The 68,517-nt window shown below is 49.4% G+C and overlaps 3 protein-coding genes and 1 long non-coding RNA gene across 12 annotated transcripts; 3 read left to right on the top strand and 1 right to left on the bottom strand.

Annotated features, from left to right (window-relative positions):
- Nucleotides 1-13,680: 13,680 nt before the first annotated feature.
- MFAP3 (microfibril associated protein 3) lies at nt 13,681-25,152 on the bottom strand. 5 transcript variants are annotated; one of them, XM_085073784.1, is made up of 3 exons: nt 25,064-25,152; nt 19,069-19,530; nt 13,681-17,698 (listed from the first exon to the last, which is right to left on the bottom strand). In XM_085073784.1, the coding sequence occupies exons 2-3, from the start codon at nt 19,346-19,348 to the stop codon at nt 16,953-16,955; spliced, it is 1,026 nt and encodes a 341-aa protein (XP_084929910.1). In that variant the 5' UTR covers nt 19,349-19,530; nt 25,064-25,152; the 3' UTR covers nt 13,681-16,952. The 5 variants fall into 5 exon arrangements, with proteins under 5 accessions (XP_084929910.1, XP_084929909.1, XP_084929911.1 ...); XM_085073783.1 differs by lacking the exon at nt 25,064-25,152 and adding an exon at nt 24,069-24,213; XM_085073785.1 differs by lacking the exon at nt 25,064-25,152 and adding an exon at nt 23,065-23,684.
- Nucleotides 24,165-34,750, top strand: FAM114A2 (family with sequence similarity 114 member A2). 4 transcript variants are annotated; one of them, XM_085073780.1, is made up of 14 exons: nt 24,165-24,248; nt 25,466-25,671; nt 25,885-25,981; nt 26,422-26,517; nt 26,812-26,924; nt 27,879-28,013; nt 28,179-28,337; nt 28,692-28,815; nt 29,790-29,869; nt 30,489-30,617; nt 30,837-30,976; nt 31,721-31,793; nt 32,356-32,409; nt 33,124-34,750. In XM_085073780.1, exons 2-14 carry the CDS (start codon nt 25,468-25,470, stop codon nt 33,220-33,222), a joined length of 1,503 nt encoding a protein of 500 aa, XP_084929906.1. In that variant the 5' UTR covers nt 24,165-24,248; nt 25,466-25,467; the 3' UTR covers nt 33,223-34,750. The 4 variants fall into 4 exon arrangements, with proteins under 4 accessions (XP_084929906.1, XP_084929905.1, XP_084929907.1 ...); XM_085073779.1 differs by having other exon boundaries at nt 24,174-24,254; XM_085073781.1 differs by having other exon boundaries at nt 24,183-24,260.
- Nucleotides 34,751-37,302: 2,552 nt separating this feature from the next.
- Nucleotides 37,303-40,925, top strand: LOC146431297 (uncharacterized). Its single transcript, XR_014854832.1, has 5 exons — nt 37,303-37,778; nt 39,909-39,969; nt 40,064-40,179; nt 40,596-40,649; nt 40,777-40,925. It is a non-coding gene; the product is annotated as an uncharacterized LOC146431297 (long non-coding RNA).
- Nucleotides 40,926-49,815: 8,890 nt separating this feature from the next.
- Nucleotides 49,816-61,899, top strand: LOC146431296 (LON peptidase N-terminal domain and RING finger protein 1-like). 2 transcript variants are annotated; one of them, XM_085073777.1, is made up of 12 exons: nt 49,816-50,391; nt 54,019-54,137; nt 54,554-54,676; nt 54,891-55,022; nt 55,674-55,809; nt 56,580-56,673; nt 57,788-57,902; nt 58,538-58,659; nt 59,062-59,220; nt 59,672-59,834; nt 59,919-60,065; nt 60,321-61,146. In XM_085073777.1, exons 1-12 carry the CDS (start codon nt 50,028-50,030, stop codon nt 60,342-60,344), a joined length of 1,698 nt encoding a protein of 565 aa, XP_084929903.1. In that variant the 5' UTR covers nt 49,816-50,027; the 3' UTR covers nt 60,345-61,146. The 2 variants fall into 2 exon arrangements, with proteins under 2 accessions (XP_084929903.1, XP_084929902.1); XM_085073776.1 differs by lacking the exon at nt 60,321-61,146 and adding an exon at nt 61,168-61,899 and having other exon boundaries at nt 49,817-50,391.
- The last annotated feature ends 6,618 nt before the right edge of the window (nt 61,900-68,517 follow it).

The raw sequence follows: 68,517 nt of genomic DNA, 5'->3' as shown, positions 1-68,517 counted from the left end.
AGGTCCTGCCCACGATAGGAACCATCCGTGGCTTGCCTGAGCTCCTGTCCCCAAATCCTGCAGGAGCAGCACTGCTGAGGGGCTGGAGCAGCAGCTGAAATCTCCTGGGTTCCTCCACTGGGGAGGTGGGAGAGCTCTTTGATGGCCAGGTCCCTGCTTCAGAGGAAATGTTTTGGAGTGAGCCATGAGGAGGAGATGACGTCTATCAGTGCCGTCTTGGTTCATCTCTTTGGCCAAGCATGTGAAATAGAACCACATTTTGGCCCTTCACCCAAAAGCAGTGATTGATGGCACTGAGGGGGACAGGGGCCATGGGAACTGTGTGACAATTCAGGAGACCTCAGCTCCACATCAGGCCAGGGGCTCTCTGGGGTGCTCAGTGGTCTCAGAGCTCCGGGAAGGGTGGAGGGTGGCACTGTGTGGGCTGTGGTTCTGGCACACACCCAGATGTGGTCCCTGCCTTGGAGAGAGGCAGCATTCCCAACAGATACATCTGCACCTCTCCATGCCCTGGCTGTGCCACTGTTGTCATCTAAGCAGCAGTTCTGGTCTCTTCCCAATCAAGGAGAGCTCTCTCCAGCAACATTTTCAGGAAGCAGAGGCAGAGGGTCACGTATTTTCGGCAGCTGCTGAGATGAGGAGTCTGCAGGATGCTTCCTGCATCATCTGCCATGCTGAACCCAGCAGATCCAAATGTCTTCTGTGAGCTGCAGACAGCAAGTGGCTCCTTTGGCAGGCTGAGCCCATCCTCACACCCTGAACTGTAGTGTTATAAACACAAAATCTCATCGGGGCTGCCAAGGAAAAAGCTCCAAATCACAAATACCTGCCATTACAGCAAAATGGCCAAGGAAACAGCTTCTTGCACCAGTGCTGACTTTTAAGTATTCTCAGCTGGGGTCTGATGCGGCTCTTTTGGGTTTGTTATTCAAGAGACAAAACAAATCCATTTTTATTTTAAACAGCAAAACATTGGTCACTGCCCAGCTTCACTGACTTAAACCCCTTTGGCATGATGAAAGTTTTAGCCAAAGAGTGAGAAAAGTATTTATTTTTTGTGGGGAGGGTGGTGGGTGCCTTTTCCCATCCCTTCCCAGCAGGAGCTGAGCACACATCCCTCCCAGCAGCTCTCCAGGCACAGTGGCGAGCTTCCCTGAACACTTTAGTGCATAATAGGACTGGTTCAATAATCCCATTACAGCCTGTCTTCAGGATGCCAGGACTAATTGGCAGGCGCTGGGACCTTCATCCCCAGCTGGAATTTTATTGCTCATCACAATTAACCACGATGCTGAAGTCCCTTGGCCACACATGTGCCATTAGCTCAGTCTGGAGCCATGTCCTCGCTGGGCACTTTGGGGACCTCACTGCACCCTGTCCCCAGCCTCCAGCAGGGAAAGTTCACGGTTAGTGCTGCAGCTGATTTGCCTTTACTTCATGCAGTTTGCAGCTTAATGGGATTTATTTTGCGCATGTCCAGTTGGAGCTGCTTCTGCATGGAACACTGGCTGGGAGCCACCGTGCCAGCAGAGCTGGGGAAGCCAAGGACAGCCCCAGCCTGGCACTTGGCTGTGGTGATGGGATGGGGAAGAATGGCCTGAGCTGGCACTGCCAGCCTGAGGGGCCGCAGGAGGGGCTGGCATTGGGCTTTGCTGGCCTGGTCACATTTCTCTGTAGCAGCTCTTGGCCTCTCCAAACTGCCCTTCTCAGCACAGCACTTGACATGAGCTTCACTTTGAAGGCAGGCAACTCACCCCAGTGCAATGGGCACATCTGTTAAAATCTGGGGTTTGGGTTTTTTCATGATCTAAAGCAGTTAAGCAGCAATTGTGGCTCATCCTGGTGGCTTGTTTTCGTCTGGGATGTGCCACTTCTAGGGAGTGGCAGAGAGCTGGGGACAAACTGACAACTCAGCTGGTGATGGTTTCATTTCCTCTTAAGCAATCCAGACTTCAGAGACTCTGTTCCCCCTGTGGCACTTTGTAGTGATGAGGAGTAAACTCTTGGCCCCTCTGTTTGTGTTTCCTACCCTCAGACATGACTCAGATCCCAGTGTCACAGTCCAAGGCTTTGAAAACACACCAACCTCCACCCACAGTGTGTCCTGCAGCTGGAGACTAATTACAAGAAGATATTGGAGATACCAAAACTTTACAAGGCTTCAGAAAGTGATTAGACAAATTTTAGGAAGAAAAAAATCCGTCAATATATATTAGGAATCAAGACAAGCTCTGGGACCCAGATGGGTGGATGCCAGGAAATGTCCCTCCAGACTGTTCCATTCCATCTCCTCTTGGCCAGAACCAACAGAACCAGCTGGGCTGAAGGAGCCCTTGATCTGGCCCAAACATGCTGATCTTTGGTTCCATCTAGTCCACTCTTCTCTCTCCTCCCTCCTCTCCTCATTCACCAGGGATTATTTCAGGGTCTCTCTGCTCTGCAGGGCTCTCTTTGCCATCAGCTTCTGGAGGTTTTCTTAATCAAGAGCTGATTTCTGTTGGTGCTGGAGCAGAATGTCAGGCACATCTGGAGTGCTGCAAAGAAGCCTTTGGGAAGAGGATCTGTCATGGGGAAAGCAAAGGGTGGCTCTTCAGACAAAAGCTCGTTGAAAAGAGGAGGAAAAGGAGGCTGGAAGAGATTTCTCTGGGTTTGCACAGCTGAGGCTGGCGTGCAGGAGTGACAAAGCCTGAAAGCCCACAGGATGCAGCCAGGGAGGGCTGTGCCATCAAGCTGCACCAGCAGCTGGCTGGGGCTGGGCTTCAGCTGCTGCTGGAGAAACCACACCACAGGAGTGATGTTTTTTATGTTAAATGCAGGCTACAGATTCAGGTATCCACCGAACAGCAACCTCAAGCACATTTCAGTTCTCTCTTCACTGCTTTTATGTTGGATAAACCCCTGGATCAGTCCATTTCTCCCAGCTAGAGCTGTTAGTCTAAATAAAACCCTGCCCTGAAGCCACTCTTTCTGGCTGCAGGTCGTGTTGTCTTGGTTTCAAGCCCATCACCCTGGCAGCACCGTGGGATGCTGTGCCCAAAGCCACAGCTGGGAGCCTGCCATGCCCCCGGGAGAGGCAGAGTGCCTGATCCCTTTGGTATCCAGCTCCTGGAAATCCCCCCTGCCTGCCAGGGCTGCCCAGCAGTCCACTCGCCTCTGTTACTTTTCTCCAAATAACTGAGCCACTGCTGTGTCAATCCTCTTTTGGAGGATGAGGTTTTGCTCACTCAGGTCTGGTTCACTGCCTCCTCCCTGCCCAGCAGGGAGATGCTGCTGGCTTTGAGCTGCCTGCCCCTGCTCCTGTCCCAGGAGGGGACCTGGGGATGGGGAGAGCTGAGCACTTGGCTTCTGCCTCCTCGTTGGTTTTGAGCTGTGCTTCCAGCACGGAGCTGTGGGTTGGGGCAATATTTCATGCTTGCCGGTGTCGGCTGATAAACCTTTGATTTTCACTTCTGGGAATAATAGCACAGTAATGAATTATATTCACAAGAATAACTGTAATAGTCATAAAACCGCAAATAGAAGAAAATTGTAAATCAGTCACCCCCTTGTAATGTGCTTACTTCATCTGAATCACCCTCCCTGGGCAGATTATCAATTTTATTTGGCTTTCCCATCCTAAACTTTTAATAAGTGGGGTGCCTCATGCGTAAAGATACCGAGCACAGGCCATATGTTCCAGGGATTTATCTGTTTACTTTGCCTTCCTTCCCTCCCTCTCCCCTCCCTCTCATGGCTCTCAGGACCTGCAGGCAGCTGACCTCAGACCATAAAAGACACATGTCCCCAGTGTCACTTTACCTTTATTATGCAAAAAAAAAAATAAGGCAGTCAGTGATGCACAGGCTTTCCTCTGTGCCGTGCAGCATTAGCCAGACCCTGCAGCATGTTTAGACTTCCATGTAATTAAAACAGAAAGCCATTAGCATAGCTCCAGGGTAATCAAGGGGACACATCCTCAATCCCAGCGTGTCCTGGGCTATGGCATGAAGATGCTGCTGCTCCTGGTCGGTGGGATAATGGTCATCCTGAGCCCTGGGGGTAAATGAGGCAGCCCTGAGGCTTGGAGAGGGGTGAGAGGCAGAAGGGAAACATCAGGGCAGGACAGTGACAATTTCCCACTGTGCTGGTGACAATTTGCCCCTGTGCTGCTGGGACTGAGCAGATGGAAAGCGTGGTTCTGAAGGCACCAAGTGCTGTCATGTCTCTGCTGTGGCACTCCCTGTACTTTCTCCTGGCCATGGAGGGAGGCAGCAGCAGCAGACAAGAACTTCTGGGCCCAAGTATCTTCTCTTGCTCAGTGCTGCATGGTAATTTTTAGCAAAGTCTTCATCTTCTCCCTTTTTATTGCAGAATCTTATAAAAAGAATCCTTTTTTTTCCCTCTCAAAGCCACCTGTTCATACCTTTTTCTATGTTATCTATCAGAAATCCTCCAGTTTCAGTTGTGTTCAAGGGGTGCAAGGCTGGCACAAAACCAGCCTTAAATCAATGCTGATGGGAAAGGGGTGAGAGCAGCCCAATGAGCTGGGGAAAGGTGCAAATTCCAGTCAGCAAAATGCAGCTGTTGGGTTCGGTGACCCTTTTGGAGGCGAGCTGCACGCTGGAATGGAGTTTGCTTCAGTTGGATGTGAACCTGCCAGGGCCTGCACGGTATTTCATGGCTTTTGGAAACACTGTCTGCAATTTTCCATCATAACACAGCAGGGGAAAAGGGAAAAACCACAGACCGTGTGATTTACGAGATGCTTCTCTTGGATATTTCCATCTGTGATCTGAAATTACCCAGTAATGTAGAAACCCCGAATTGTTGCTCCAACTGCTCCCATTGCTGGTGCTTTTGCCATGATTTTTCATGCAGCTCCAGCTTCTCCTCCCCCATGCCCAGCAGCCTCCAGTGCTGGCTCTATCCCCTGCCCAGCAGCAGGTTGGTTTTGTGGTTCATGATGGTCAGAGCATTTTGGGTTGTTACTCATGGCTAATGGAGCTGAAACCATCTGCACCCATCGGGGACTCTTGGTCAGTCTTTTTACAGCTTAGCAGGACCTGGAACATCTGTTGAGTGAAGGATGTGCTGGAGATCAACATTTTCTGCTCTGGCAAGTAGCTCCTTGCAAACTCAGGCTCATTTTCTGAGCAACAGGGTCTTGGCAAAGACCCTCACTGGAGCTGTGAGTGTGTGTTAGTGCAGGCACCATCCTGAGCTCATCCTCCTGGCACTGCACACGTGGGCATTTCACTAGTGCAGGGATGACCAGAGAGGGGTCAGGGGGCTTTGTCCAGCTCCTTCATTCCTCCTCTCATAGCTTCTGCTGAAGGGCTGGGCCAAGGGCAGTCTTGTAAAGTGGTTTTCCCAGTCTTCCTGGAGGGGATTGCATTTTTATCTTGGAGATAGTTCACCAGCCCTTCTCCCGCTGCTGCTGGATTCATTTGGGCTTTTTCAGAGCTCCTGTTTGGCCTCATTTTAGGAAAACCAGAGCCTGCCAGGCATGTGCCATCGGGAAGGCTCCAGCCCTGCTGTGCAGCTCAAATTGTTCCTGGCTTAGGCAGAGCTGGAAAACAGGCTGAGAACACCTGAGCTGCAGAGGTGACTGGGCAGGGGTGGCTGGGGAAAGGCAGAGAGCACAGGGGTCACTGGGTCACCCAGCACCCAGCTTTACCTGCACCTCTGTGATCCAAGAGGCTCATCAGGAGACATGAAGAGTCACTGAGTATGGAGAAGGCAGGTGGGAGTGGGAAATCTTGGTGATGCCACAGCATCTGCTAGAGGTTCAGCCCAAGAGGTGCTCCCCGGAGAGGGTCTTGCATTTTCCAGGTGATGGGTTGGCATGGGCTCCAGAGCCCTCTGTTTCTAGACATCCCAGAGCCTGAGAAGAGCCCACAGTGAAGAGGATGGGAACAGAAAATCCCTTGTGGGATCCTGCAGGGTGTGTGAACTGCCCTTGGTCCTCCAAAAAGCGCTGTGGGAGTGAGCTGTTGCTTGTGCTGCTTCACAGCTCTGCGAGGGGTGGGGAGAAAAAGCTCGTAGGAATTGGATTTTAAAGGCAAGTTCAAAGTTCAAAAGTAGCAGCAATTTGAACAGAAATCTGCTCTTTGCAGCCAATTAGCAAGGCTGTGAAAGCAGCAGGAGCATCTCATGTTTTGACAGCATTAAAAAGGCAACAAAACCAAACAGTGTGGATTGAACATGGCACCCACGAGAGCTGTTGCTCCAGCACCAGCAGCTCGGAGCTGAGCAGAGCTGCTGGTGGCTCCAGCAGCACAGCAGGTCCCAGGGACCAGCAAGGTGCCAGCCTGCCCACCAGAATCAGCATCCCCGCCCTGCCTGCTGGGTGCTGTCGGCAGGAGAAAATGGCACATTTTTTGTTAACTCCATTTTGAGTAGTTTTGAATACAAGGGTCTGTGTTTACCTCACGTTCTCCCCTCTTTAATCACCTCGGGTTGAAAGAATTCTTGGTGGAAAGGTCTGGTTTGGGCTGTCTCTGGCAGAGGGGCTGCTCTGTCTGCCTGGCTGTGCTCCCATGAACAGATGAGTTTGCAGCTGTTTCACTGTTCCAGCACAGTGAATCAATGGGTCTTTGAATAATTTATTAATAAAATAATAATTAATTATTCTACATTAATTAATTTAGCACACTTGGGGAATCACGCAGGTCTGACACAGTGTCCAGGGTGCCACCTAGGGAGGGCAGAGGGGGAGGAGGACTCTTCTTGAGAGAGGCTTCCCAGTGTGCAGGGTGAGGGATGCTCTACTGTCCTGAGGATGCAGGAGACAGGTCCTCAGGTGATTCCTTTAGGGCCTGTGAAACACTGAGGCTCCCAAATTGACAGATTTTTCCTCTCTCTTGACTAACAAATAGTGAAAGACTCCATGTTTGCTTTCTGAGGCTCACACACACAGAATCCCTCTGGGACCTGCTTGTATCAAGAGCCTCTTGGTACTATCCCCCATGGTTTTCTTGTGAAAACTCCTTCCCACAAGTGAGGAGCTCCGAGTGCTCTTGTCCCAGCTAAGGCAGGGGGAGGCTTTCCAGACACTTGTTACACGTGGCAGGAACAGAAGCAAACAGGATCCAAGCCTCCTTTATTTTGGCACCTGGGAAATGTGGAGATCCCATCCCTGGGGACCTTCCTGCCCCTCTGATGAGCTGTGTCCTCATTTCGGGATGCTCCCCAGGCAACAGCAAGCGATCAAACCGTGGCTTTGGGAAGGCACTTTGGGCACCCCTGGTCCCAGGCAGAGCCGGGAGGAAGCGCAGCATCCTCAGGTTGATGAGGAGCAGCAGCTCGGGCAGGTCGGGAGCGAGCAGAGGATGCTCTCGGTGGCTCAGTGACCATCGCCCTGCTCAGGGATTCTGTTCCGGAGGTGAACACTGGAAAGCAGCTCCCTCCTTCCCTCCCTCTCTCCCTCCCTCTCCCCTCCGAGCCAAAAAAAGAGCTGTGACAGCTTGATTTAGGGCTGGATAATGAGACAATTGTGAGGAGGATGGGTACAGCGGGAGCCGGCGCTTGCCAAATCATTTGGCTTAATTGATCAAATATTTTTATGCGCCGTTTATTCCTTTAAGGTGACCATAAGCCTCTTCCCCTGCAGCTCCGAAATGAAAAGAGCAGCGCTGGAATTCACCCAGGCTGAACCCGGTGCGACAGAGAGGGGTGGGTGGCCGCCAAGGAGCTCCTGGCCACCGAGGGCTTTGCTGGCAGCCTGTGCTGCTGAGCCAAGCGGGGCTGGGCGAGGGGATCCTGCCTCTCCAGGGCTTCCCAGGGCCACCAAGCAGGGACATCCTTGTGTCCTTCCCTGGGGATGGCTGTGTGCCGCGCCAGGCTGCTCCTGCCATCCGCCGGGCGGAGGGAAACACCCAGCGAGCCAAGACGGGCACGGCAGGAATTGCCAGGAAATGTTTTCCCCGTGCAATTAAGTCGCTGTGATCACTTCAGTCGGAGCTAGATCTGCTAATCTACAGAGAGAAATGGACAAATCAAATCTATTCCTGGTTGGCTTTTACCTCCTGCTGCAGGATGCCGGTGGTGGGAATTGCTCTCGGTGCGGGCAGGATGGGGGAAATGCCAGGACAGCTCAAATTCCAACCGTTTCCTTCGGATATCGCTGCTGCCAGTGCCGACTTCAGCCCCCTGAGCCCCCCATGTCCCTACAGCCCTTCCTCCTTTGGGCTCAGGCTGGCTCCCACCTGGCTCTCTCTGCCCACCAGGCTTTAACTCACAGCCTATGTGCTATTTATTTAGAGAAAAGCGGCTGCTGGATGTGCTGTTGGACCCCGGGTGGGCTGTGGAGAGGAGCTGCAGCTCCCCGGGGAGGGAGGGCAGTGTGTCGGGCGGCAGGAGCAGCTCCATCTCTCCTGCCCGCAGCTCGCTCCGCGGGCACAGCTCTGCTGCTCCTCCGTGCTCAGAGCAAACCAAGAGCTGCCTCTAGCGGGGCTTCGCAGGGCTCCAGCCAGGAGAGCAGCTCCTGCCCGGCCCTGCCCTGTCCTGCCCTGGGGAGTGCTGGCAGCCTGCGTTGTGTCCTCACCACCCAAAAACTACCCCACGGCTTCCCATCCCGTCTGCCACCTGCATCTCCCTTTGTTATCCACGTTTTCCCGGCACGGTGCTGTCCCTCCTGCCACTGTCACTGCCAGCCCAGATCCTGGCTCTGAGCTCACCTGTGTGCTCATGTGTTTGGGTTCTGCTTGGCGCTTAAAAAACTTGAGCCAGGTTCCCTTTCAGCTAAGCAAAATAACCCCTTGGGCTGCTGAGGTGAGAGCAGCAGTAAAGGTACACCTGGCACCTTGTTGTGTCACTCCAAGGACAGTGTGATGGGAAGAAAAGCACAGGTGCTCACAGGCAGAGAGCAGCAGCGGTGGATGGAAAAGGATAAACACTTGGAGCCCATGTGTGCTTCTTTCCAGGGGTGGCTTTGCTGGTGCACCAGGAAATGTCAGGGAGTGAAGAGGATTGGTCTGTCCCATCAGCCTGAGGGGTCATGCTCAGCCCTCAGCACTGTCCCCCTCCCACCCTGACTGTGTCCTGTGCTGCCTCTAAGGACACCTTTCCAGGCCAGGGGATGCTGGAATGTGCTCTGGCTGAGAGGTAAGAGATGGGGCAGCTCACCAGTACAACATATCCCAAGCTGCTATTTTGGACTCTCCCAGCCACCAAATTCTGTTTTCTTTCATTCAAAAAACACTCTGTGACAAGTCTTCACTAACTGTTCTCTTATTTCACTTAGAGAAGTAGCAGACAGAAAACCTCATGGTCCTTTTGGAGCTCCTGGCCAGGTGAGCTCCACCAGCATCCATGGGAAGCACAAGTCTCCTCTCCCACATGCTGCTGATCCTCTGCACTTCCCCTTTTGTTCAGAGCAAGTCAAATGACATAAGATTTCCTTGATCACACTCCCAAGGATGCTGCTCTGTACTCTTGTGCTTCAAGAACGAGCAACTAAACTGTGAGGCTTCAGAAGGCTGGAAATCATGGAAACATTGGAATTGAAATGCAGGGAAGAAGACAATGAGATAGAGGTGAATTGACAGCTGGGGCTGATGCTCCCAGCCCAAACTCACAGCAGGAAGAGGAGCTGGCCTGTGCTCCCTGCTGCCAGTCGAGGAAGGTCACTGTGGTTGAGGCATGTCAAGAGAACTGCCATTCTGTATGACCACTAATGGTATTTGCAGCTCTGCATTTAAAAATGATGATAAAGGTAATCAAACTGTCAGGAACAAAGACAGATGGGGAGCTCCACGGAGCCAGTGAGGGATTCCCTGCTTTCAGTTAGCAGCAGCGATTTATTTTTTATTTGCACTATGGACTCAGAGCAAGGAGCAAGGGCAACAGTGCTTTGCAAAAACATGGTAGGAAGAACTACACAGACACTGAATTTGAGCTCACTTGAGCTCAAGCACAGCTCAAGTCTGTGCTTGAGCTTCTAGACCTGTTTAAGCCATCTTTAGACATCACCAGGAAATATTGCAGGGGTTATAAGCTTTTCCTAGAAAATATTTTGATGAGCAGAAGTCCCTGATGGGATAACAGCTGGTAACTTCCTGCAGCCAGGTATGCTCTGACAAAGAGTGGCCCCTTTTCCCTTCCTTGTCCTCCCTCTCAAGGCTTTGATGAAGTCCTGCCAGCAGGCACTGCAGCCCTTTAGATCTATCTGAGCTATGAGGTTCAAGGTTCTTTCAGAAATACAGGCTGCAGCACCAGGAGTGAGGATGAAGGAAAGGGAGAGAAGTGCAAAGACTCTCCTTCTGCAGAGCCATTGACCTTGGCCTGCCAGCCAGATCCACAGCTCAGGTCTTTGATGGCTGAGGATCCAGAGCTGTAGAGTGGAGACCTCTCTTGCTTTCCTCCGAGCTCTCCCTTTGTCATGGCTCTGGCACCCCTCCTGTCTTCTCTCTTCAGATGTTGTCTCTTTTCTCCTCTTACCTTTGTGTGGTGTCACGTCGGCAGTGGGGACAGCTGGCAGCCTTTCTTCCTTTGTGACACGGAGTCATCCAGCACGGAGCTGTGTCTGTGCTGATACCGTATCCATGCAACCTGTGTTCCAAGGATCGTGTTTGCTTTATTTCTGTGGATTAAAAAAAAGCCCCAAAACCCAGGAAGAAAACAGCCTTGCTCAGAAGAGTTCTAGCAGTTAATTAGTTTCAACATTGCAAGGCCCACTGCCCAGCAGCTAAAAATCATCGTGTTTGAATGGTGAATTAAGTCAGCCAAGCAATAAATCTGAGCAACAAAACAGTCCCTTTAGCTCAGAGAAGTTCTCTTTTCCCAAAACACTGAGAAATGGCATTTTCTGAGAGACCACAAGGTCATCGAATTAATAAAGCATTTCAAGTAATCTGTGGAAGTGAAGTGACACCCTGCTGCAAGAGATTTGCTGTTAAAGCCAACTTTCTGTAACAGAGTGTGATGCATATAGGATCTCCAAAGCAAACCTGTCCTCTAATTTAGGAGAGTTGTCCAAACTCCTTCATGTCTGTTCTGGTCCACTGTCTTCCTCCCTAGTCATTATTTAGGAGAGTTAAGCTTGAGAAAAACTCACAAGAGAAAAAAAAAGAAAGAAAAATGAAAGATTAGGATTCTCCTGCTGACCTGGGAAGAAAGATACTCAGAATATTTTCATGCACTAAAGTGAAGACACCAAGGAAAGAAAGCAAGTGAAATGCTGAAAATCTCTTGAGATAATGGTGAGCCCAAAAAGCAACACTCAGACATCCAGCCATTAAATAAACAAAAGGAGTCGGATTTTCATTTAAATTCTGCAGGCTTAGGATGAACACAGAATGATCTCTCCAGGCAATACAGGCACATAAGGCCGAGTATGGCCCCTGCTTTGTGTTGCCCTCCAGCTCTCTTCCTGCATGTTTGGGTGGCCCTGATTTGGGCTGCAGATGTAGCAGCAGTAGGCATGGAAAGGATGAGATGGGTGAAGCATTAAGAGATGCTTTGGGGCAGATATTAAGGAAATCTTCCCAGTAGTCTGGAGAGTTTAGCAGGAGAAGAGATTACCTAGGAGATGTGACATCTCTGCCAGGGGCTGTTTTTAGGCCAGGATGGACATCTGTGGCTGAGGGCACATCCTGTGACCTATCATGCTCCCTTCAAACCCAGGGCTGCTCTCAGTGTCCTGATCTTTAGAGGAACAGAAAGCAGCATGGGACAGAATTTTCACTTTCAACTCTTGCAGATGGCCCATAGCAGGCCTTGTAGCAGAGCAGGAAGAAGGAAAGGGAGGAGGAGCTCCAGCCAGTTATCTCCTACACCTTTAATGGAAGTTTGTGTGATGGCAGCTCTGCCTTGCACTTAGAGCAGAGTATGTCCCCTTGCTTTCCGTTGAAATGTTTTTTTGCAAGTTGGTGGAACCATTTAATAAGAAATATATATTTAATAACACAGTAGCTCAAAAAGGCACCAAATAGGACAAACATAAAGAAAAGCTGGCAATAGCCTTTGCAATATTGTGTCCACTGTGTCCCTTCATGAAATCCCACCCCAGATTCCATCTGCCTTTGATGCATTCGGTACAAACCTCTCGAGAGAATCTCAACTCATTTACACCCTGCAGAGCCCTCCCAGTGCTGTCACAGCTCACAGCGACCCTGGGGAAGTGAAACACAAGGGATGCTCATCCTTCTCCAGCCCCTGACAGTGCTGCCATCCAAACCCAGCCCTGCACACTCATTGCCATGCAGCAGAACCCCCAGATCCCATATGGAGCGTGGCTGCAGATGGATGGACATATGTGGATGCATTCACATCCCTGCTGATGGAAATGTCCCTGTGCAGCCGTAACGCTCGAGTGTGCGGTTTGCGTTTGGGGCAAGAGAGGATTTTTCTCCCATTAAATAAATAAAATACGTTCAGAGCAACTTGGGATAAAGCCATTCTAATCCTTTTATTCTTTCCAAAAGGAAAATGATTCCATATTCAGGGCACTGTGCAAACAATTAATTAGCCTAACGAAAATGAAAGGCCTAATTGCTCAGTATTATTGCGCTCATTGGCAGCCAGGCGTGACCAAAGAATAGGTACTGTTTTACCAGGGATAAAGCACAACTTTCCAGCTTTTAGGGCTTTTTTTTATATTTCAGCATCTAGCAGAACAATTTTTTTTTTTGAATGATGGTGTAATTCTCACTTCCACATGCAAAATAGCTGGCAGTATTTGGAGACATCTGAATGAGCTGCTATCCAATAAAAAAAAGAGAAAAGGAGAGAGACTCAGCTGGTGTGAAATGACCTGGCTGAAGGGAAGTCGATAAAGCTGTAACTTGCCTGAATTGAATGACACCATGGTGTCTCCACTGTGTCTCCAGCTGGAGACTTCACTCACAAAAGTGCTGTAACATTCAGGAAAAAAAGAATTTTTAAGGCATGCACCTAAAATTAAAGTACAATCATCCTTAATGCAGCTCCCTTTTCAATGATCTGTTGTTACCAGATGGAAAAGTGCTCTAAATGGATGCAGATGAATTTGTTCACTGTGGATAGGATCATGAGGGGTCAGGTTACAGGAGCTTTAAAAAACTGAACCGTTATCATTTATGCATCTCTCATAACAAGGAGATAGAAAGCAGATGCTGACTGAGTATTGACCTAGCCTGAGGAGTATGGGTCCAATAATTCTTCCTTTAAGCAGCTGATTCTCATGGGAAAATCTCCAACGATTCAGCTGTAATTCCATTATCTGCCTTGTGTGGAGACTGGCAGCCAGAGACTCTTCTTTAAGAGCAATGTGGGTGAATTCTGCTCATGAAGGTACTACAGAGGGTTTCTCAGCAAGGTGCATTTTTGGTGTTTGGGGTGAGGGATTACAAAAAGAGAGGTGCTTACAATATAAAACAGCACAATCAAGTGAAAAAGGCAAGAACAAATAAAACAGATTTGTGGCTGAAGGTCACACACAATGTGAAACAAAGCAAAAAACAAGTGCCTTCCTGAAACCATTTGTTTATGGAGCTGGGATCAATTGCTACAGATGTTGTTGGGGATTCTGAGACAAAAAAACCCCACAATGACAGACCCAAAGATGTCATAGCAGGAATGGTCCTTCAGATGACTGAATATCCCAGTAACCTCTGTCAGGTTGATTAACAACACTCTGCTGAGCTCAATACAGCTGCTACATAACCTTGGAGAGACAGGCACTCCTCACTCGTAAAACAGAGAACTCCAGCAAAACAAGGCTTTTCTTTTAAATTTATTTTGCAAATCTACCAATTCATTTTATGAAAGTATGAAATCCTATGTGGTTACACTAAACAGTTACATTACAATCCAGGTAATACAAATAAGCACTACAAAGTTAGTTTTAGGTACTCTTGGATAACAAGTAGATTTTGTTTTTTAAAATAAAAGTAAGTCACAAAGAAGAGATAAAATAGCCTTGTGATTGTCAAAGACTTTACTTTAAAGCAAGGAAACCACTGCAGACTCTCCTCATCCTACAAAAAGTTAAGAGAGAAGCACTTTCAGTGTTAATGCTCAATTAGATTCATCAAAGAAATTTAAGTGCACACATCTACTGTCAGGATAACAAGAAGAGTTCACGAGTTGTTTGGAAACTGGTGTCAAATTTCATTCTCTGGAAATTGCTTTTGCTGTTTGACATGACCATCGTCCTTGCTTTCAGATGCATAAAAATCCTGTGAAATGCACCAGAGCTCCAAATCCTCTCTAATTGAATTCAGTGGGAGTAGAATCAGTTCTTACATTCAGGAAGTACTCTTGATATACTGAAATCCTTACAAAACAACCTCCTTCCCAGGAATGAAATTAATTTAAGGATCAAAATACTATTGTAGTAATTCAGGAAAACTCTCAGCTTTGCTGTCTAGCAATTGACACTCCAACTGCATTTCTGGGGACCTTTATTCATGGCCATTCTTTCCTCTCAACCAGCAATAGGACACATGAAGACACCAGGGAACTGTGCTTAATAAAAACTCGGAGCTACATAAATAAAGTATAAAAATCAAAAAAGGGATCAAATCAATCTAGAAACTGCTCTGCTGACACCCATCTGACACACCTCCAGTGTCATTCTGCTGCCTGTAAGCTGCCACTTCTGATGTGACACCTGTCAATCATAACTGCTTCTTAGGAAGCAATGAAATAGATTTTGTAGTGGGATTTCTCACTGTGTGGGTATTTTGGGGTAACACACCCAACATGCTACTGCTGCAGATCATGCAACAGTTTCACAGAAGCAAGGAGAGCTGTTTATAGGGAAATAAGGCAGGTGTGGGTACATTCTGATGGCCTGTGGCACAAAGGAGATTGAAACAGATAATTCTTTCTTGTAGCCTTCACCTCTTTTGACCAGAGCATCCTAAAGGGTGCAAACTCCCAGTTCTCCCCTCACACATGTGCAACAAACCTGCAGAACTCACTGTAGCTCAGAAGTGAAGCCAGCAGCTTCTCCCTTCTAAGAGAAATAGGTATTTATCCACAGAGTATCTTTTAACACTGATAACCTCAAAAAACTTAAAAGAAACCAGACAGGTTACACAAAACTATACAAACTTTTCACCTGGACAGAAAGTGCCATCAAACTACAGAAGCAAAAAAAAGAAGTCACTGTTGAGGGCAGCTACACAAAGTGTGCACAGAAGGCTTAATTCCCCTGAAGCAGATAAGGTTTGCTACAGTCTTGGAAATGGCACCAAGCTGGTGGGAATGTTACTATAATAAAGGCTAGCAATTTCCTTCCTGACACACCACTCTTACCCAACGGGCCAAAGGCAACTAGGGTGCTTTTACTGGTGGCTGACAGCAGGATTTTCCCCAGAAGGTAGTTTAAAATGGTAATAGATGCTGTCATTTCCCTGTCTCTGATATGGTAACTATAATTCTTTCAGCCCCTTCGTTCTTAGCATGTATTACCACAGACCACCCCACCCTGTTATTACCACTGTGCCTTGCTTGTTTTCCACCTCTACTCATGTAAATGTAATGTCAAATCCTCTTAAGAATCCTGAGCAGCCCTCCAGAATCACTTGTTCAACTGACATTTCTGTAATAATAAGGAAAGAAAAAAGAGTTGTGTGAAATTAAATGGTGCTCCTGTTGCCAAGTTGTTAAAATTATATGGCAATATGCTTCCAGTAGTTGTAAGAAATTAATTTGTGGAGTGCTTACAAGCTTTACATCTACTAAATCTCAACAGGATATAAAATGCTATTTAAGTGATACAACTTACAAATGTTACGGAGAAAAAAAAATCAGCACCAAAGAGTGGAAGAAGAAACTAGATTCTTGTCTGCACTCTGATTCCTGAAGGCTGGATCTCTACAGCTGAGGAAGCCAGGCAGGAGATCCTTGGTGAAGTACTTGTGTGTGTTATGTATGTCAGCACCTGCAGCTCTCCCCTCTGCCTCCTCTGCAGCACGAGGCTAGGCTCTGTCAGTGAGAGACTCCACTCCTGCAAACAGCTCAGCCAGCCCCCTACTCTCTCTGCCACTGCCTTCTGACAGCAGCAGCCACAGCCAGAGCACTCAGTGTCATTACTTTTCACCTGCTTCACTACAAAAATGCTGTTCAAAAAGATATGCCTCAGACACCTGCCTGTAGATGATAAATTCATTGATAAGTTATGCCACTATGTGATCCCTGTCATCCTCTTCTCACAACAATGTCAAATACAATATAAAACTTTGGATTTTCTATAGCGAGTGAAATCAGCAAAGTCAAAAGCCAAGCAGTGCCAGCAGTGCTGTCACTACTCCATTCTGGGGGACAGGACCAGGGTAAGGCGCTTTGGCAATCAGCACCAAGTTTAAGCAACAAGCTTTTAGGATACACACAAGTTTCCTGCAGATGCACAGAAAACTGAGACCTCCTGGTTGTTCTCTAAGTTGCTTTGAAACTACAACAATTCATTTAATCCAGCAGCAGAATCTGGCACTATTCTTTTCCTAAGTACAGTACATTTTGATAGCAACACAGAAGCACGTGACACAAAACAGATTTGTTCAAGCTCACCATGGTTCTGATGGGCTACACACACCAAAAGGCAACTCAAAAAGAGCACAGAACTCAATTCATCAGGACAACAACACTGACTCAAAGGAATTTCAGCTCAACTTCATGAAGAAAGAAGGAGCTCACAAAGGAAAAGTTCTTATTGAAAATTGTACTGCTCAGCTTGGTCACTTCTCACACAGATCAAAAGTATCAAATGCTACCAAGGAGCCAAGGACAAAGAATTCCTGTTTTGTAACTATTTTAAATATAGCAAGCCTGCTTTAGAAAGAAAAGCCCCTGCACAATATTTCAAACAGCCTTTTCTAGCAGACTGGAATGGTTAGATCAACACTGACAGAAAATACACATTTCAGAACTAGTTCTGGCACCTTGCAATTTGGAAAACTCTCATGCACACGGGACTGAGGCAGCTTGTTTGCAGCCCTTTCCACACAGTATCCTTGGATTACCCGAGCTTCCTAGGATCACTGGGCTCAGCAGGCGCCTTCCTCGGCAGGCACAGAGTGGCAGCTGTCGTGTGACACGGTGTCAATGCTCTGCCCTTGGGCCTGGGGGTGGATGGACACCTGCACGGCGATCTCCTGGCCCTGCTCGCTCATGGAGCCATCGTCCGAGTCGCCGGCGGGGGAATCACTGCGCTTCATCTCCGGGTTCCTGGGGAACAGTGCAGCCTGAGCTCCACAGCCGGGGGGCTGCTTGTCCTCCTTGCCCACCTCGTCGGGGTCGTCCACTCGCACGGCCTCGAAGATCTCTTCCATGAACGCCCTGCAGTTAAGGATCAGAGGCGGGAGGGGAATGCTCCTGGCGAGCTCCTCGATGTACCGAGCGAACTCCATGGTCTTAAACTGAGTGACTTTGGCCAGCTCGAGCGTTTTGGCAGATGTGATGATGGGGATCCGCTTGGCTATCTCAAAAGCCTTCTGCAGCTTCTCAGCCCCTTCCGTGCGGAAGAACTCATTGATGGCCTTCTCCGTTTTGCGGAGGTGGCTGCTCATCATGCACAGGCGGGTTATGTTCAAAATGAGGGTGATGGCAAAGGCAACGAGGCACACAATCATGTAGTAGATACTCATGTCCCCTGAGGTGAAGATAACTCTCAGGGTGACTGTGTAGTACAAGGTCTCGTTATGATTAATGCCTGCACACGTGTAGCGGCCCCGGTCAGCAAAGCTGACCTTTGTGATGTTGAGGGAATTATCAGCAATCTTCCAATGGTCACCTGCGGAGTGAAAGAAATAAACAGAGCTCATGAAACAAAAATCCCAGGGTAAACATGAACAGGAGTAAAAGCCTGGCAGTAAGCAGTCCACTTGTGGCATAACACCAACAGTACACCAAGGACTGAAATATCCTTTTCATGCTTGTGACACAGAAAGATATTACCCACTTACCCATCCTACTGCTTAATGGTAAATTATTCTGCATGCTTGCTACACTGGTTTTACTTCCTTCTCTCATCTGCTCTTTCCAGTGTGTTTCTGGCCTGCTGGTTCTTTCTGACAGGGATCCTAATTCTTAACTAGCGCTTCTCACCCTATGTTAAAAGACTGTCCTCTATAAAGTCTGATTTTCCATACGTTCAGAGTCAAAATTCAAGTGACCCATGAAAAAGATCAGTCTGTAAATGGCTCTGCTGGCAAAAGAACCCAGAATTTTCTCGAGGCAGTTTTCTGCTGAGCATGCAGTGCTGACATGCAAAACCCAAGTAAAAAGAAATCAATACAAGAAGCTTTATACAGCATTTGCTGTGCATTTATAACTTAGGGGGAAAACTGTTTTCATAACTCATTTCTTCTAATTACTCTACTTTCAACTGTTTTCATAACTTATTCTTCTAATTACTCTACTTTGAACTAATCTCCAGATGGCATTATAACTACAAAAAGGTTACTGAATACTTAAGGCAGAAAGATGGCCTCCAACAAGATCTTATCAATTAGTTCGATGACCTTCATTAATACTAATAGAGAAAAACACATGCATCCCTAAAACATATTTTTAAATTAAAAACTACATGGATAGAACTGTAAGAGCCAATGGCTAGGAAAATATATTTCCCTTCAGTTCAAAAGGGTTAAATAGCATGAATTTCATCACTGACTATTATATCTTGCAATACTTTCCACAGTCTCTCTGGTGCATAAACCAAAAACCCAATGTACTAAGTTACCAACCTTTAAAATATCCTGCAACAAAATTAAAGCACCAACTGCCAGCTCAAAATGTCACAAGTTGTGGAGAATTGTGTTTAATTCACACATTTGGAAAAATATAATAAATTTAAAGCAGAGCAATAGTAAATAAAACCATCAGCTAGTATCTGGTAAGACGAAGAGTCATTGTTTCTGTATGGCATACTGGGGTGACTCTTGACAACATGACTCTGTGGGGCACCAAAGCAGGATGGAAGGGCTGGAGCAGAAGAACTCAGCTCTAATTCACATGCCACATATCACAGAGCAAAGGGCTGTGTTTTGCTCTCTCCATTGTAAAAATGAGAAGATAGGAAAAGAAAATAAAGTCCCAGGGGTTTTCTGATACTGTATAAAAGGGGAATAATGATGGATAGAAAACAGCAGGAAAACTTACCTTCATCTTTCTGTTCAAGCAGGTGTCCTCTGGAGTTATACCAAATGATATGTTCATACTGGCTGATGTTCAGTTTACATTCAATTAAAATACTGGTCCCCTCTTTGGCTATGATATCATGGTGTGCTGGAGAACTTATTAAAGCTTGAGACACCGCATGAAGTGATGCATTGAAAGACCCAAAAGCAACTGTCCTGTTAAAAGCTACATTTTCCACTGTGAATCCAACTGAAAGATCAGCACTAACAGTCAAAATTAACAGGCAATAGCTGAGCTTCATGGAAAGCTAGTGAAAATTCTTCTTTCATTTAATTTGGAGAAATGAGGTCATAGGATATTAAGCTGTCGGTATTGCTCTGAGATAGGAGAGGAGGCTCTTGATTTGTTCTGTGATGGAAAATGTCTGGGATCCAAATGCCCTTTCAAGACCATCAATATTTGAAGTGGAAACTGGAAGTACAACTGAAAAAAAAATAAAGCAATAAGCTTATTAATGACAGTAAGGTTACCGTATATTTAAATTTAATTTCCAGTAAACAGACTTTGATTAGCATAATATAAAACTGTCAGCTGAGAGGCTCCAAATCAGAGCTTTGCTCAGAACACAGTAATAAAATGAGGGTAAGAAGGCATTAGCACAACCTCCAGTCCACTAGATGTTCATCTTCCCAACCAAATAAATAATCCCTGGAACAATAGTCATTAAGGGGAAAAAGGTTTTACAAAAAGAACAAATTGTGCAGACTACTCGAAATGCGTAATTATCTTTAAAAGTGGATTCTGCATTTGTTACCAGAGAAAAAGTGCTTTCTTAATAGAGGAAGAAAAGAGAGAAAGAGGATGTAATTTTTGCCTCCCTCTCCACCAATATCAAAATGCTTTTAAGCCCTGGTTTTCTAAAGCCAGTCTTTCATTTACCATCCAGAGAGAAACCAAAGCACACACACACACATCTGATTTTTAGCATTTACAAATACTTACTTGATTTTAGGGGCACAATTGGCATTAGCTGTCTAAATACTACATAATATGATTTAATTTTTTGGGAGAAGTCTCCTGGTGGTTATCTACAGCCACAGAGAGGAAGTCCCTTTCTGAACATCAGGACACTGATGCCTAAACATACTTCCCTTTTTGCAATCTCTCTTGCTGCTGCTGTGTTTTCCAAGTCTGCTTCCTGTTATTCTTGCTTGTTTTACAATGAGCTCCTGTTGAAAATCTTTTACTTTATGCTGCTACAGCTCAGCAGTCATATCTTATTCATTGTCTTCTCTACCCAAACTTCATAGCAATGTGAAAAATTGTTTTGTCTAGGGACAGACAGTCTTCAAATTAATGTGCACAAAAGATATTTTAAGACATTAGGATACTGCCTTTAATTTTCTGTCTTTTGCACACAAGGATTTTCCTTTTTCACAAGCCAGAATAAAACCAACTTGTAACAAAATGAGATGACACTGATAAGAAACAATCTGTAATGAATTTTCCTGGAAGCCTGATTCAAGGAAATTTCTAATCCAATATGTGTTCCCTGAAGTTATGATTCCATCTAGACTGCTCCAGAGCCTTCAAAAACCATTTACAAAGTACAGAAGCCACAAGCTCAAATGTTATCCTAAAGAATATCTCACTTCATACCACTGATTGTGGGACTTCAAATTTATCATCTTTTCTTCTACAAATAACAGATGTTAGTGGAATTGAATTTCATAAATATCACAACACAAAGGGAGCCATTTACTTAACAAATAGTGCAGGTACTTTTCATCCTTCTAGAATTACTAGTCAACACTATCTAAAACACTTCTGAAAAATAATGTAATATGCATAAAACCAGGTGATTTCTAGTAAATGTCTTTCATCAGAGACAAACTAGGCATATTCAAAAGGGGGAATTCTGGTGATAAGATGCTATCAAGACTGGGAATTTTTTTCAGTGAAAGTTAATTTGTCGAAGGTCAAACCAGAGTCCAGACTTGACATCTGATGAGAAATGTGTTATCTGACCCATTTCCATTTCTGTTGCAGCTATTGCCAAAACCAGTTTAACAAAGAAGGCAAAGAAGACATCTGTGTCCAACTCTCCTTCAAGCTTGACTAACCAACTCACCCACTGAATCCTGCAAGAGAAACTGGAAAACAGGCTCCCTACTTGTTTCTCTGTAAACAGCAATCCCTTCATCTGCCTTCTCTCTCTTTTTTTTTTTTCATCATTGGCCCCACTCTCTTTTCTATCATGCCTCTTGTCCTTTCATTTAAGATGGGACTAGTGCAGAGAACTCAATTATACCATTGTGCTGGAAAAGCTACTTTCCCACTTTCCCACAGCTAAACAGTTAAAAACAGTACCAAGGCCTCTTTCATTCCAGTTTTTCACCAGCTACACTTTAGGGGAAGTGTAACTGAGTACTGCAGCCTCTGAAGAAGAGCATCCCATCCACAGCAACAGTACAGGTCTGAAAAAAATCCAATACTAAGGCTGCTGTTGATCAACAACTATTCTGTTTGAGAGAGTGGTTTTAACCTTCCTTTTTTAGATCCCTGGTATTTTCAGTGTTTCAGAGCCCTCAGATGGCTGCTGACAACTGATCTGCTTGTGTTGGTAAGCTTGTGCAAGCTCCTCACAGGCAGGCTGTGGACTGGTGGTAGTTTGTGGACCACCAACATTTGGGTTGCTTTAAAGGTCTGTCACAGCTTGTGGTGGCAAGTGAGGTTCTGTGGTCCCAGACCTTCAGCTGACATCACCCCATGACCCAGCTGCCTCCAGCTAAAAATGCACTTAACGGCTTTTGCATGCACCAGGTTGACTTCACAGCACCTGATGATAGTTCTGCAGCAAACACAAACCCTCATCTTCACTCCCAAATCATAGTCTTCTGAAACAATAACCTCCCAACTGGTACTTTGGATTTATTAGAGAATAATCCCAGTGCCTCTTAGGCTTTGCCTGTGCTATTGTCATTTTAAATTATTAAATTTGAATTGTTAAGATTTCCAAGCGTCTGTGACGTTCCTCCTAAATGACATTACGAATCTCACTCATTTATTTAACACAAGAAATACTCAGCAACATTTTCCCTCATAAGAATAATTATCTCCAGTAATTGCATATGCTCTCCACTATACTTGCACTGAGCCTGCATAATGTATAAACCATTGGTGATGGGTCATTTAATTTTACTATTAAATTCTTCGAGGTCTGATTTATTAGAAATTGTTTGTCTTTTGGAAAAGCCATTATTGCTAAGCAGACAATGATCTCTCACTGCCGAGTGCTGGGAACAATAAAATGATTTGCAAAATCCATATTCTTCTTCCATTGCACTTATGCAAAACAGCTGCTGGAGCTGATAAAGGACCCAAAAAGGATAAAGCGTGATCAGTGCCAACATCACAATTCTTCAACAAAGTGTTAAGCTCAAGCAAGATGAAATGTGCAGAATAGAAACTGGCTATTTTACAACTGAACCTGAAGCTGAGCTCAACACATTTAACCTTTATTAAACCATAAGTTGTAACAACAAATAGCAGTGGAAAGATAAAAATCTGTGATGCATGCGCTTGTATGAGTCATCCTTGGCTTCTACCATGAAGAAGTGTATTTGTGTTCAACTTAGAGCACTCTAAGTAGTCCCACTGAGGTCAGTGGAAGCACTGATAGTACTTAAAATTACACACATTTATACGGCACTGCAAAATTGGGGCCCAAGAGGTTGCAAGTTATATGGTTTTACATTCACTGCTTAAACCATCACTTCATACCTGGAGTAACGTGAAGCAATAAACCGAGACACACCTGACAGAGCACAGGCTGCTGATGCCTTGCAGAAATGCCATTTGCAAGCCCCCTCTGACCCTCTGTCAAACCAGGGAGACACATTTGGCAGAGCCCTGCAGACAGGAACTCTTGGGAAGTTTATGAAAGTAGACAGCACGGCCTTGACAAGAACCATTCCAGGTGCTCCCAGCATGGGAGAGGCTGCAGAGAGGGCTCACCTTCAAAGCTCTACGAGGGAGTGGCAGCACCAAAAACCAACCTAAGGAGCAAAACCTCAGCTCACCAGCCTCGCTGGTGAGGCTGCACGACGGGATTTGGTGTTTTGCTGTGCACATCCCTTGGCTGCCTGACAGGACACGGTGTTTTGCTGTGCTTATCCCTTGGCTGCCTGACACATATCACGGGGTGACTCGCCACGACGTGGCATCGGCTGTGCACCAAAACAGGTTTTTTTGTCCTGTCAGCGAAAACCGAGCGGGCACAAAGCTCCACCTAACATTACCCTGAACCCGCAGCTCTGTATGCTCCAAGTTCACCTGCGGAAGAGCGCCGGTCCCGCCGGGCTGCTGGTGGCAGTGGGACACACGACACACGACACACGACACGACCGCGCTGCAGCCGAGGGCACGGCGCCACGGGGGGTGACGTCACGCGGGCTGGTGTCCCTGGGGCGTGACGTCATGCAGAAACACAGACTATTCCGAGCTGGAAGGACCCACAGGGATCATCCAGCCCAGCTCCTGGCGCTGCTCAGGACGCCGCGACAGTCCCACCCCGTGCCGAGCGCTGTCCAAACGCTCCTGGAGCTCTGGCAGCCCCGGGGCTGTGCCCATTCCCTGGGGAGCTCTTCAGGGCCCGACCACCCTCTGGGGGGAGAACCTTTTCCTAATAGCCACCTAACCCTCCCCTGGCACAGCTCCAGCCCTTCCCCGGGCTTCCTCCGTGAGGAGCTGCAACCCCCGATGAGCTCTGCCCCGATGAGCTCTGCCCTCGCTCTCCTCGTCTCCAGCCTGACCAGACCAAGTGACCTCTGCCGCCCCTCGTGTGGCTTCCCCTCGAGGCCGTCCACCACTTCTCTGCCCTCCAAACCCGTCCTATTCCCCCGTTCCATGCCCACGCCAAAACAGCGAGGCGGGACAGGCCGGGGGCCGCGGCCTCCCCCTCCGCCGCTACCCCCGGACCCGAGCTCGCCAGGTGAGCCTGGCGGTGCGGTCGCTCTCACCGGGACGAGGGTGCCCGGCCCGGCCCGGCCCGTCCCGCAGCTCCGCCGCCGCCGCCGGCCTCGCCGCCCGGACGCGCTTCCCCGGGCTGAGGCCGCTTCCGGGGCAGCGCCGGGGCCGCTCTGCGCCGGCCTCGCTGGTCACGGTCCGCCCGGAGCCGCGCCGAGCGCCGAGCGCCGAGCGTGAGGGTGAGGGTGAGGGCCGGCACAGGGCTCGGGGGGCTCTGCGGGGAACCCCGCGGGGAGAGGCGCTTCGGGGGCCGCTGTGGGGCAGGGGGCCATGGCGTGTGTGGGCACCTGCGGGGCTCCTTGTGCGGCAGGAGCCTCACAGGGGGAGTTAGGGAACGTGGGGTGCCACATGGGGAACCCCTGCGGGGGTTATGGGACCCTGGGAGACTCCGGGGGAAGCGGAGGCACAGGGAGGCCTGCAGGGCCGCGGGGTGGGCAGGGTGCCGGGGGTGAGCCGGGGGCTGTGCTAGTCGCTGTGGGGTCGCGATAGTCGCTGTGGAGGGTCCTGGGCAGATGGGGTGGGGGTCCCCAGCCCGCAGCCGGAGCTGTCCCTTTCCTCGCTTGAGGCCATCGCTGCCCCGTGGCGGGGACAGCTGCCCCGATTGCATCAGTGAGCGCCTGGCTGGGGACACAGCGTCACCCCGGTGTGATCCCGGGGGTGCTCGGCCTGGCCCTGCTTGCCCTGCCTGGCCCTGCTTGCCCTGCCTGGCCCTGTCTGGCTCTGCTTGGCCCTGTCTCACTCTGCCTGGCCCTGTCTCACTCTGCCTGGCCCTGCAGGTCGCTTCACCCTTAGCTGCTGTCACAAGAGCCCGGACAGGTGACACGTCGGCCCCGGCAGCAGTGTGACAGCCCCATGGGCTCCCCATCCCCGATTCGCGATGCTGGGGCGGCTGCTGTGGCAGCTGGAGCACATCGCAGCTCCTGGGGGTGTTCATGCCCTGCGGTGCTCATCCCCAAGTGCAGAAGTGATCCATTCGCTGCCTCCGTACCTGCTCAGCTCTCTGACAGCTGTCCCCATTTGTAACCTGCACTCCTCAAAGCAGCCATCCCAAGCGAATTGTTTTCACTTTTAGTTTGGTGGAACACGTAATCGGTTTAATTATGTGAGGCCCTTGTGTACCGTCATTTGTTTTTCAGAGTTAGCAAACTGTTTTTTTCCCTGCAGAGAGGGTGTGTCAGTCAGATAAAGCCACGTGTCCCTGTGGGACTTTAAACTTCCAAGTATGACAGTTCTTCAAGTCAGACATAATTTTGTGTACACACATTTGGGTATGTGTGGCAATATTGTTGTGTTTAATTATTTAAAACACCAACGTGGTGCTCTTGAACTAAATGTCAAAGTGCAAGGGAGGGATTATTTTATTTACTTTGCTTTCTGTGGTGGTTTGTAGTCATGTCTGAGGAAGACGGAGGTGAAAATCTGAAAGAAGAAACCTCTTACAAAGATGAAAATGAACAGAAGACGGAGGAACTTGTCTGCTCTGAAAGCAGTGAAGGGAGAGAACAAGAGACTGTGCCTGTGACTCGGAAAAGACCTGAACCCAAACCCCCAAGCCAGCCTGCTGCCACAGACAAGCCTGCAGCTGAAACCATCAAGGTATGTTCCTGTGCTTGCTCGGAATAGTGTGACTCCACATTTCATGGCTTTGAGTACAGGAGAACTCTGAGCATAAGCCCATCTCCTTTCTGAAAATTCACATTGCTGTTCTCTGAAATGAAAAAGCTGCACAAAAGTCACATGTCACAGACTGCTTGTGTTCCTTTCCTCACCATAATGCCTGCATCAGTCTTCTGTTTTTCTTCATTAAAGGTGTCAGATCCTCCTGCAGTTCAGACAGGGTGGGGCTACTGGGGAAGCTGGGGGAAATCTCTTCTGTCAACTGCGTCTGCTACTGTAGCTACTGTAGGTAAGGCTCTTCCTGGTATTTGATAAATATTTTAATCATGTTTTGTGTCTCTAGCTGGTGCTTTAGAACGTGTTTCTAGAGAAGGGGATTTCAGTTATAGCAGCCATTATTGGAAAAATGTCAAGAGAATTGTTCAAGTAATGGGAAAAGCTTGTACCAAAAGGTACAGTGAGATTAAGGAGGTATGCACAGACAGAATTACTTTCAAGTTTTTAAGGCATTTCTGTAATTTTCACCTAGTATTTTAAACTGGTGTTCAGCCAGTATTTACAACTTCATTTAAAGCTTAGATGAAACCTTGGTTCATTACATTGGTAGGTGAGCAGGATAGAAGGAGGTTTTAGTGCTGGTTAAACTGTTTTGAACAGAAGGAATCCAGAATAATAAAAAAGAATATGCAGCTCTAATCCTGTTTCTGTTCTGATTTCTGTCTTCTCTAGGTCAAGGTATTTCAAATGTCATAGAAAAAGCAGAAACAACCCTTGGGATCCCTAGTCCTAGTGAAATCTCATCAGAGTCTAAAGATGCTACAGAAGGTCAGTTTTGTACCGCATAAGAGCAACCCTGAAATGTTTTTCATAACATAATCAGCCCCAAAATAACATCACCTTACTCTGCACCATGCACATTGAGATTGATATTAAAAAAACATTAAAATAGTACTCTATTGGTTTGTTCTGTTAGCTCTGAAAAGTAGGGAGGAAAAGAATCTGAACTGAAGGTTTGCTGCTGGCTGACACTTGGTGTCTGTTGATTTTCTCCACTCTGTGACTGTCAGGATTTTTTTTTTTTTGGAAGTCAGGAAGTTAATTTTCTGCCTTCTAATGCAGGAAGCGAGAATCCTGCTGCCAGCAAGGCAGATGCAGCTGATGATGGCAGCTCCTTCCCTATTGCTGGGGCTCTTGAAGTTTTATCAACCATCTCTACTGCTGTCCAAAGCACAGTGAGTGAGTTGGGAATGCAGGAGAAAAATGGGTTTAAGGGAGCTTTGGGGTTTTGGCCTTTCATCTAAAACATTGTAAGAGGAAACTTAATTTTGACATTTGTGGGATGAATGGTGAGAAACTCTTCCAACCTTCAGACAACCCTTATCCTGGGCCTTGCTTCTAACTGGCACCTAATGTGAAAGATGTTTTGAATTTTGATAGTTCTGTATTAAATATTGGTACATAACAAAAAAATCCTAACCATGGATTGTGCAGAGCATGCATTTCACCTCTGTACTCCGTCATCTCTGCTCCTTTCCTTTGGAGTAATCAGGTAAATGCAGGGTCAGACTCATTCCTTGAATATTTCCACTGATTTCCACAGAACTGTCTGGAGATGAAATCCATTCTCCTCTTCAAAACCCTCTGTGAAACTAGCCCAATTTGCTTGGAAATCAGCTTGCTCCTGTGACCATGAGAAATGCACTTCAAAGGAAGCCATTACCCTTAGAAACTGCTTTTGTGATCTGCTGTCTTGTCAATTTGCCTGTGAATCTGAAAGAGCTGCAGATGGAAAGCTGGCTTCTCTTTCTGCTTTTAAGGCTTCAACAAAAGTTAGCAATCAAAATCCTCAGGTCTGGTGTTTTCTTATTGGAAGGATGAGAACTAAATGCTGTAATGTGCTGAGAACCAGCTTGTTCACAAACTAAAAATGTATTTCCCATCAGATTGCTGCAGCTGTCTGGGTGCTGTAATAAGCTGTTGGGTGATAATGTGTTGTGGCTCTTTCCATGTCCTGCTGCACTCTTTGTGATGATTAGGGTTGAATTTTAGGGTGACAAGGACCAATTTGGCTTTTATGTGAGTGCCCAGCTTAAGATTGCTGATAAAACCCTCCCAGTTTCATTTCTTCCATTGTAGAATCTTCTGTGAGTTTTATGTGCTGTTTTTTATCCAAATCTGATTCCTAGGGAAAAAGTGTTATTAGTGGAGGTCTGGATGCCTTGGAATTCATTGGGAAAAAGACAATGGATGTAATAGCCGAGGGAGACCCTGGATTCAAAAAAACAAAGGGTCTGATAAACAGAACCTCCACATTATCTCAGGTAAAGCAGCTCCCTGTGAGCACCTCATTGGTTTCTCTCATTTCTTCTCCCTTCTTTTGTGGTCCTGTCATTAAGCAACCATTTTTGCTATTGAGCCAAAAGCCTTCTCCTCCTGTATTCTCTATCTCCTGGCACTGTCACGAGGCCTCTGCTTTTCTTTTTCAGGTCTTACGAGAGGCAAAGGAGAAAGAAGAGCAGCAGACAGCTACCGAGGTTACCATGGCTACTGAGAAGAAAGCCCATTATGGGTTACTGTTTGATGAGTTTCAGGGTCTTTCGCATCTGGAGGCCTTAGAGATGCTTTCCAGAGAGAGTGAATCAAAGGTAATGGCCTTGAGCATTTTGCTTTCTATTTTGAGTTCAGCTGAGCAGGGGAAAAAAGCTTAGAAATATATGTATATACATGTAAAATCAAGTGCTCAGAACTTGCTGTAAAATGATTACAGAGCTTCACTTTGATCCTTGCATCAGGACCTGCTGTTTACCTTGGGAGCAGTTTGTCCTGTCCTCAGCTCCTAAAGCCATTCCCTTTGCCCCAGTCAGTCTCAGTTCCTGCAGGTCTTTAACTTCTCACATGTTACTCTCCTCACCCCCACTGGTTTGCTGCCTTGGCCTGCATTTTTCATCCTATTGGATGGATTTATTGATTCTCTCTTTGGCTGTGCTGCCCCCAACCAGGTGAAAGCAGTTCTAAATGCCCTCTCTGGGGAGGAGTTGGACACACTGAAGGAGGAAATGGAACAACTCAAAGAAGCATTTTCTCTGCCTGAATTCTTTGAAGAAGAAGAGGAAGAAAAGAAGGGTAAGAGACCCTCAGGTTCTGAGAAGATAAACTGGTCCTGAATGCAGAACCAGCCAGCCCTGATCAGTAGCAATGGGCACACTGCCAAATTTAGGTAATTTAAGTATTCTTTAGCTGGATGTTTAATCCCAAAGCCTTCTGTGGCCAGGGGCATGACAGGTAGCAACACCCTTCATCTCTGGAGAGCTGCTGTGCAGTAATTCTGTAGCAGGAATGATTTCTTGCCAGAGCAGGGTTAGAGTTGTTTGACTCCTGGGCAGTTCATACAACTGACCCTGAGCCAAAAGGCAAATTCAGAGAAAGAGTAGGTTTCCTTGACCAGGGGAAAAAGACTGAGTAGAGTTGTCCAACCTGTGGGAAAGCAAAAAGCCTTTTTATTTGTTCTTTAAATCAGAATTAGCCACACATACCAAAAAATTCAGAGGTACCTTCACACACAAGAGCCCTGATTCTTGAGAATTACATGGATTTAAATGTAAATTTCTTGCATTGCTTTTACCTAAATGCTCATTAGGGAGGGCTTACACACCTGCACTTGCTATCTTTCAACAGTTAATGTATCTTTTATATTTGCACATAATGGATCTCACATCTGCTCTGCCATATATAATAGGAGAACCATAGGCTCTAAGTGATATTTCAGACTCTCCAAGGTGATGTGCAAGTTAGTGTGTTATAAAAGGCTGCCTGTGAAAAAATAAAAGGATAAAAAAATGGAGTTACCTTAGCTACAAAACCAGAATTGAGAAAGCAAGAACTAACCTTCAGGCACTGATGTTTTCACCTTTGCAGAACTTACCTTAGAAATGGTATTTGAAAAGACTGGATTTGATGCATTCTTGCCTGAGGTGATGATTCAAAGAGAAATAAAGGAAACAGTTGACAGACTTGTGCAGAACTAGTTGTGCATTGAAGTGCTGCTTATTCCTGAATCTGTCCTTTGTGTGGATTCTTTAACCTTTCCTGTCCTTTAGGAGATGAGGAGTTCACAAAAGAAGTAACAGAGCTGTTTTCAGAATTGCACATCTCCTCCAAGCCAGACAAAGTGATCACGGTGAGTTATTTTCCATAGTTATTTTCCATATTCTAACAGCTGCAGAGTTTCCTCACAGGAAGGGCTTCTCTTCACCTACTTTGCTTGTGAAAATATCAAATTCATGAAAACAAACCCTATTTTAGATATTTTGGAAATGGTAGGCAAAGGAGGTGGGCCTTTAACTTTATGGGGCAGAATGATATGAGCCTTCAGCCACCATGGTGAAATAACCTACAGTCATGGACTGAAGGTCTCTTGGTAGAAAGCACCTGGTTTTACTGTGTTCAGGAGTTGGTATGAGGAAGAATCACCTCTCTTGCCATCATTTCACTACCCTTCAGATCCACCAAGTGGCAGTAGCATTCTGCAGACATGTTTTTAAAGCACCTCTGATAGTCTGGTCTTGTTGGTAAACTCCAGCCCCTGGTGCTAGAGAAACAACTACCCTCAACTACATCAGTGCAGCCAAGTTTCTGCAAAACCCTGAAGGCATTGGGATCATTTGTTCTGGTTCTGCTCAGAAGCTCAGAAGTTGTAGCTGCTTCCTTCCTCTAGAAAGATCCAATACTCCATTGTCTTGTGGTGTGCAGGGGGGCTTCATTCCAGTCATTAAATACTATGGCACTTCTTGCTACAGGTGAGAGCATCTGCTCATGAGTGGATAGCACAATTCAACAGCAGTCTTCCTCAAGAAGGAAAAGAAAGTGAAGAAAACCAAGAAGTAGAATCCAGAGATGGTGACCAGGATGCTAAGAAATCAGTAGAGGTAACTGAGTAATCAAGGAAAAGAATATCTGGCTGCAGAGTGTTTATCTGGCTGCTGAGTTACAGTTGTGATTCACAGAGTTTATGGGTTTCTATTTCTGTGTGGGTTCTGAGGTCTAAAAGGGCAGAGTAGAGACAGTGTGTTGTGTGATTGACTTGTTTTAAATAATAAAAGCTGCCTGGTTTTGTATGGTATGGGGAATTTTTGTCACTCTTGCAGGATATTCATGCATTTGCCATAAGAAGCCTGGCAGAACTGACAGCCTGCTCCATTGAAATGTTTCACAAAACTGCAGCTTTGTTTCTCTATGGTCAGAAACAGGAGGTGACAGCCACAGACAGAGCCAAGTCCCTTTCACAGTGAGTGCATCTCTCAGTAAATTGATAGCATATAATTACTGATTAAACTGTCTAATAATTCTTTGCAAATCCATGCAATGCAGGGCTCTTGAATTGTGCATAAGTGTTTAAATTTGGGAATTTGGCAAATTTGTGAATTTGTGACTAGTGGTATCTCTATCTCCCAGCAGAACTCAGCTGTCTTTTTCCAGCTTAAAGACATTTATTGATAACAAAGAGGAAACCCTACTTGAAAGCTTTGTGTGGCCTAGAAGAATATTTGCCCTAAGCTTTTGCTAGGCTGTAGGCAGAGATTTAAAACATGACAAAGCAGTTGTATAAAAGTGATTCCTGATTACCTCTTTGTTAATCATTTAGTATGCTTGGTATGTGAGACTGCAAAATTACTGCACAGGGGATAGCTGGCATGTGTCTGAAACATGCAGTACCTTTTAATTCAGAAAATGAGACTTGCCAGTAAAAAAAAGGCAAGTTAGCACTGTTCCTTCTGGATGGATGTGCCCTTCCTCCGAGTGCTGTTCCACATCTTCTGCTTTAATTATTTATTTCTCCATCTATCCCCTCTCTGTTTTTTTTGGGAAACTTCTGAATGTTCATACACCATTTATATGTTCTATATCAATTTTGGTTCAATTTAACTTAATAAGCATGGATACAAGGCATTTTTGTTTTAGAGGAGTGCTGAAAGAAACTTCATCTGGAGGACTGTGTTGACTTCATTGTTTCCTCTCTCTTCTTCCACAGACTGACGATCATGCTGTGTAAAGAACTGTCATCTTTCTCTAAAGAGTTCACAACATGCTTAACCACTGCAGGGGTAAGAGTTGCACCACAGTTCTTAGGAATGAGATGTGGTTATTTGATTACAGCCTTGGGATCTTTGCCATGAAGTGCTTTTTGGTTTTGCATGTTTACATATGCAGTTTTTTCCCTGTGAACTGATCTTCTAGGCCAGTGTTCCTCAAACTGTGGCAGCTGAGCTTTTGAAAGGCTCCTGCTGCATTCAGCCTGGCACAGAGTGGGGGTGGGAATTGGTGCTCACAGTACTGAGGAGACAGAGGGCAGCAAGGTTTGTGAGTCTGTTGTGGATTTTCCAAAGCACTTGGGTGTTACTTAAGATAGCATCATCATCTCTGGGTTCTCCACTTGTCCCCAGTTCATTTGAAGACATGATGTGTATTCATACCCGACCTGTGCTGGGCACATGCAGGTTGCTTTGTTCTTATTTGCATGCTACAAGGCAGCTAAGCTTGTGGCTTAGCTTTCCTCTAGTCAAGGGAGCAGTGGTGGTTTTAAACTGACTGAGGATTTAGCTTTATCTTGCTTGAAGAAATGTGATCAAATTTTCAATCAGGATAATATATGTCTGATCTCTGCAGGTCAAAGAGAAAGCAGATGTGCTTAATCCCTTAATCACTGGAGTGTTTTTGGAGGTCAGTTATGCTAACGTTAAAACTTTAAGCTAATACTTTAAAAACAGATATGTTGGTTCTAACCACTTTGGGATCCTTATGCATGCCAAGTTCTCTAACCCATGGTCTAAAATTGTGCTCACCTGTCTAATAACTTGAAAGTTTTGATAAATGTCTGTAGATTTGCACAAGAGATGAGTTACTTAGTGAGTGTCAGCTCACAGTTATGATGGGTCAGGAGACACATTAAATTCAGCAGTCTGGATTTTTAGAATTTAAATGTCTGAAGTCAAACCTTAGACAAGTTCAGAAATTGGCATGCAAGAGTCCCAACACTTCTTACTGCTAAGCTGGTTCTCAAGCTTGCAGAGCTCTGAGGTGTGGTAGGAAAGGGGTGTTTCATGTTTGTGTTCTTCCTTCCTGCCACAGTGTGCTATGCTTCACTTAGAAATAACCACTTTTCATCTGTTACTGAGAACAGTATCCTGCATTTGGCTTGGAACTGATCTTGTTTGGCAGTCTTTAAGCCAGTTGCTTTTTTTGCCTAATGGCATAAAGCCCCTCAAAAACTTGATATAAAATTGATTTCTAGAATGAAGCCTTTAAAATCCAGCAAGCACAAGGCTTCTGTTTTTTCTGTTCCATAATCAATGCTGTTTGAAGTGAGTATGTGGTGAGCAAAGCTGATTGGTAGCGTAGTTATTCGTGTGTGTATTTTCATTTTTGTTTTCACAGGCTTCAAACAGTGCTTCCTATATCCAAGATGCCTTCCAGCTCTTGCTGCCTGTACTGCAGATCTCTCTTATTGAGGCTAGAACGGAACTATCACAGTAATAAAAACCCTTCTAATTAAGAACTTTTCGACCTTCTCACTTCGTAGTTTCCGTGCTGGAGAATGATGTAATGGCTCTTATTAAAGGGAAAAAGATGAACTCTGTTCACTGCTGCTGCAAGAACGGTGATTAAGTGCAGTCTGGCAATGACAGCTCTTACAGCACACTGAGAGATGTGATTAGCATAGTCCAGGCTGGTGGACAACGTGACAGACTTAAAGTGCAGATTGCTTCTCTGTTTCATGGACTGTCTGTATCTTTTCACTGAAATCTCTCTGCTGTATGTGCTAACAAGCTCTTTGTGTTCACAGTCCAGAGAGCTTCTCCAGTGCTGAAGAGAGGAGTAGCAGCTGGCTAGTTAAGAGTTAGCTAAAATCATGGTGTGATTTTTAAGTCAGGCATAATTGGGTTCCTGATAGCTCTGCATTTGTGTTGAAGTGAATATTGGATAGGAGGTGCAAGGAGAGGCAAATATTTATGATTATGAGCCTTGCAGTTCCTAGACTGGGCAGAATAGAGCAGAGAGGATTCCTTATGAAGCTGTTGTTGCTGTTGAAGAGAAGCTCAGCTTCCTGAAGATGTCTGTACTGACTCAGTGATTTGGGACAGGGACTCTCACCAGGGGGCTGTTTCTCATTCTCTCATGCTGTGCTTGCTTCAGCACAAGCTGGGAAAATGCTGATCTGGCCCTAAGAATGCAGGTACTTGGCTTTATAGCAATAAATGAGAACTGGCTAAAAGGGATTGATTCGTGTTTGGCCAATTTAATGAGAGAATTCAGCAGGAGGATTCCCCTTTTTCAGTGCAGCTTGACACGTCAGCCACAGACTGTTCACAGACTCACATACTGCCTGTCTTCTGTGTAAAAACACTATAATGCAATGTTCCTTCTTGGAAGGTATATATTAAAGTAGGGAGAGAGGAAGCAATTTGGTGCTGTTGGTAGGAGTCCTAATTTGCCTCAGAAGCTGCTCCACATATGGTATCTGTTTCTTTGTGCTGTGCAAGTTCCCTGCTTTGTTCCTTTATCTTTTGAGCTTGCCCATGGGGAGGCAGCAGCCTCTGTTGAAATCACAAGAGCAGAAATGCACAGCTAAAATGGAATTTCAAGAAGTCCATAATAGCTAACCAGAGGTGACTGAGTGTCACACCTGCCTCTGCACTTGCTCATTGGTAACAATGATGCTCAAATCCCCCTTTGAAAATCCTCTGGGTTTTAGAAAGTCTTGCACATCTCTGCCATACTGAAGGCTTAGAACATTCCTCTGCTCTAGTTGTGCAGTAGAGAAATGTTTTTTTGTATTAGAATACCTTTTGGCTAACGCTCTGATTTTATATATATGGAAAAAGCCCTGTCTTAGTCATGGTTGTACTGATCAGATCTCTAAAGGAAGAGCTTTTTCTTGCATCTTAAAAACTGGACTTGAAAGGAGTGTGTCTGGGGTAAAAAAATCTGCACTACAATAAAATCTGTATTTTTTTCTTCTTTTGGTTAATAGCATTATTAAATAAAGGATTTGTTTTGACAACCGTTTCAGTTAAAAGCTATCAAGGTAGCAGTGGGCACGAACAAAATGAAAGAGCAGTGGGTTTTTCTCAGCCCTGACTGTGTTTTTTGGGGCAGAACTGGGTGCAGCTCTGGGGCCAGGACAGCTGGGATTTTTCTCATGGCAGGAAGGAGTGCTGTGAACCCAGGCTGGGGAATGAGAGCTCCCACAGATGAGCTCCCAGTTCATGTGTCAGTGCAAAAAGGCAGCTTTGCTCCTGCCAAAAAGCTAAAATTTACAGAGATGTCAGAAGAGAAGAAATAAAGGTAATGGGGTTTTATGAAGCAGCAGCAGCTGTTTTTTTGCAGATAAATTTTACCGACTTGCAGTGCTTCAGTGTAAAGTAGTTTAATAATTGAAGGAAATGAGGTGTTTTTTTTTAACATGCAGACAGTAATTCTTTCAGCCATGTCCCCACCTGGATTTTATTATAGCAGCCAATAATCAAACGTGCACCAGCTTCATTTGTGTGCCAGTGCAAGGACTGCAACAGATAGTCAACAAAAACAGTTCCACAGTTGCTGAAATCTTTCCACCCAAAGGATTCATCAGAATTCAGCATCCAACTGTCTGGAGGTCTTCCTGCTTGGCCTTGCCTTGCCTGTGAACCTAATGAGAGCTGACAGTAATTTGAGCACTTCTGGTAGTGTTTGGGGAGGTGAGAGGTGGCTGAGAATTGATAAGAGTCAGCTAAGATGCTGGCAGTGACTTGGAGAGGAAAAAAAAGCCTGCCACAATTGTTTTCTTTCCTTGGGAGTGATTCTGTTAGTTACAGCTGTAAAAGCTGCTTGCTGGCATCTACTGTGGAAAGGTTTAAAACATACAAAAGGCTTGGTCTTCCCAATGGGCTTCGGGATGTGCTCCCAGGCCTTGCCCAGCTGCCTTCCCAGGGCCGCATTTTCCATTATTAATATGTGCATGTTCAGTAGCAGCAGAACCTCTGGCAGGATGAGCAGTTGTCCTCATTTGGAAGAAGCAGCAACTACGTTGCCACTGGTGGCCCTGACTAAAGGGACAGCTGTCCCAGGTCACCCACAGCACAAATTAAAGAGCCTGACTCAGAGGCAGGAAGGGGGGGAGAGGCAAGAGCAGGAGGGCTCTGGCATTTCCTTCTCAGGTGTGTACATCGAATCCAAAATAAACAGTGGTCTGTGATGATGGGTCTTAAGCAGAGGTGATGGTTCTGTGGTCAAAGGCTTCTTGGCACAGAAATGGAGGATGCAAGTGGCCTGTGCTGTGCTAGTCCATGTCTTCTGGGAGTCTTCTGTGACAGCTGCTTGAGTTTGCCATGCTCTGGTGTTTTGGGTGCTGGCTGGCAGGTGCTTCCCTCCTTCAAGGGCAGCTCTGTGCCTGCTGCAGGGAGAGAGCAGAGCCTGTGCAGGCTGGGCTGGGGCCTAGAGGTGTCCCTGGTTGCCACTCTGCTGTCCTGCTGGGGGTGGCAGCCACCCCTGTGCTGGAAGGTGCTGGTGGCTGCAATCTGGCCTGATGGTCGGGATGCTCCCAGTTCCCTGGGTAATGCTTAGTGTCCCCATGTTCAGAGAGCAATGGCAGGGCTGTCCCCTGGGCTGCTCTCACTGGGGGATGCTGGAGGCATCAGAGGACTGACAGCCCAGCTGGGGCTGGCAGGGAGTGAGCAATGAGGTCACCAGTTAAAAATAAACTCGAGTTTGGTATTTGTTGGGGAGGGTCCTCCTAAGGTGGCAGGAGCTGCTCAGAGGTGTGGGTTAAGTGCCACCAGCAGTGGTCCCAACACCAAGCATCCTGCCTGGCTCTGTTCCATGGTCCTGCACTGTGCTCCCTGTGCACATCTCCACCGAGTTCCCTGGCTGCAGTGCCCTGGCAGCTCTGTCACACTGGCACAGATGGGACTGCTGCCATCGTTTATCCCCAGACTAAGTGCTGGCAGCAGGAGTTCCCTGAGTGATTTGTGCATGAGCTGAAGCACCTCTGTAAGAGCACCAGAGCTATTGATTGTACAATGGGCAACAACAGGGACTCTGCCACTGGCTTGGCTGAGCTGCTTCAGGGTTTATCCATCCTGGCCATTAAAACCCATCCCTCATTTCTGATTTAAACCTGCCAGGGGAGCTCTTGCTCTGGGTTTGGGGCCAGTGCAGGCTGTGGTGGAGGAGGCCTGGGACAGATATAGCCAGGTTTTTGGGACAAGACTTCTGTAGAGCTGCTTGCTCCCTGCATGGGTTACCCAGGGTTAGGTTCACTCTGTGGGAAGGGGCTCAACACACACTGCAATTACTGTAAATGAAAGTCAAAAGACTGTGGGAGCAACTTTGTTGGAGAGTTGAAGGCGTTAAATGGGGCAAATCTTACGGGAGAGCTAATTCCTTTTATTAGGTGGGGAAAACAAATTAGCTGGGTACACAAGCCCTTTCTGACACTATTGTTGCTGTTATTATCCCGTACTGGTGCTGTTGGAAATGAGGGCATTGCCTTAGAGGGAAGGCACATTATGCAAGTGTTTAGACATGCTGGTAACTGCTCTCTGCTGACAGGTATTTACCTAATGATATGTTGGAGTGAAAGCCAGCAGCAAAGACAAGCATCAGAGGGAGCTGGGAGCTGAGCTCTGCCTAGTCCAGCCTTGCCTGGACCTCCTGGAGCTGCCTGACACCTCCCACCCAGAGTAAGCATCCCCCAAAGCCCCTTTTCTGTACATCCAGCAGGCTCCTGACCATACCACATTCCCAGACTGAGTCCCCAGTGCTCTCCCTGCTCCCAGGGCAGCTCCCCGTGGATGTCTGCAGCCTCCAGAGCTGTCCTGACTTGCTTGCAAAAGGTCTTTCTGCTCCTGCCTGTGCTGGAGGCAATGCCTCCTGTAGGTACCAATGGGACTGGTCATGTTTCCGGTGTCATGTGCTGTCCATGACGGATGGCAGAGCCAGTTTTTCTGCTCCAAAAGTGGGACTGGGGAGGAGACCGCAACACTCAAATACCTGCAGCCCTGGTAGCTGCCAGCCAGCCATCGAGGAGATCACTTCTTTTTCAGCTCCAGGTAAGCCACTTTGCTTTCTCCCTTGTGCCATCCAGGCAATTTTCACTCACTAAAGTATTTTACAGGCTGGAGAAGCAGCACAGCAGGGCAGGGTGAATGAGAGGGTGCAGCAGGAGCATCCCTGGGACAGCTTGTGCTCTGTGTGGTCTTGGGGATGGCAAGGGGACTTGAGCCTTGTGAGAAGGAATTCAGTGCCCTGGCTGAGATGGGAGTGGGCTCACTGTGAGTCTCCTGAGCCTGGGGGGATAAGGCCATCCAGGCTTCATCTGGAATGGTATGAACACGTTTGCTCCTTTATCCAGGGGTCTGATCCAGCTGCACCTCATGCTCTGCTGGCTGTGGACAATTGCAGCTGGCCAGTGGGGACCATCAGCTGGTCACTGGGTTTTGCTGGTTTGTCTGCCTGGGCTTTAGGGAGCCAGCTCATCTGGGGCAATCTGCCTGCTCAAAATGCAAGGTGGCTGAGGCTCTAAAGGAACAGGCAAAACTGGATCTGCTGGTCCAGGAGGGGATGGAATGGGGAAAAGCTGAGCACTGGCAGCCATCAGGAGCAGCAACCAGGGCAGGGGCTGGACAGGATGCTGGGTTGTACCCCCAGACAGGAGCTTGTCACAGCCCACCCCAGCTCTTGGAAATCAGCAGGGTTGGTGCCCAGGGACAGAGGTAGAGGTACAGGGGTAAATTAAATGGTTTTATCCCTCCACAGAGGCATTTCTTGGCATGTGCTGGGGCAGCACTACCCCTTCCCAGCCCTGGCTGCTGGACTGTAGTCTGGTTGCCCATCTCCTGGGGCAATGCTTGATGTCCATCTCTGGGTACCTTGTGCCTGCCCCATCTGCTGACCTCTGGCAGTCAAAGCACAAGGCAAGGGCATCCCAATGGATTTGGGGCTGGGCACACCATGGGAGCTGTGGGGTATCTTTGGTGAGCAGGACCTGGCATTAGAGCATCACCTACCCCTTCTCCTCCCCCTTCCCAGGGTCTACCTTTTCTTTTGTTAATGTTTGATTATTTTTAATGATTTTAGATTAAAATGTAATTATTTTCAATTAGTAGTTACACTTCTTAATTACGGAGATGAATTAGATTGCTGTTCATTATTAATTAGATTTTAACTTTGCACTGATTACATCTTTTATCAGTCACTTCCCACACTCCTTTCCTTCCCATCCAAACTCCCTCTCCCCCATGCCACCCCAAACCCCACTGCTTCCTGCTCCCTTGCAGCATCCTGGGGGTTTAAAAACCTGCCTAGAAAATACAGATCAATGTTATCGGCTCAGAGACTGCAACTGACTCCTTCAAAAGGGCCAATAGTTCCAACCAGATGATGTCATTTTGTGGCTAAAAAACATTAAAAGGAAGCATTAATATTCTGCCTCCCTCCATCACTGGCTGGAAGAGAAACTGTTTCCTAATCACCTGCTGTGGCAGAGAAGGATCCTGCTCTTCCCTGTGAGCAGAAGGGATCTGATCCCTCATCCCTGCTACCCTGTTTGTGTACAAGAGGGAGGGTTTGGCCTGCCCAGGCTATTTCACAGGCTTTGTTTGGGTCTCCTATTTTTAAAGCAAGCTGTTTTCTTTCCCTTCTTTTTATCTGTCACCTTTCAGGCACCTAATCAATGCTTGGAGTTTTCTTACCCTTGTTCTCATCTTCTCCTCTGCATGCTGCTGTCTCCATCTCCCTCCCTGCCATCACCCTGTCCCTCAGGGAAGGTCTCCTTTCTGCTGGGGATCTCTAGGAGCCCCCACACCTGCTCTTTATTGTTTTCTCCTTATTTCATTTGAAATATGTCTGTAATTTGCACCTGCACATGGGGAGGGTGTGGGGGTGGGGGTTAAGACATCTCCCTGCACATTTGCTCTGAGATTTCTCTGCATCCATTACCCTCCACTTGCTGTTTCCCTGGGCAGAGGGCAGCAGGGGCTGCCTGGGTGGGCACAAGGTCTTGTCCTTTTGATTTTTGTGCAGCCCACAGATTGTTTCATCTCCTTCCCTGCTGTTTTGGTGGTTAGGAAATACACAGGGCCTCTGTGAAAGCTGAATGTTCCAGGGAGGCATTTTCATTCCTGAAAAGTTCACCTTCCTCCACCCTCCAGCTGCTCCATCAGGTCCTCTCTGTTCTACAGGTGTGACTGTCTGGTGCCCCTGAGCTCTTTGGCTTTGGTGAAATGTCGACAATCCTGAAATGTGAGTGTTTGATGTGGGCCCAGGGCACCTGCTGGGTTGGTGTGTGCTGGGTGCTGCATGCTGGCAATGAACCTTCCCCTGTGCCCTGCTGTAGGGTTTGGGAGGGAAGATAAGGAGGAGAAGGAGAAGAAGGAGGAGAAGGAAGAAAAGGAGAAGGAAAAGGCTGAGGGAGAAAAAGAGGAGAAGAGGAGGATGAAGGAAGAAGAAAAGGTAGGGGAATGATGGGGTTTTCTGCAGAATCATTTACATCCTGGCTGTAAAGGGAAGCCACATCTGATCCTGTGGTAGATGGAGCTATGCTGTCCACAGCTTAGAAATCACACTGTGTCCATGGCTTTTCCACCGAGAGACAGCTGTTTCTTTGCTCTTAACATTCCTGGTTAGTTCTCCCTCCTTTTTCTTTCCAAATGGGATGCTGGTGTGGACAGTGATGCTCCTGCACTGCACACACCATGAAATCCTTGCTCTTGGCTCTGGAGGGCTCTGTGGGGTTCCACAGCAGCACCAGTGCTGCCCAGCCTGGCTCTAGACACCCACAGGAGCAGGAGTGTCTCTGATTTGAAGCTCTAGCTCAAACAGCAGTGCCAGGGTTCCCAGTGATGCTTGTCCCTCTCTCTTCACCCCAGCAGGGAGATGGGGAAGAGGACAAGAGCATCAGCAGCTCTGACAGCGACTTGGAGGTAACCTCACCCCAGCCCTGTGGGGTTTGCACCAACAGACCCCAGTGTGGAGGCTGTAAAATAGCTGGGATGAGACACCTAGCACTGCCCTCACATGCTCTCCCTTTTCTTTCTGTTCCTGCCCCAGGACCAGGGCATTGCCAAGGATGATGAGAAGGAAGAGAAGGACTAATCTTTCTGTTCTGGAGCAGCAGCCCTGGGCATGCTGAGGAGGTGGAGATGCATCTGGAAGCATGTGCTGGAGGGCGACTGGGCCACTCTTAGCCAAATAAAGATGTTGTGATCTCCAAAGAGAAATGCTGTTTATTCATCCGGTCACACTGCCGACCCAGGGCTACCTGTCCTGAATGAAACAGTCGAGGAAAGGCAAGAGGTGTGGAGCTGGGAGCTGGGTGAGCAGGTTTTGTTCAAGACCATGACAGAGTCTGGAGAGAAATCCAGGGGCTCTGTCTGCCTGGCTCTGCATAGCTCCCCCAAATTTGGCAGCACCGACATCCTCTCTGTGCTCTCCATACCACTTGCTGAGGGATGGAGCAGCGTGAGCGGGGCAGACACGTGGGGCTGTGCTGAGCTGTTAAAACTGATTTCAAATTCATCAAAAACAAACAGAAAGCAGTTATAGGGGAGAAAACCCCCGACAAACCTCTCCCTTTTTGCAGCACTGACCCCGAACGTGCAGCCCCAGCCCCGCCGCAGCCGCCGAGGGATGGCATCGGGCGCGGCGCCAGGAAAAAAAAATAAGGGGAAAAAATTAGGAAAAATGATCTGGCACCGCCATCTACCGGGGATGGGACGTCTGGCAGCCGGGCCATGGGTTTCATAACCGCTCGGCTGTTTTGTAAGGCTCCCGCAGCGCTTCGGGGACAGGGAGCGCACCGGGACAAGGAGAGCATCCGGGGGCAGAGAGAGCACCGGGAGCAGAGAGAGCTCAGGGGGCAAAGAAAACACCGAGAATAGGGAGAGCTCAGGGAGCAGAGAGAGCTCAGGGAACAGAGAGAGCTCAGGGGGCAGAGAAAATACCGAGAATAGGGAGAGCTCCGGGAGCAGAGAGAGCTCCGGGGGCAGAGAGAGCACCGGGAGCAGGGAGAGCTCAGGGAGCAGGGAGAGCTCAGAGAACAGAGAAAGCACCGAGAGCAGGGAGAGCACCAGGAGCAGCAGGCACTCCGGGGGGCCTTGCAGGGTCCAGCCAGCAGCGAAAGAGACCTCGGAGAGGGACACAGAACCAGCACCCTGATCCAGCACAGCTGCCAGCAGTATTAAGCCAAGCCCAGAAGTCTCACCATCAATAAAAACTTAAATGCAAACTCCAGCGTAAGCTCTCCCGGCTGCGTCGCTGCCTTGCTTTGTTTTCCTTAAGAAGTCTGTTTTTATGAGTATTTTCCTGAGTAATGCAGATTTCAGGCAACCTCGAGATTAAAAGTCAACACCGCGGAGGATTTTACTTGAAACCACAGAATGTGGCTTTGGATGTTCTTTTCAGGGAACAAATGCAGCCGGCTCTTGTATAATCACAACAAACAGCAGGAAAGATGCTGAGGAATGTTGTCTTAATTATCCAGCACAAAGATTAAAGGGAAAACACGAAGATGGGAAAAACAAACAACCCCAAAAGCTAAACTGGGTTTCAATGAGCTGGTTTGGCTTCAGCAGGGAAGGATTGATTTTAACTGCCTTGTTGCTCCATGAACCCTTGGGTGCATTAATGTAAAATAATCCTGTGTGGGGTTATTTTAGATATTTTACTTTTCCCTCTGTGCAAGTATACAGGACTCTTGCACAAGACACAAGTTACTTCCAAATAGTAGATGGAGTTGCAGCATTTTACAGTCCCTTCAGGCCACGCTAATACAGGATGGGAATATTTTGGAATAAATTCTCTGTGTTTGGACATGAAAAGAAGAGGCATTGCCTTTGGTTTTTAAGATAAGGGTTGGAAACTTTTCAAGCATGCTGTGCCAGAGTCTGAGGCCAAGCCTGCCTGTCGATGCTCAGTTGGAGCTGAGAGGTGTTGCATCTTACTGGGGTGAGATTCTGCTTTCCAGCTGACAGGTATTTCATCTCACAAGCTAAAAGCCCTGAAATTGTCCTCTATGCCAAGCTCTCCCAGAGTGGGTGGAGCTTGCAAATGGCTGTCTGCAGCTGACCCCAGTGCCCTGTCCTCAAGCTGCCCCAAATTTCAGCATCTTCATGTGCTCACTGGGCACTCCCTGCACTGCTGGGTGATGGTGAGCACCGAGCCAGGTGAAGTCTCCCTGTTTGCTGCTTGTGTTTTGCAGTCTCTGCTTCAGGCCACTGCACTAAGCTCTGTGCAAATAAAGCAAGTGCAGCCAGATCCCTGTGGCACAAGAGCAAAGAGCCAAACACACCCAGGGACTGGCTGTGTGAGCATCCAGGCACCTTGCCCTGCACGTAGCTCACTCTTCTCTGAGCCCTTGTGCTGCCTTCATTTGAACTGGCCAGGTTTCCCCAAAAGGTTGTGCAGGTGAGAACCATTTCAAGCTCTCTGGTGTCCCTAACTCATTGCATCTCAGCCCTGGCTTGAAGCCAGGCGGCATGAATGGGCGTAGAGCATGAGCATTCTTGCCAGCCACGGGGATTAGGGCTCTGAAAACACTTAGTGGAGGAGGCAAAAAGGCAGGTGGAACATCTGGCACTTGGGGATGCTGAGGACCTTCAGCCACAGCAGTTCAGCAGTTCTCTTGAGGGACACATGGCCCAGCATGACCTCGGTGTGCTGAGATGGGTGTTTGCCCACACTCGTGACAGCAAGCAGCTTCCCCAGCACTGCTGGGCCTGAGGTCTGACTTCACCAGGGTGTTTTAAGCAACTCGTTTGCTTGAAGCATCTGCAAGGTTCAACCAGGGCCTCCTCGGACCTGATGTGCCTTTAGGCAGCTGGGAGAGGAGCATGGACAGAGCTCTGCCAAACACCCATCACACCAGGCTCTGCAGGGGCGGAGTAGGAAAAGAAGACCAGCAAGGGGAACTGGCAGCCCTGGAGTTACTTAAGCAACTCTTGTTTACACAATTTTATATAATAACTGCTCCTCGGGGAGCAGAAGGAATTATTCTCCCCCTGCTCACAGCATCTGGGGTACCTGCAGGGATCCTGCACAGCACATGGCTGTCTGGGACCTCACAGCAGCAGAGATGTCAAGAGAGTTTGGGTGTGGAGAAAGAACTGTTTCCCATACCATCTCATGCAGAGATGCCCCCAAATGAAGGCATTTTTCTATAAATGCCAACAATTTCAGAACAGAAAGGTTGGACCTTTATTTTGTGATGAGACTTTTCATCTTGCATCTAGGGGCTTTATTATATAAAGTGTCCTATTAGGGAAACAAGGTTGTCCAAGGTAGAGATCAAAAAGAAATCTTTCCTCTGTTCCCAAGTGACCTTCTTCATGGAAAATTTCAAGCTGCTTTTTCATTCCACTAAAAAATGGAAACAGTTAGAAATCCTGACTTTCCCAGAAAAGCTGATTCCTGCAGCCCTGCTTATGATCTGCTAATCTCTGCAGAGTGCTGGGCAGAGGTTTCCTCTGAAACCACTCTTCTGTTTTTGAGCTGAATAGGAAGAAAAGCAAAACCCAAATGGAACTGGAGTCATGCAAGTGAAGGGTGTTTTGGAAGGTGAAATCCTCACTCCTGCCCCTGCACAGCACTCACATTTGCTCCTGTCTGTGCTGCATCCTTCTACAACTTGTCCCTTCATTCTGAATATCTGTAAATTAAGACTCTTTGCATTGTTAATCAGCAGCTAAAAGTTATAGCAGACGTTTATTAACTGAATTGCTTGGGATTAATTTTCATTACAATGATGCTAAGGATACATAGCTCTCCAAGCACTTTTCTCTCCCCTACAAACCTCTCCAGGATTCTGCACTTGCTCTTTCAGAAGAGCAGAGCAGGCTCCTTACTCCCCAAACCTCCCTGCAATACCTCCCTGGAACCCACAATGAAATGGTGCCAGGCTTCTTGTGAAGGAAAACCTGCAATTTGCTCTGGCAGATCCACCAGGACAGGTTTCTGGGTGACAAATGTTCTGAGTACTAACAACTTGACCTCATTACAAGCCATGACGTCTGTGCGTTATGAAAGGAGGAGCTGGCGAGGACTGCCTTACCCAAACATGATTCACCTGCTGTTCAAAGTGCAGCAGAGGTGGAGGCGAGCCAGCCTGGGGAGCAGAAAGGCACAGACAGAAATATTTGTCTGCCTCCTGAGCAGAAAGCTCTGCCCAGGCCACCACTCCTGTGGACAGGCCAGGAGTCCACAGGCAGCTGTTTATAACTGTGGTGGGGACACAGTGCTGCTCATCCTGCCTGAAATCCAGCCCAGGGCCTGTGTTTAGGGCTTATTTGGCTGAGGGGAAGGGGAACTGCAGGGAGACCCTGGGCAGCCCTCTGAATTTCTCCCCAAGACTTCAAGGGGCTTCACTCTCCATATGGTCAGACACTGCTCTTAAATGGAATTTGAGCCCCTGGCTTTGCAAGGGTTCTTTTGTCCTCCAGAAGGACACTGAGTTATCACCAGTGGTGGGGGAGACGCTGGAGCTGAAGGAATAAAGAGCAGGGCAGAGGATGAGGAAGGCAGACCCTGGATGTGGCCTGACAGGACAGAGGCATCCTTCTGCAGAGGGATCAGCCATCTGCAGAGCCCGCTGCTGCCACTTGCAGCCTCCTCTGGCAAAGGGAAAAGGCAGTGCTGGGTGCCCGCCAGCCCTGCTGGCATCCCTGTCAGGTGGGTGGGAGCTGCACAGGAAAAGTGGAAAAAGGAAGAAATGAGGGAAGCAGCACGTACTCGCTTCTTGCTGGGGCAAGGAGCCAAGGCCAGGGGAGCTGGGCAGGGACAGGGTAGCTGGCAAGTCCCCAGCTGCAGTGATGGGTCAGCACAGTGTCACCATGGCCACAGGGCACAGGGCAGGCATGTGGACACACTTGTGAAGTTGGCAAATTCTGTCTGACCCTGCAGTAAAGGCTGATTACAAATCAGCTCTCCCCATCCAAAAGATTAGGTGGGTGATGTGACCTCCAGGTCTGGCTCACTGGGATGCAGCTCCAATGGACACCAATCTCCTTGGAAGTAGTGGACCTTGCTGCAATGCAAAGGTGTCCTCAGGGAGTTGGTTCCTTATGACTTTCCCTCCTTTAATCACTTTATTATGGTATCCACGGGTTTAGGTGGGGCTGAAGAAGCTGTGCTGACTTTGGGCTCCTCCTTGGGGTTTCCTATAGATGGAAGATCTTCAGCTTCAGTTGAAACACCAATGAAACAATTGCAAGGCATCAAGGCAGGTTTATAGCACCCTGCCCCACAGCCCATGGTCTTGTCACCCATCCTAGGGTTTCCCCCAGGATAATGGGGACAGTCCTGATCTTTTTTTGTCTTCTCAGGGGTATGTGGTTTGTACATGACTGCCCATGCTGTGGAAAAAGTCATCTCCATCCATTTTATGTGGTACTTGCTTCCAAGACTGAGTGATGTTCTGCCAACCTCTTTGCCAAGATGTTTGGCTTAAGAGACTAAAATGAGCCAGATACAGATCTGGGCTCTCCTGCTGTGACTCTCCAGTTTCCAGGAGTTCAGGCACAAGCTGAGTTACATGAACAATGAGATAATGTTCCTTTGCAGCTCTGTATCCCACCAATCCATGTGAAAGTCAGCTCATTTCTCTAGGAATGATGCTGCCTCAGGCAAAGCCTGTATGAGTCAGAAGGAAAAAATATTAAATTTTTCTTAATTCCCCAGCTCTGTTTACATCTGATCCTCCATACTGAGAGTCAGGACCTCTCTGAGCACTCGAGCACCAGAGTTGCAGGACTTGGGAACAATACTATGTAATTTATATGATTACTTCCTGCCCAGCTCCTGATCAGCACAGCGCAGAACTCGAATCCCAAACCTCACAGAGCAGTGTGGCAATCTGCCTGCCCCTGCCAAGAGAAAACCAGGCCTGGACCAGTTCCCCTAACTGCACACAGAGACCTGAGAGAAAAGGTGCTGGTTATAAAATATGAGCTCAGGACAAAGTCTCTCACAGCACCTGCTTCCACTTCCTTTTGCTCCACTTCCCAGGACTAACTTTGAACGGTATGTGACAAATGGGGAAACCTGGTGGTTGAATAACATCCTGGATCTAGAAATACCATGATGTAAAGAAAGCAAAAATTCCAGGAAGCTGATGTGTTTGTTGACAGGCTCGGGCAGGGGGGGAAGGGGGGATGATGCAAATAACTCCCTGCATGTTATATGCACGTACTGAGGTGTAAAAATAATTCCTCGGGCCAACTCTCAAGGCTTGCAGACAGCCAGGACCTAGGAGCAGCACTGCTGGGGCACAAGTGTGTCTGCACAGGTGCTGAGGCTGGAGCTGCCCTTGGCTCCTTACCTGATCACCCAGCAGGCTGCCTGGCACTTGGAAATGCCACTGTGAGCCCCATGTGGCCCTTGCTGACAGCAACACCCCCCTCCTTGGCTGGGATGCCAACGCTTTCCTTCTGCTGCGGATTTATAAATGGGAGAACTTGTTTCACCTCTGTTCAACAGGACTTTCAGGTCTAAAGGTGCTGGAGGAAGCTGGTGGGCAGAGCAGGGACAGCAGTGTGGAAAAGGTGTCATGACACTCAGGGTGCATATTCCTGTTTACAAGTGCCTGTGGTGCCCTTGAAGACACCCCAAGGAGCACGGAGGCCTCCTCTCTCTGAACAAAAAAGGGCAACACTGGGAAGGTGCTGTCACCTCAGAGTCACTGCTTAATCCCTAATGCGTCAAGAACAAGTGTCAATGCTTGCAACAAATATTTATACACTAAAAATGAGCAAACACAGCTGGTGTGAAATCCCTGATCCCCACGCTGGGCTGTCAACAGTCTGTACCACATTAATGAGGCTGTGCTGGAGCCCAAGCACAAGCGGACGTGTGGCTGGGAGCCAGAGGAGGAGCTGCAGCAACACCTGGAACTCCTCACCTTGCACTGACCCTGGGCTATTTCCCACCTCTAAATTGAAAAAAAAAAAGAAAAAATCCTATTGTGCTTTGTGAATAGTTCCTACACACAGTGTGATCTGTCCTGTGTTATGAAACACATGAAGTTCTCATCTGGCCAGCAGAATGGTTAGCATTAAGCATTTAAAGCTTTTTTTTTTTTTTCTTTTGCAGTTATGTACTGAGTCAGCACAAACACAGCAGTGACAAGAGAAGCATTCGGAGTTCTGAACCAGCCCAGCTCCGGATGGATTGAAGAAAACAAAATGTTCTTGCCCACTGGTGCTAATGAAGCCTGGTTAGCAATGGCCTCGTGTGTCGTGGTTGATTGATTTTAAACTGTATTACGCAAAGGCAGCGGCACGTCTGCTCTGCAGAGAGCCCACACATGGCTGTGGAGTGAATCAGGTGAGGGAAGGAATGAGGAAGGTCCCAGGTGAGCAGCCCAGTGTCTCCCAGAGGAACTGGCTGGGCTGATGAAGATGCTGCACTCCTCAGCTGACAGCAGCTGCCCCTGGCAAAGGGCTGCTGCTCCCAGGCTGAGCCACACAAACACGTTATTGTGCACCTTGCTGCAATGTTGGCTGTGGTAGCTAAAATCGCCCTCGTTTCATGGCTCAGGAGCCAGGAACGTGCCCTTCTTGAGGGGTAATCAGGAGGTAAAACTGGTGAGGCCTCCCTGGTGGCAATCTTTTTTTAGGCAATAGCAAAGTTTCGGTGGAAAAATGAGCCGTGGGGAGAACTAAACCATGAGAGGAGAGTGCCTGGTGTAAGTGAGCCTTGCCCACCTGAGAAATGCCCATGATGGGGGAAGTGATGTGCAAGGTCCTCTGGCAGGAGGGAACCAAAAACTGATCCTGTGGATGAGGAATATGGAAAATGTCCCCTGCTCCCAGGGTGACCACTGTCCCTAATGTCATGCTCAGATTTCAGGACAGATTATCAAATGTCACCTGAGATTTCTCCAGTTTGGAGGGACCACTTAAAAAGATAACGGAGAAGGCAATGAAGCCTATCAACCACACATAAAATGCTAAGTTGCCAAGCTTTTAGAACCACACATGAGCTGTTGAATGTAATTGCAAAAGATTTGGAAACAAAACCTGCTCCACAGCCCAAGCCTCCGCCAGCCACTCCCTCAGTGGGACATGGGTTTCACCAGCACTGACGTTCTGCTGGTGATCTCCCAGCCCGAGCAGCCCTTCCAGTGTGTGTGTGTGTTTGGATTGTTTTTGGGGACACACAAATGAGCCCTTGGGGAATGTGCATCATCCTTATGTAAAATCTACTAAGCTCCAGAGTTGCCAGATTTCAGCTGTTTTTTCAGCACCTGCTATGCAAGAGCAGCTGACTTTTTGTGGTATGACTGTGTGGTGTGGGGATGTGACTCCCTTGCAACATCCTGGGGATTTGGGAGTGGGAAGGGGATTGTCCACATACAAGGTCTGAATTCATTCAGTTCTGGGTAAGTAGAGCATCTGAGGGAGATGCAGTTTCCCGTGTATGTTGGAGGGGTGCCCCTTTGCCCCCAAACATCCTGCCATTATGGGTTTCCATGGAGGGTAGTGCAAAGCGGCATCTGGTGCAGCCCAGCCTCAGCAGCCCTCCTTGCTCCGGAGCATCACAACACTCAGCACCTCACTCCTACTCTGGACAGCCTCAGACAGCTGAGGGACCCCAGGCATCCTGTGCCAGCCACTCCACAGCCTCCCACCCTGCCGTCCCCGTCACAGACCAACCCTTTCTCCCCAGGGCTTGTGCCCCAGCCCTGCTGCACAGCACCCCGGATACCCCAGGCAGCTCGCACCCTGGGTGGTTCCAAATTGCCCTGGCGCACTCTGGGCCACCCTGAAACACCCCCCAGCACTCTGCGCCTTGGTCCTGATCCAGAGCACCCCTGATCCCCCGGGACCCGTGTCCAGCCGGTGCAGAGCTCTCCTGCTCTCGCCGCACGGCTTCAGCTGGAGTGTCCGGCTGGTACCGCGCACCGCCGCTCCCCGCATCCCGGCTCAGGGGGATCGGCAGCGGAGCCCCCCAGCACCGCCGCATCCCGGATCGGGGGGTCGGCAACCCCGCACACCCACCCCAGCCGGCCCCGGGCCGCCCCGCCGCCCGCCCGCCGCTCGGCCCGGTACGGCGGGCTCCGTTACGAAACGCGGCCGGGGCGGGGCGGCGCGGGCGGCGGCGGCCAATGGCGGTAGGACAGCCCCGCCGCCGGTCCTGCCCGGGGGTCTCTCCGGCGGGACGGGGCGGGACGGGCCGGATCCACAGCCTGCGCCGGGCCGGCCGGGCCGGGAGCGCCGCGGAGTGAGCGGGGCAATGCGGGAGAGCTCGGCGGCGACACGGGCGTGCGGGCAGCGCCGGCCTTAGGGACAGCTCCCCCGAGCGCTGCCATGAGCGGCCCGAGCTCCCCGCCGCCCGGGGAGAGCCCCTCCGGGCAGCCGCTGGGGCTGGAGCTGCTGCGCTGTCCCCGCTGCCGCCTGCTGCTGTGGGAGCCGGTCACCGCGTCCTGCGGCCACTCCTTCTGCAAGCCGTGCCTCGGCGGGGCCGGCCCGGCCCGCTGCCCGCTGTGCCACCAGCGCCCGGAGCTGCTGGGCGTTGGGGCGCCGAGGTGCAGCGTGGTGCTGTGCGGGATCCTGGAGCGATGCGTGCCGCGGCAGCGGCGGCTGGCCGGGCTGGCGGAGCGCGTCCGGGATCGCCTGGCCCGCGGGGACGCGCGGGAGGCGCTGAGGATGGCGCAGAGAGGGGTCGAGCTGGGTAAGCAGCACCGGGCTCGGGGGTCGGGAGTGCGGGAGATGGGGTGCGGGGTGCCAGCCCAGCAGCACGGATGGGGAGGCGCGGCTGGGCTGTTGCAGCAGGTGGGTAGCGGTGCGGTCCCAATGTAGGTCACCGTGTCCCGGCAGCTCAGCGCACGCCGAGCCTGCAGGATGTAGAGCTGGAAGTGTTGCAAGGCAGGGCTTGTGGGGATGGGCATGGGACGGGGGAATGCAGCTGATGGACATTTCTGCCATATCTCTGGATGTCCCGAGGCGCTGGGAGCGGTGGGCTGCCGGGCAAAGCGCAGCGCCTGTGTCCCATCGGCCACGTGCTTGTGGAGGGGAAAGAGCAGCACTAACTCGCATCTCGCCGCCCGGCACTATCTCAGGGTCAGAGGAAGCGCTCTGCCCAGGGGGTGGCCATTATGTAAAGTGGCTGGGACTTGTCCAGTCCGGGATGGACACGTCCTCGCCCCCAGAGCCTGGCGAGGACACAGCCCTGGCGGAGCTCCTGTGGCAGCCCCATGGTGCAGGTCACTCCCTCCCCGGCCCCTTCTGCTGCCGCTCCGGCGAGACATTGCCCTGCAGGGCAGCCATCGGGGCCGGGGGGGGGTTGATCTGCTTTAAAGTGTGGCTGTAAGTGGATTTCTTGGGAAGTAATACTTAAATAAAAGGGGTTATACAAGTGTCTGGAGCAGGGGGTTGGGGCGACGGAGGGAGAATTTCCTTTCTGCGCGGCGTTTCTATGACAGCACTCAGCTCTCCTCCCGCAGCGCAGCTCTTATTCATCGCCTGCTGCGAGACAAGTGCCAGCGGTTCAGGGTAAGCCTGGAAACGAAGGGCTGAGCGGACCGGTCGATCCTGGTGTTGGCAGCAGAAAACAGGCCCTTTTATGCAACCTCCAGAGGCATCCCTCTCTCCCTGCACACCCTCCTTCCGAGCAAAACATGCACACTTCTCCAGCACTCACGGCCAGGCTTTTGCCTGATTGGGGTGTACAATTACACATTTCTCTAAAAAGTCCTTTGTGAGTGTAAAGAGGAAACATTGCAAACTCTGTCCACACTCCTGCCTGCACGTTCTGTTCCCCGAAAGACGGGAAAGTCTGGCTGAGGACAACAAGGAAATTGCAGTCACAGCCTCAATTCCAGTGGACTGGTGCTTGCTGGGGCTGCCAGGCTCAGCCGCGTGGGTGGTGCTCTCAGGATGTGTTTTCCAGCTCTTGCAGCCTGCAGCCAGCTTTCAGCTGCACAGCTTTTTACGGGCTGCCTTTCACTTTGAAACTGAACCGCTGATAAATGTTTGAGCCACGGGAGTGTTTTATTTGTGGCTCAGTGTGGCACGGTAGGCCAGTTTGCAGTGCTCTGCTCAGCCCAGCCTGTAGGCCAGCTCGCTTTGCTTGGGTGGAAATAAACTGTCAGGTTTTTATCTTCATTCTTTGTGAGTGAACAACAGAAAAATGCACTGTAACGCGTAGCACAGGAGGCCCTCTGACATGCCTGGAGCACGGAGGCTGGCGAGGCTGTGAGGCTGCCAGCTGGCTGATGGCCCTGGTTTGTAATGATATCATAGATCAAAAATAGCTGCAGCTGAAGAGAAATGCAGAATTCATTGCTCTGTTATACACATCTGGGTGTTTTTTTGCCAAATCAGTCGTTTTATTGCTCGGCTGTGCAAATGTTTGAATGGGTTTGCCCACATGGAAAATAAGCCTCTAGACTTTGTACCTATTTGTTCATCCCTACCTGTTGTTAGGGGCTGGGATATTTCATCTCTGGATGGGTGCTTGTGGGTCTGGGTACTGAGCAGCAAGGTCCCATGTTTCCTGCCTTGAGCCCTAAGGTCTTGGCTGGTTTTATAAATGAAAACAAGCTCTGAGGGACTAGGTGTTTCTCCGCTGCACAGCTCAGCATGGCCAGGAGTGGCACAGCAGTGGCTGTGCCTGCTGCTCTCTGGGTTAGGGTGACAGGGTGACACCAGGTAGGGAGCAAAGTCTCCCTGTGCTCCATGCTGGGCATGGGGACAAGGAGGCAACAGCCATGGCAGTTTCCTCTGTGGTAAGAAGTGGTGAGTGCCTGGGCACAGTGACAGTAGAGGCAGGCAGGGAAATGGGCAGAGGCTTCCTGCACCATGGAGCTGCCAGTCCTGACCTGCAGTTTGCTGGCAGAGCTGCATCAGCACTGTGTTTGAACCAGACTGGGAGGAAATGCTGCAGGCTTTGGAAGTGCAGGAGACATCATCAGCAGTGATGTTTCCTGATGGTTGCTGAGCTGCTGCCAGCCAGGCCTGTGGATCCAGCTTCCCCCTGAGAGAGCTCCTGGCCCCTTCAGCAAGGTGGTGTTGCCCACACCACATTTGCCACAGTAAATGCAGCAGCAGTGCCTGCAAATGGTGCCTAATTTATGATACAAGGGTGGCCTCAGTGCCAGCATCCGGCAGGGCCACCACATGTTACCTGTGCTGGACCTACCATCATCCCATGTGGAGCTGGGAGCTAGTGAGGTGGACCTGCATGACACTGGAGGCCTCCCCAAATGGACCAGGGAGCAACAAATCCCCAAGCCCAGCTCTCAGCAGCCTTGAGCTGATGCTCAGAGCTGGGGGGATGCAGGGCTGGATGCCCAGACCTGTTACCTGAGCTGGAAAACCAGCATTGCACTGGATGTAGGTCACCTCTGTGAGCTGTGATATAACGGGGTGGGTCTGGGCCTCTCTGCATTTCAAACCCACAAACATTACCACACCTGCTTACCCCATGAGTTTGGGCTCTTGGGGTGCTGCTTCCTCATTCCCCATGACATCTCCCAACCCAGTTCCCCTGCTGGCAGTGCTGATAGGAAAAAAGGTCTTTTTGTGGTTTTCTGACATAGGAAAGAAGAGCATATCACTGCCAGTTATTTAGGAAGAGGAAGAAGCAAGTAATGCTTGGTGTCATGACTAGCAATGTCTGTGGGACTTGTGCCCCCCCAGCCCCCTGACATCCCATCAGTGACATCTCACTGACAAGGAACTGGATGCTCAGTTCTCTTTCTCTGTTTTGGGAAATTTCAGCCTTTTCTCATACTTGGACACCCCAGGTCATGTGGTGCAGGCAGATTCTTGCACCCCTCTGGCTTCTCATCTGCCCCAGGAGAGCAGTGGCAGCCAGGTGGGTCTGGCAATTCAGGTATCCAGCACTGCAGCCTTGTTTGGTAACGTGTTATTGTGAGTCTGCTGGTGAGTCACATCACAGAGCCTCCCGTGGCCACAGCCCTGTAGGGACTACGTGTATGGCAGAGCTCTTTTGCTGCATCCCAAAAAGATGGATGAAAGCCCAGATCCCAGCATGGCTGAGCCCCGAGGCAGAGATGGGGCCTCTTGGCTGAGGGTGTTTGGGGAAGATGGGGGGGAAAAAAAACAAAGGGAAGAGCCTCAAACAGTTTAAAACTGGGTATTTAGGGAAATAACTTCCTTGCAGAGGCTTACAGGGCCAGTGACACCTGATGAAGAGCACTGAAGGACCAGGCTGTGCTCAGCGTGAGGCAGTGCCACAGGGACTGTCCCTCTGGGGTGGCCTCTCCCCAGGCTCATCCAGCCCCACTGCCTCACCATGGGCTCATCCCACGAGTGACCACACTTCTCTTTGCAGCCCTGGACTCCAGCTCCCTGCGGCTGTGCCGGGCAGAGGCGTTGGTGGCACTGGGACTGTATCCCCAGGCACTGGAGGACTTGGATGCTGTGTGCAGGGCTGAGCCTGGAGAGCACGAGGTGAGTGAAGACCACATCAACTGGAGCCAAATCTTACTGTATATAGCAGCAGCTTCCCCCTTTCCTGAATTCTCCAAGCAATTGGATTCATCCTGCTTAGAAATGCACTTGGCAGACCCATGAGGTTGCTAATCCTGGCAGCAGGTGCTGCACTGCTCTCACAGCAGAGGTCTGGTACTGTGTCCATCCTTCACTCCTCCAGCTCTCTGTAGGCTTGGCTTTTGTAACTGCTGCAGAGTCCTGGGTTTTTTGCCAAGTCTGAGCAGGGAGCAGCAACATGTCCAGATGCTTTGGTTTGGGATGGGAACAGGCAGGAGGCAGGAGGGACATTCCCTCGGGGCTTGCATGGGAGCTGAAGGGGCACATGTCCAGCTGGTCACTGTTTCATAGTCACCACAGGTTTTTCTGCTCTGCAGGCCTTCTTCAGGAAAGGGAAGGTGCTTCTGGAGATGGGGCAGAGAGCTGAAGCCCTGCTGGCGTGGGAACACTGCCTGATGCTCAGTCCCCATTTCCAGCCTGCTCGGAGAGAGATGGAGAAGGTGTGTGGGCTCTGCCATGGGGGGTTCCTGTGCTCTCACATCACACAGGGAGGTGTCCTTGTCCTCTCAGGGACTCAACAGAGTGCTCAGCCAGCACAGACACCTCCAGCAGTGAGCAGAAGGGTGCTTTGGGGAAAAAGAGGGAGCCTGGCAGCCCTCCCACCTCCTTGCTTTTTCCTCCTGGCATCCCCCAACCCTTCCTTTGTCCTTGCAGATCATGGTGGAAGCTGTTGAAGAAGCTCCTCAGCCACACATGGCTGCTGCACACCTGGGTGATGCTCACCTGAACTCAACTGGTTCTCAGACTGATGGGAGCCCAGTGCTCCCATCTTCCACACAAGCTCAGGTAAGAGCCTGCAATAGCTGAGTCTGTGAGGAGACTTAGTGTCCCTCTGGGACATCCCAGTTGTCCAGTGATGGGAAAGGAAGTGTGATAAGGGGAGGTTTTGCAGGACATGTAGCCCTGGTTACCTGGTTGTGTGCTGGGATGAGAATCTGCAGGTAGTGGAGGGTGGGAGAGCAGCTACCATTGGAGCTGATGCTGTGGGGACTCAGGAAACAGAAGAGACTTTCTCTCTCTGTTCATCTCACTACATTCAGGAAAAGCAAAATGAAAAAGTGAGTTTCAATTTTTTTTTTCATCTAAAAAACACATTTGAGAATAGTTCAGACCATTAGTAGCTGTTTAGGGAAGCTTTTATTTCCCTCTTTGCCTTCCATAAAAATAAAAAATTATCAGGTTGGAGAGAGAAGGGAATTCAGCAAATGGGCTGAGATACACCCAAATAGCAGTCTGGACAGAGTGAACCTATGTTTTAACCATGTGATGGGCAGCAATGTCTGAAGGTCACACTCCAGCTATCCTGCAGATGCAAGGTGTTAATGTACAGCAATGCAGAGGAAAATCTCCTGGTGCCATCGGGCTTGGTGGGACAGATGGGGCTGTGCATTCAAGGGAGAAGAGGGTTTGGGCTCAATTTCATCTTGCTGTGCTTAGGATCAAGAGGGAGAGCTAGCAGATGGCCGAGGGGACACTGGCTCTGAGCACAGCCAGGACACAGCCACCCTTTCCCAGCTGGGGCGACGGCAAGAACTGGAGATTTCGGCAGAGGGTCAGGGCCAGTGGTTGTTGGGTGAGTGTTGTCAAAGGTACCACGGTGTTGTCTCATGAAAAATCTTTGTTTGATATCCATTTTGGCACTGAAAACTTGGTTTTTAATGAGCTCAACGAGCAAATATCCTAGGGGCTGCCCACATGATGGGGCAACTCTGGCCAGGGCATTTGCTGCTTCTCATGCACGTGAGGAGGATCCACCTCATCTTCCTGTGTTGAGCTGGTGAATTTTCGCTCTAGCTTGGTGACTAGTGCTTGCTAAAGCCAGCTATCACTTGTTCCCTGCGTAGAGTCAGGGAGAGGCTTTATGGTTTTTTGGTTCCTATGGCTTTAGGTAGGTTTTGATTTAGATTAAATTTCCCTGTGGGGGACAGACATGCCATGAGCTGGGCAAGCAGCACCTCCAGCATTAGCTTGCCATCAGTGGCTGCCACATACCTGGGTTTGCATAAAGCACTGATGGCTCATGCAAGGTCTCCAGAGACTTCCATCCTGGAGCTTCTTGGGCCACTTCACTGCCCAGTGCCTCAGTTTCCCTGCCTGCAAAAGGAGGAGGTGCCACCTTCTTCTACCAAGTACCATGAGACCCACTGACACACCAGCTGTGGATGGACATGGATGGGTTAATAGAGAGATTTATGTTGCATTTCCTAGTGGTTTTGTTTTTCTTTGACACTTTCAAAGCACTTTGTGGGGTAGTTACACCTCAGAACAAGGTCATAAAGCAAAGATTGATTTACTATATTGAAATGGGGGTTGTCTTCTTTTTTTTTTCTCTTTTGCCACTAGATAATGAGAAGGAAACAACAGCAGCAGATTGTACCCAGCCATGCCTCGGGGAGTCACTGAGCATATCTGACTTGGAATGCTCCCTCTGCATACGGTGAGTTCTCCAGCAGGAGAGCTTTTGGGATGAAGAGTCAGCACCTGCTGGTTTTCTTTACTGGTGCACATCTTCACATCTTCATAGCCAGCTCAGTGCTGAGTACTGCTGAGATGTAGGTTTTGGTAGAGGGAAGAGGGGAAGGCAGGGGCATGGGACACCCTGCCAGGAGCTCAGATCACCCTGTCTCAGGGCGCAGCATCACTGGGGCTGTCCACAAGCACACAGTGGGGAGGTGGGGATGTTCAGCAGGGTCAAAGACCAAAAGCAGTGGTTGCCCTTTGTACTGGCAGGCTGGGACAGGAAGGTGTTGCTCAGGGAAATTCCATCCAGCATGGGGATATTGCAAACCTAGAGGGGAGCATTTCTGAGCTCTTTGCCTGGTGCAGGTGGAAAAGGGAACAGGGACAGCCTGTGTTTGTCTGCTGGCTCAGGGCTGGGGAAGGACTGGTGTTGCACTGCCACAGGGCATGCTGAGGCCAGGCTGGTGTTCCTGGTGTGCCCCAGGACTGGAGCAGTTGTGCAAGGGCTGCTGGCAGAGCTGGGTGGGTGTGGCACTGTCAGACACACAAGTCGGTCAAGGTCTCCTGCTTGGCAGCTTTTTTCCAGGTCTAGGTATGGCACGGGGGTGAGAGATAAAGGCTGCATCTGATCTGAATTACATGAATTGGAGTCTGTTCTGAAAGCAGAAAACAGTGTTCAGGAGGAGTCAGGGCTTTCCCGAGACCTTAATTTCATTCCTGATCCTGGAACTACCTGTGAGCAACTCGAGTGCTTGCTGCTGGCTCTGCTCCTGGAGCAGGGGAGAAGGAGGCACTTCCCTGCCACTGCCTTTTGGGTTACACACCACTGTGGGTGTGTGGGGAACCACAGCCCTGGCAGGACCCAGGGGTGCCTTGTGTGTACTGGTGAGGTCCACTGGGACTCCATGGAGACCCTGCAGGGATGGGGAGCAGAGCCTGGAACAATTCTCATCTTACATCATTGTGCAAGCCCAGCAGTCAGAGCCCAGACTTTCTAATTAAAGGACTAATTAAAGTCTCTGCTGGATTTATCTGTGCCCCTTTCCCTTTGTTGCCCTCTGCAATCCATTGACTCAGATCATCCTTTGCAGGATGTTCTTCGAGCCGGTGACAACGCCCTGTGGCCACACCTTCTGCAAGGAGTGCCTCGAGCGCTGCCTGGACCACCGGCCCAACTGCCCCCTCTGCAAACAGAGCCTGAGAGAGGTGAGGGCATGAATCCCACGGGATGGAGCCTGAGGGAGAGCTGGGAACCAGCTCTGGCTGGCTGTGTGCCCAGGGCTGGGCTGGGAAGGTGCAGTGCTCTTGCATTAGCAGCTCCCTGGCACTGCGGTGTCAGCTCCACTCACATGGGAATGACCAGACAGTTGATAATTAAGACCAAGAGATTCATTTCCACAAGATGCCACGGTGATTTAGTAAGACTGTAAACAGGAGAAGAGAGACACACAGAGAGAGAGGCAAATGCTAATTACTTTAAAAAATGGAAATGGATGGAAAACCTGCTAGCCTGGAGATTTGATTTAATCTTTAATGAAAAGGGATTCGGATGAGACCATCAGGGAAATTGGGTTGTCATACAAGGACTGCATCACTGTCAGAGACAGGAGAGCTGTGTTGGAAGGGCCCTGGCTCTGAGCTGTGTCTGGAGGTCTCTGTGGAGCTGACATCCCATCCTGCTCGATGGCTCAACATCCCCCAATAGATTTTTATCCTTGACTTTGTCTGGTCTAAAATTACCTTCAGTTCCAATAAAAGTGAGCGTGATTCAGAGTCCTGCAGGGCTTCAGGGCTTCCTCCCTGCTCTTCTCCAACCTATTTTTGGGTCTGATTGCTTTTAGTACCTGAAGGCTGGGAGGTACAGCCCCACAGTGCTGCTGCAGGACATCATGCTGGCCACCTTCCCCTCACAGCTGGCTGAGCGCCGGGAGCTGCACCGGGCAGAGATGGCAGAGCTCTCCAAGTAAGCAGGGACTGCTCCAGTGTGTGTGTCTGTGTGCACCTGGGGACTGGAAGGGGCTCTGAGGGGGCTGTCCACACCTCATACCATTGCTGTGGCTTGGTTCTGCCCAAGTGATGTCTGTCCCACCTCCAGCATCACACCACAGCAGTGCTGGGTGGGTGTGGACAACGCTCCATGGGGCACCTGGGGGTGAGGGGCCATCTTTGCAAGGAGCTGTTTTGTGGGCAAAATCTGTCTTTGGTCCCTTGGTGAGCCAAATGGAAGCTTTAGTGTTGCTCTGTGCTGGAGCATCACTTCTTGTGGTGAAGGACTCACCTGGTCTGGGGAAGCAGCTGATGCAGAGCCATCGGGATGGGATTTGCTTGGGGAGGCATCACAGTGGTTTCTCCTCCTGTCCTTTAGCCTGACCAAGAACATCCCCATCTTTGTGTGCACGATGTCCTACCCTGGCATCCCCTGCCCTCTGCATGTCTTCGAGCCTCGGTACCGCCTGATGATCCGGCGGTGCCAGGAGAGCGGCACCAGGATGTTCGGCATGTGCATCTATGAGAATGGGAAAAGGTGAGCTCCTGGGCAAGCTGCCCTCTGCCCCAGCTGGTCAGCCCCTCTCTGCCCCAAATGTCTAAAATGCTGAGTGGTTCTGAGAGATTTCCTGTCAGTGACATGTCGCAGATAAATTCAGCAGGGAGGTGGTGTGTTCCGCACAGCGCGGAGTGAAATGGGATCAAGGAATGAGGCCAGCACTGGAGCTGCACAGAGCCAGTGGTGGATGTTAAATACAACATTCTTGGAACAGCTTCTGACTCAGGATGTCCCTGAGCTCCATGGTTCCCTGCCTGTGACCTCCAGCTGCTCTTAATGAGCACTGTGAGGAGACTTGATTGAATCTCTGAACTTCCCCCCTCCCAGACAACTTGTTAATGCCTTGGAGATGGCACCTTCAGGAGAAGCAGCTCTCTCACCACGCATTACCCCAGCTCAGCCCCTGTCTTTCCTACCTGTGTCCCTGCAGCTTTGCTGACTATGGCTGCATGCTGGAGATCCGTCAGGTGGAGCTGCTGGCCGACGGGAGGTCCTTGGTGGACACCATCGGCCGGCAGCGGTTCCGGGTGCTGAGCCGCGGCCACAGGGACGGCTACCACACCGCCGACATCGAGTACCTGGAGGACAAGAAGGTGAGGGCAGGGCTGGGCAAAATCTTGGCCTGCAGTGGGCCAGACCCTCCCCGTGGACAGCTGTGTCCCCTTGGCTCTGCTCAGGTGTCCGGGGAGGAGCTGCAGGAGCTGCAGAGCCTGCATGAGAGCACCTATCGCCTGGCACAGCGCTTCTGCGAACACGGAGAGCTCACCTCCAGGCACATCCTGATGCAGCATGGAGCACTGCCTGAGAAGGAAGAGGACATCCAGGTAATGCCCTGAGCGAAGGGATGCACTAAACAGTACCAAGAGAGCCTCTGAAGCAGTGCTGTTCCTGCACTAACCACCCTGCTTCCCTTCTCGGCTTCCCCCCTGAGATGAACAAAACAAATCTAGTTTTTCACCCCTGTTATAGCATCTCTCATTTAGAGTTGGTAGGGCTTGTCTTGTAAAACTGGTTGATGTTTCTTTATGGTTTTAAACTGTTCTTGGAAACTGAGCACTGAGCTTTAAAATCTTTCCCAGAGTCTTTTCCTAAATGAGAACTGAGAAACTGAACTGTGTGGGCTTGAAAACCCTTTGGGAAAAAGAAACCAAACAAATTGGCAAAGAAGTGAGCCCTGCAGCTTGTTGAGTCTGCAGTCTCCTTTCTTATTGTGATCCTTTGAGACAGCCATAGCTGGCCAGAGGTGAGGAACTAAGAGGACAAGATCCAATTTGCTTATTATACTGCTCTGACAAACTCAGATTCTGTAGGGAAAAAAAATCCCAAAATTGAATTTTCACTCTTTAAGAAAGTGTTTCCTCTCTGGATCATTACAAATATACTCTTGCTGGCCTGTCCCAGGCTAAGGCTGTCCTGGCTGTCAGTCACGTTAATGATGTGCTCTGGAATTACAAAACGGCTCACCCTCCTTCAGCTGAATTGAGCTTTTCCCTCTTAGTTTGGCTCAGGTTATAAAAAAGCCAGTTTACAAAAGCAGTGCCCAACAGCTGTGCCTGCCTGGCCGGCACCTCACCTCTTCAAGTGATGGCCAATGTCCCAAAACCATTGACCATGCAGGATTTGGCCCATGTTTACAAAAGGCATCTCCTGAAACAAGGAAATATTTCTTGTCAAACAAGATGCTTCATTGTCTCTTTAATATAGACTTTTTACCAGCTACATCTGCATCTGCAGGCTCCCGGGGGAAGGCTTGTCTGGAAATTAAATTAGTTTGTCCAGCAGTTTTGAGCTTGGACAGACAAAAGGGCTGTTCAGAGGGTACCTTGGCCGAAGCTGGCATTGCTGTTTCCCATCAGCGATGCTGCCTGAAGCCACCTGTGCATTCACCTGGATTCTCACCCAGGGGTCTCTCCCTGTCCTCTCCAGGCTTCGGCAGATGGCCCGACGTGGTGCTGGTGGCTCATCTCCATCCTGCCCCTGGACCCATCCTACCAGCTGAGCCTCTTCTCCTGCACCTCTCTGCGTGCTCGCCTGTGCCAGCTGCAGCGCATCCTCAGTGCCCTGCTGCAGCAGCCTCCCCCCAGGCACCTCCTGCCTGAGCACAGCCCCCGGGGCCGTGTCTGACCAGCCCTGCCCTCCCTCGGGACACACCTGCACCCTTGGGATTCCCTGGGTGCTGCTCCACGGTTCTGTGTGTGGTTTGAGCCTCCCCTGCCCCAAAAAGTGACCTCAGTGATAAGCCAGGCACTCTCTGCCCAGCTGCACTGGCAGTGACATTGTGCCGTCCATGCCACCTCTGTGAGCTGCTTGGTGCCTCTGCTGCTCTGCTGGGCCACCAAGGGGGATACTGGAGAGCTGGATTGTGTCTCCAAAGCCAAAATTGCTTCTGCACTGAGGAGCTTAGGACTCCTTAGGGCTGAGGACTGAGTGCAGGGATTGCCTCAGTTTTGGCTCTTCCACTTTGAAGGACAACTTAGAGGTTTGATAGGTGCTCCTGCCCCATGCAGCAGATTTAGAGGCTGAGGAGAGGTGGCACTGGGGAAACAGAGAAGTGCCAAGGGCTTCCCCCAGCCTTGGGAGCTGATGGCTCTGCCACTGCTTACAACTTTGACTTAGTTTGTATTTGAAGAAAGGTTAAATTAAACCATCTGAAACTCATGGTTCTGCTCCTAACCACTTCCATGGCCACATGGTGAGGAGATGGTTCTCTTTTGATGTTCTCAGGTCCAGCTATCCCCTTCCCACTGCTCTGCTCGGTGCTGTGCTGTGTTTGCTCTCCAGCCCCTTCTCCAACACTGTGAAGTGCCGTGGGAGGGGGCAATATGTCAGCTTTGGTGCTTTTCCCCCTACCCAAAGGCTGCTGTTCCCCACCCTGGCTGGGTTCAGACCTGGGGGCTGGGAGGAGCTGACAGCATAAGGGAACTAAGTCTGGAAGTTTTGTGAGACTTTCTGCTCCTTGACTAATGCTATTTCTCCCTGTTCTGTGTTTCTTGTGAACTTTCTGCCTCCTCAGGAGAAAATCAGGATCTGAGCTGAGGCTGGATCCTTGCACTTGGGACCCAGAATAGTTCAGGATCCCCCAAAAGAGCACAGGGAAGTCAAAGGGAGCCAAATCTCTGGAGAGGCAGGGATGGGTAGATCAGTGCCCAAGGCCATGAGCCACATGTCAGGGCAGCAAGTCCTTGGCTGCTGCTTGTCTCCAGACACAGGGCAAAGACTCTCTGGACAGACCAGGCCTCTATGGAAATCCTGAAGATTAGGGGTTTTTGTCTTTCATCCACAATTTCAGTGGCTTTGGGTTCAACTCTAGGAGTGACATCCACTTAGTTGTTGAATTAGCATTGCTTCTGGGATTTTATCCCTGCATTTCTCAAAGGCTCCACACCTCCTCAGTGAGCTGCTGGACGTGTGTGTGGGAGAGAAAATCAGTACAGTGATCCTCACTGCACGAGTTGCTGGTGAGCCTGGGGTGGGAGACTTGGTGCAGCTCCAGAGAGGTCTCTGCTCAGGGCCACCACCTTTCTCTGTCCTTCTGTCTCCAGGAGTGAGAAGCCTCTGTCCCTCCTCTCCATCAAAGTGCCTCCCTGGAGTGACAGTCAGGGAACTGGGACTTGCTCCCCAGGAACCTCTGTGAGCACAGGGCAGCTGAGGACAGCTCAGAGCTGGATTTGAGCTGTGCTGCTGCCTCTGGAGCACCACCACTCCCAAGGGGCCATATCCCTGGATGTCAGATTGGCATGGGCTGGGGTAGGTGATAAAGGGATGCTTTGCAGTCCCAGGGTGGGTGGCAGGATGACACCGAAGTTTGGAAAGTGCCTTTCTTTCCCCAGGGTCCATATGGGCTCACCCACCCTGAGCCACTCACCTACCCCCTGAGCTGCCTGTTCCCCGGGGCTGAGAGGTCCCTGTGGGTCCTTCCAGCAAGGGGCTGGCCTGGGGGGATGCAGGGAGAAGTGTCACCCTGGGGAGGAGCCAGGGACCAGAGCCACGTGTGCCTGGCTGCTTCAGGAAGGGATCCATGCAAATCGCTCCAGTTTGCTTGGAGCACCTTTGTGGGTTTTATTACTATATCTGCTCTTGGAATTCAGTTTTTTCTGGTCATTGAAATAAAGACCTTTGTTGTTGTTGTTGCTGTTTTGTTGCTGGTGTTTAACTTTTAGCTGCTCATTAATAAAAGTGTTTGGGCGTCACCAGGGAGATTTGGGGACATGTGGAGAGGTGATGCCAGGGCCTTGGGACAGCAAGGTAGGCACAGTGACCACAGCAGGGGGAGATGGCAACAAGGGGAAAAAATAAAATGGTTTTGTCTGCAGAAAGGATGTGGAACAAGACAGGAGGAATGAGGTCCTGCCTGTCATTGCAGCTAAAGGCTGTGGGGAAGGGGGGGAACTGGGAGGCCAGTCCAGTAGAGATGCTGACCCTTGAGGCAATGTCCCCAAATGCTGTGGTGAGCATTGTCCCTGTCCTGTTTTTGCAACTATGGGCAGAGGGCTGTGAGCTGGGAGTAGGTTGGCTTTTGGCAGCTGGCATTAGGGATGAGAGATGCTCCAGGGAGATGTTCATGGGCTCTAAAATGAGAGGCTGGTCCTGGATGGAAGCTGAAGTCCTGCTGGGACAGCTATCACCTGTCTCTTGTTCCCAACTTGCCTCTTCTACTTCCCAGAGGTGCCATCCAAAACCAAGGGCAAGAAGGGAGCTGCCCAGCTCTGCTGTGGACCTTTCCTGAGAAAATTGAACACTTGCAGCAGACAGGGAGAAGGGCTCAAGTTGTCTGAGAGGGTGGATAGCCCCAAAAAGGTCCCACACTTCAGAGGGGGGTCCCTGCCATCCCATTAATAACTACCTTGATGATGAATTATACCTTGAATTACACCTTGAATTCCTCTCAGCAATGCTCTATAGAAGCAGCTGTGCCTTGGTGAAGCCCAGCTGTGAGATGTGACCTGTGCCAGCACTTTTGGTGGCTCTGGCAGCCCAGCCCCTGTGCCCGAGCTGTGGCTGGTGTGTGCCCAGGAGTCTGGAGCTGACACGGCATCCCTCTGCCGTGTTCCCTGCTCCCACTAGATGTCAGGAAGAGGCTGAGTGCAGCGGCGAGGAAGGCACAGTGGAGGGGATGTGCAGCATCGAGCCTTGCTCATGCTCTTCTCACCCTCAGCCCCACAATCAGCCCTACTCCCAGCCCTGGCAGCCCTTAGCCCTCCATCAGCACAGGAGCAGAGCTGGGGACCTGTGCAGGTCACCTGGAGTCACCTGCAGCTTCCCAAGCACACAAGGTCTGTGCTGCAGGTTTCTCTCCCTGCTCCAGTTTGCTCTCTGGGGTCTGAGCAGGGCACTGGGGCACGGGGGTGTCCTGCTCCCCATCCCTGCCCCATCCTGCTGGGCACAGCCTCAGCAAGCCCTTCCCTTGCTTCCCACTGCCCCTTCTGAAGGCAGCCCAGGCACCTCCCAGCCCCACCGGGAATGATCAGTTGTTTCACTGAGCAGCTGGAATCTCGGTGGGACCAGCTGGAAAAGACCTGCCAAATTCCATGCTGCCCCCCTGCCCACCTTGCCCCAAATGTCTGCGTGGCTGAGGGGACAGCGTGTGACAGCCAGGGGCAGGGACAGCTGGCTCTGTGTCTGTTTGGGGTACTTAGGGCACTCAGGGCCCAGGGGGAATCAGCCAGGACCTGTTCTCCTATACCACTGTGATTTACCTGCTACCTGAGGATATGAATTCCTCCCCTGTGCGTCCCAACAGCACCTAGTAATGTTTTCTGGCCTTTAGGCAACACTGCTGTGGGTTTTACAGGCAGGAACAGGGGTGGGAAGAGGAAATGTGCTGCCCAGGGTCACCCAGGGAGGTCCCTGGTGGTCACTCTCCAAATGGAGCCTCTTCCCACCCCATCCAGCCTTCCTCTGTGGATGCTGGGATGTATTCTGCACCTGTTTTACATCCATGGGGAGGTATAAACCAGTGCTAGCACTGGCCCTGCTTCCATCACCCCAAAACATGACCTCAACCCCAACAGCACCATTTCCTCCCTTCCTGTTCCACACCTTCAAACCAAGACATGGGTGACAACTTCCCTCACCAACAGAGTGGGCAAGCAATTAGATAAAGAGGTAAATAATTAATACAGCAGGTGTCAGACTGTGCCTCATCTTTCTCCAAGAAATGGTGCATTTCCAAACTAATTAGACCAGCCGGTACTTCAGAGAGCGGAAAATCAACACAAGATTTTTCAAGGTAAGATTTTCTTCTCTAGCAAGGCTACATCTGTGCTGGAAGAAGAACACAGTACATGTTAAAGTTAATGAAGGTGGGAAGAAAAAGGAAAAAAAAACCAGCACCTAATTTTTTCCACCCTTTAGCAAAACCAGTCGGTGCAATGAAAGACGGGTCGTATTGTTCCTGCTTTTTCAGAAGGAAAAAAATAAAGCAAAAGAAAGCAATGAAGACAGATGTGCTGTCTCTTTCAAGAAACTCACCCACGGGATGTATTCAAAGCTGGAAAATGACAAGTGATGAGAAAAAGTGACTCAAAGTTACTTCTGGAGCAGTTGGAGTGGAACCTGCCTAGTCACCTGGAGAAAAGGTGGAATCACAGAAACGCCAAATATCCTGATTTTGAAGGGATTCACCAGGAAAATTGAGTCCAGCTCCTGTCCCTGCACAGGACAATCCCAAAACTCACACCATGCTGCTGTTTGGGATCACACAATGGTGCTGTCCCTTCCTCTGGACAGGCTGCAGGAGGAGGTGAAATCCATCCCTGTCCTGTACAGAGCAGAGCATGGTGATCACAGGCATGTGCTGAAGGTGACCCTGAGCAGAGACCAAGAGGCAGCTGGACAAATGTGTATGTAAATATAAATATAAATATAAATATAAATATAAATAAAAAATAAAAATAAAAATAAAAATAACAATAAATATAAATATAAATATAAATATATGTAAATATACTGGTTCCCTGCCTGAGTCTCTGCCCACAGCCACATCCATCCCAAGGGCCCATTGGTGATTTGGTCTCTCCCTACTGATTCCTGATTTCACAAAACCCTTTGAGCCCAGGCAAAATATTTACAGGACTGATTAAATATCGAGGAAATGGGAAACTTGTTAAAAGCATGGAACTTATATAAATACAGCATTATTAAAACAAAATGTGACTTTTAGCAAGGACAGCTCTCTCAGCTGGGCTGTGTTTACCTTAATTGTTTCCCTCCATTAATTACAGTCTGAGAGGAAGACTTGTGCAAATTGAAATAAATTAATCGAATTTGTTTAGAGTTTTGTGCGTCTGGCTTATGGGGATTGCAATTAAGCTGGTATGTTTGGTGTATTAAATTACATTGCCTAGATCTATTCTTCCCTTTCCAAGCACCATGAACGTGAAAAGGCAGAAGTCAGTGACAATTAGAAGGTAAACAGGCAGTGTGAGTGATGGTTATTTTAGCTCCTGTGCCTCAAGAATTTCACTCTTTGCAAGTATTGAGTCTCATTCCTTAAAAAATTCCTTAATAAATAAATAAATAAATAAATAAATAAGGAATAATTTATTCCTTAATCAATTCCTTAAAAAATTGAGGCTCATTCCAGCTCTGTGCAGCGAAAGCTAAAGGGGAGATGATGGAGCAGAGTCCAGGGCACCTCCCAGCTCTGCCCTGGCAGTGGGAATGGTGATGTGGGTGGGAGTTCAGTGTGATTCTCCAGGCAAATCAGGCTCTGTGACTCAGCAGCCTTGCGTGTGTTCTGCTCCTTCCCACCAGCAGCTGCCCAGCACACCCATGAGTGACACAGGGGAAGAGGATTCCAGACACATCCAGGTCCTGGCAAGGGCTGTGAGTGTGGGAAATGAACTGGAGGAAAGAAATGCATCTTCCAGTGGGGAGGGGAAGGGGATGCTCAGCCCTAGTTAGACATCAGAGAAGCTACACCACAGTCTTTTTCTGAGATGGGTATTTAGGAGGAAACCTTGCCTCACTGGTCTCACCCAAGACTCAGTCTTCTCTGGTCTTGTCCCAAACCAGCCACAGGAGCAGGCTGACTGGGAGTTTGCTCCAAAGACTCTCTGACCCCATAGAGAAGTGCAGCCAAACTTCCTGAGATTCCAGCACTGACTAAGGAGAATGTTGCAGTTCCCTCTCTGGAGTAAAAGGAATTTCAGGAAGAGAAAAAAGAAAAAAAGAAAATCTAAATTCTCGCAGCACTGACTCAGGCAGTGAGATGAGGAAGATGTCCCAGAGCTGAGGGGCACACAGAGACCCAGGGAACTGCTCTCCAGAGACATGACCAGGCTGTAAGGTGCTTCACTCCCCCCCTGCCTTGTGGCTCATTTATGAAACCACAAGGGATTCAAAACTCACCTCCTGCCACTTCCCTGCCATCCCTCTCCCTCCACGGCTGCCCTGAGCCACGCTCAGTCAGACTTGTTGCTGTTTGTGCTCCTAGTAAATCCCATCCATCATGTCCCAGCAGGAGCAGATTCCCGTGGGAAGCCCTGGTTGGCATCGCTGTGCAGAACACCTCTGCTCTGCTCTCACCTGCTCTGGGCCCTGCTGGGAGGGCAGGAGGACACAGCCTCCTCCCTGGCCATAAATAGGGGGTGGGCAGGGATGCCAGGGCCCAGCAGTGTCTGGCAGATATGTTTTCTGCAAGCAAACCTCTTCACCTGGCTGTTGCCTGTGCCCGGATGATGTATGGAGCGGCTGGGCTGCAATAGGATTTCTACCCAGAATATTGGCTGGATGATAAAGGAGTCTGTCTGCGGTGATAATTGCACCATAAATAGCTCTGGGTTCGGCAGTGAAGAGTGAGGCATTAGAAAACCTCACCCTCTGGATTCCTCCCACTTCCTTCCATCTTCCTGACTGCTAACAAGCAGGGAGAGCAGCTCGCCGGTTTTTACCAGCCACGAGAGGTTTATTGTGCTCAGATGCAGCTGGGCACCTTCCTGCCCATAAATCTTAATAGCCAGAGAGGAGAGAGGGGGAAAACCAGCTCAGTTGGGTGATTAGTGAACAGCAGCAGGTAGGGCTGTGCTGTGGCACTGCTGTCCCTCTTCATTGTCTCTGCTGCAAAGACGTTGCTGTCTCACTCTCTCCTCCAGACTTCCCCTGGCTCTGCTGAGCACTCCCAGGCACTCAGGGTAACCATCCTCCTTACTCCACTGATGGGAACTGAAAACCTGCCAGCCAGCCCCAAACACTGAAAAATGAGGAGCTCTATCTGGGGAAAGTCGAGACTGGAAAGACAATAAATATGACCAGATTGGAAGGTCTCTCTGGCTC

Source organism: Lichenostomus cassidix, chromosome 13 (assembly GCF_008360975.1).
Source record: "Lichenostomus cassidix isolate B80296 chromosome 13, HeHo_3.0, whole genome shotgun sequence".
Taxonomy (NCBI): domain Eukaryota; kingdom Metazoa; phylum Chordata; class Aves; order Passeriformes; family Meliphagidae; genus Lichenostomus; species Lichenostomus cassidix.
The sequence above is the reverse complement of the archived record's forward strand: the minus strand, read 5'-3'. Positions and strand labels throughout refer to the sequence as shown.

What these genes read in the sequence shown, in the direction of transcription:
- LOC146431296 (XM_085073776.1), top strand. Translation starts at nt 50,028, where the DNA reads ATGAGCGGCCCGAGCTCCCCGCCGCCCGGGGAGAGCCCCTCCGGGCAG. An exon ending in CATCTTCCACACAAGCTCAG is followed by an intron (nt 55,023 to 55,673) that starts GTAAGAGCCTGC and finishes TGCTGTGCTTAG; the next exon opens with GATCAAGAGGGAGAGCTAGC. An exon ending in GAATGCTCCCTCTGCATACG is followed by an intron (nt 56,674 to 57,787) that starts GTGAGTTCTCCA and finishes CATCCTTTGCAG; the next exon opens with GATGTTCTTCGAGCCGGTGA.
- MFAP3 (XM_085073784.1), bottom strand. Translation starts at nt 19,348, where the DNA reads ATGAAGCTCAGCTATTGCCTGTTAATTTTGACTGTTAGTGCTGATCTT. An exon ending in GCTTGAACAGAAAGATGAAG is followed by an intron (nt 17,699 to 19,068) that starts GTAAGTTTTCCT and finishes TTCACTCCGCAG; the next exon opens with GTGACCATTGGAAGATTGCT.
- FAM114A2 (XM_085073780.1), top strand. Translation starts at nt 25,468, where the DNA reads ATGTCTGAGGAAGACGGAGGTGAAAATCTGAAAGAAGAAACCTCTTAC. An exon ending in CATGCTTAACCACTGCAGGG is followed by an intron (nt 31,794 to 32,355) that starts GTAAGAGTTGCA and finishes TGATCTCTGCAG; the next exon opens with GTCAAAGAGAAAGCAGATGT. An exon ending in TCACTGGAGTGTTTTTGGAG is followed by an intron (nt 32,410 to 33,123) that starts GTCAGTTATGCT and finishes TTGTTTTCACAG; the next exon opens with GCTTCAAACAGTGCTTCCTA.